The 69,323-nt window shown below is 41.1% G+C and overlaps 1 protein-coding gene across 1 annotated transcript; it reads right to left on the bottom strand.

Annotated features, from left to right (window-relative positions):
• Nucleotides 1–13,844: 13,844 nt before the first annotated feature.
• LOC112577200 lies at nucleotides 13,845–62,146 on the bottom strand. The gene is made up of 7 exons (XM_025260206.1): nucleotides 57,342–62,146; nucleotides 21,786–22,018; nucleotides 19,345–19,474; nucleotides 17,791–17,916; nucleotides 16,466–16,630; nucleotides 15,873–16,004; nucleotides 13,845–14,396 (listed from the first exon to the last, which is right to left on the bottom strand). The coding sequence occupies exons 1-6, from the start codon at nucleotides 57,460–57,462 to the stop codon at nucleotides 15,910–15,912; spliced, it is 870 nt and encodes a 289-aa protein (XP_025115991.1). The 5' UTR covers nucleotides 57,463–62,146; the 3' UTR covers nucleotides 13,845–14,396; nucleotides 15,873–15,909.
• Between the last annotated feature and the right edge of the window lie 7,177 nt (nucleotides 62,147–69,323).

The following is a 69,323-nucleotide window of genomic DNA, read 5'->3' as shown; positions in this document are numbered from 1 at the left end:
CATTAAGTTACAGGAACTCATGTGGAGGAACAGCTAAGGAGGACCCGCTGAAACGGATCCCTAACTACAGGAGGTCCTGAGAGCCTTCTTCCTACACCGGACCCACCAGGCGTGACTGTCAACGAGGGAGGACTGGGTGGCTCGAACCCATCCGGGTAGCCCTGGAGTTTCTTCCCTTGTCGGTCGTCGAGGAACCAAGCCTCCTGTCGACGTTTCCACTAATGCCCTGGCCAAAGATTCTGGAAGTGTCCACCAGCATTGGTGTTTCCATGAAAAGTGCAAGTGGTGTGTTAGTGTAGTTGCCAGTGTGACAGCTCACCTGCCTGGCAGTGACTGGGTGGAGGAAGAGCATTCCTGGCGCTGAGGTTCGTGAGAGCATCCTACATCGGGATGGCAGATGGCAGATGACGGGAATTGTAAGTATTATCTTTGACTTATTCTAATTTTCAGTGTGACCACTAGTCATCGGACATAGTTTCATGGCGATATCCTTTCTTCTAATCAGCAAGTAGACCAGACCTGGGCAAACGCCGGCCCGCGGGCCGGATCCGGCCCGCCTCCTGTCTCTGACCGGCCGCCCGCTGGCCGCCACCAGTAAATATACTATATATACAGTATTGGGTAAAACTGAGTTAACTATATTAGTCCGGCCCTCTAGAGCCATCCCAGTTTCTCATCCGGCCCTCTAGAACCATCCCAGTTTCTCATCCGGCCCTTGGGAAAATTAATTGCCCACCCTGAAGTAGACAGACGTGAGGACAAATATAAGAAATTTTACATTTGTGGCGTGGAGCTAAGAATTGCGAGATGCTATAGTTAGCTTTGAGTTTTCTCTGTGCGAGAATTATTTGGTGTTTGACAGTGTATTAGGGCAGAAGGTTGGTGTTGTGATCTGACCTGAACATGCTTAAAAAAAAACAACATGCCATCTGCCATTGTCCGTGACAATTGGTGACCCCGACATGATTGCGGAGCTGTCTGTCTTGTAAACAGTTGTTGTGTGGAAGGATTGTCCTTTGAGGAGTCACGTGGTTTTTCTGTTGATGTTTATGGTTAATTTTCACGTTTTATTCCCGTCTCCAAGTCCAGGGGTCTACGGGTCTGTAGAGTTCTACCCGTAGTAGACTTAGCTTCTGTCCATACTGTATTCTGTCTTTCTTTCCCTGCTACCTTCCCTTACCCCTGAGTGTGGTGTTTAAGAAGCTTGGTAGTGTCTGAGTGTGTGATTATCTTCCCCATTAGGTACTCTATTCTATTGCTTTAAGAAAAATATTTGGTTGTTCCTCAAACCTATATTGAACTTTAAAATCATGATGATAAGTAGTGTTCAGATTATTACATTTAAATAATCTGATTGCCATTGTGGGCTTTACTGTGTTTACTAAGATTTGGATTTGAGACGTGTGTACACTCACTGCTTTGATTGATGATTGCGTTTAGTTGTTTCCTGAACAGCCTTGATTGAAATAGGGTTAAACCTTGAAGTGTTTACAACTGTATTTGACTGAGGGATTTTTATTCCTTCTTTCATTTTGCGAATCATTGTGAAGACACATTTTGATGCTGTGATTACATTTCTATCTGATTGTATTTGTGAGATAAGTTTAGGTGACTTTATTTCATTTTATTTGCTATCTGTGTGTGCAACATGGATCCCCCACTAGTATTTGATGTGATCTCATGTAAGAAGAAGGCGAAATGATAGGATTAGAAGGTAAAGCTGTGACTAGACACATAATGCAGAGTGTCGGTCGTTATGACAGAAATGTGGACAGATTAGCAAACAAACAAGCAGACAGCCTAGATATAGCCAAGAGAGAGAAAGCTAATAAATTGTTAAGAAAGAGAAAGGCCTGAATGTTTAGGAGTTGCTAGTGTGTATCTCGTACACAGGTGTGTCCGTCTAGTCGCCACTCGTTGCTCTAGGAGACGGACACTGTCGGGGGGGGGGGCGGGGTGGTGTGGAGGGGGTGTTGGCCTAGTTAACCCCAACGGCCCCCAGCTTAGGAGAGTTTTCAAGGAAATTTCAAGAAAGATTATTTAAGGAAGTGTAGATGTGTGTGTTAGTGTGAACCTCCCTGAACAGAATCCGACCGAGGGAGAATGTTGGGAAGTATTACATAACGGTTGTCTAGGTAAACTGACTGACGGAGGTTGAAAGTCATTACGACATTGATATGTTGTGTATGTTTACAGCCATGTATGTGTCTTGATGTAAGTTATGTAAACTTTGTTGCCAACCTTGAATAAACACGAGCTCCCGCACATTGCCATGATGATAATGATTTATGATTGATGATTGATGATTGATTAAAGATGGATGATGGATAAAAGGATAGATAATAAATGGATAATAAATTAAGGATTGATGGATAATAGATGTTGGATGGATGATTATTGGATGATGCTGATTGCCGGTTATTGATGGTACTGATTATGGTGATGATAAATGATTGATTGAAGAACGGATGATTGATTGGAGGATGGATTTATGATGAATGATGGATGCTGATAGATGTTGATGGCTGATGATGGATGGATGGTGATTAATGATGATGATGGTTGATAATTATTGATGGTGATGATTGATGATTATTATGATGAATAAAGATTATCGATGATGATGATGATGATCTATCATGTTAAATGATTATTGATGATGGTTGGTAATTATTGATGGTGAAGATTGATGATTATTTATAATGAATGAAGATTATTGATAATGGTGATTAATTATTATTGATGATGAGGTAACAATGGATTATGGATGAATGATGGATGCTGATAGATGTTGATGGATGGTGATTAATGATGATGATTATTGATGATGAAGATATATCATGATAAATGATTATTGATGATGGTTGATAATTATTGATGGTGATGATTGATGATTATTAATGATGAATAAAGATTATTGATGATGATTCATGATTCATGATGATGATGATGATGTACCAGGATAGATGATTATTGATGATGGTTGATGATTTTTTATAATGAATGAGGATCATTGATGATGGTGATTAATTATAATTGATGATTAGGTAATGATGGATGATTATGATTATGATTGCGAAGAGCGAAGAGCCAAGAGCCAAGAAGAGCCCACAGCCCACAGCCCACAGCCCTGTCTTGCAGCCAGGTTGGTGCTCTGGACCTGGCGAGGGTGCGGAGATCAATGAGTAGAGTTGCAGTCATTTAAGCAGGACAACAGAGCAGGGATGAGCTTTTTAGCAGTGGAAACAGGCAGGAAGGGTACAAATGACTGATCCCACGAAGCTCAAGGAAGATGGGCTTGCATATTGCATTGATGTGAAATTCGTGAGACAGTGATCGATGTATCGATGTGTTGATGATGACAACAAGATTCCTTACAATCTGGGAAAGAGGTGCTCACACCTAAATAGAAAATAGGAACATAATAAAATCAATATATAGAATCACACACATAGCAGACCATTAACTATTAGCATAGCAAGTTTTGCTTCTTTAATATTGTATTATTATGTAGTACGATTATTACGATTATTACAATTATCACGATTACTTTTACGATTATTACGATTACGACGATTACTATTACGATTACGATTACGACGATTACGATTACGATTAAGATTACGATTACGACGATTACGATTACGATTAAGATTAATATTACGACGATTAAGATTACGATTAAGATTACGACGATTAAGAAAGATTACGACGATGACGATTAAGATTACGACGATTAAGATTACGACGATGACGATGATGACGATGACGATGACGACGATGACGATGAAGATTAAGAATACGATTACGATTACGATTAAGATTAGATTAAGATTAAGATTACGACGATTAAGATTAAAATTAAGATTAAGACGATTACTATTAAGATTACGACGATTAAGATTACGATGACGACGACGACGACGATGACGACGACGATGACGACGATGACGACGATGACGATGACGATTAAGATTAAGATTACGATTAAGATTACGATTAAGAGTCAGATTAAGATTACGACGATTACGATTACGATTAAGATTACGACGATGACGATGATGACGACGATGACGACGACGACGATGATGATGATGATGATGATGATTACGATTATGATGACGATGATGATGACGATGATTGATGATTGATGATTGATGATCGACGAAGACGACGACGAAGACGAAGACGACGACGAAGACGACGACGACGAAGACGAAGACGACGACGACGACGACGACGACGACGAAGACGAAGACGAAGACGACGACGACGACGACGACGAAGACGACGACGAAGACGACGACGACGACGAAGACGACGACGACGACGACGACGACGACGACGACGACGACGAAGACGACGACGACGACAACGACGACGACGACGAAGACGAAGACGACGACGAAGACGACGAAGACGAAGACGACGAAGACGAAGACGACGACGACGAAGACGACGACGACGACGACGAAGACGACGAAGACGACGACGACGACGACGACGAAGACGACGACGACGAAGACGAAGACGACGACGACGACGAAGACGACGACGACGACGACGACGAAGACGACGACGAAGACGACGACGAAGACGACGACGACGACGAAGACGACGACGAAGACGAAGACGACGACGACGACGAAGACGACGACGAAGACGAATATGTGTTTATATTGTCCTGAATTCTAAATTCTGATGCACATGTGTCAATATGGCTTTTATGTAAAATATAAGATTAAGATTATTCAATTTACACTGTTACTTTTATTCCTCATATTATGATGCATTTTGCAGGTGTACAATGGTATAACTGAAGTTCTATATGAAGCTTCAGAAGATAAGACAATTGTAGTGGTTTTTAATGCAGGTAACTTCATATGAAATTGTCTGGAGGAAAAGTTTTAAAATTAAGTGGATTAGTATGTTGTGCATTTCTTTTTATTTCCTGAACTTCTATATAAGTGTGAACAGTAAGCATATGATGTTTGGTACTTCTTATTTCTTTGGCAGGCAACATTCCAGACTACATTCACTCGGGTAGGGCAGTCTCCCGAGGCCTGCTCTACCTTCATTTTTCCCCAAAACAATGGGACGAACTAAGGTGAAATTGACATCGAAACCACATGGGCCCAACTGAAGGGGGCTGCCCAAAACCCGCTCCGCTGGCTAGGTGTTGTTGTGGCCCTATGGTCCTCAAGGGAGAAACAAGGACAAAACTAAACTAAACTAAGGTGAAATTTGTTTTTCTTGTTGTTTGAAAATAAGAAAACTTTAAGATTAAAAGCATGCTAAGAAAGGTGTAGTTTTGGCACGACTCATGCCACTATGATGTCAGTTGTTATGGATGCCATAACATACAATCCAAAAGGGGCTAGGATGAGTAAGGTAGGTTATGCTAAAAGGTTAAGATTGTACATATTTAATAACACTTAAACCCAAACCTGAGACCCAGCCTTAAGCCTGGGCCCCTGTTTCTGGTTTCTGGAAATTGTCATCGAGTAAAAACCTTTGGTGACTTCACTAAACGCTGATGATACAGGAAACATCTTCACATCTAGTCCCTTTTATTGTCATGCTTATTGTGAGGGATGACATCAGTGAAGTGTAAGAAAGATAACGTGTTTTCGTGATGGTTCATGATGCAGGCAGGAGAGATGTTTCTTTTCAACAAGAAGATCACTGCACAGGAGGCTCTGGAGCGGAACCTGGTAACGAGGGAGTTTCAGGAAGATGTTTTCAAGAAGGAGACAAATGCGTTGGTGGCCTACTACAGTACTTTGCCTCCAAAGGTATGTCTATATGTGCCATAAGTTAAGAATTAAGCATGAGAAAGGGATGTGTTTGCATGCATATATAGCAATCTGAAGACTTTGTCAATGCCATCTTGTCATTTTTCTCTCGCCAGAAATTCAGCCTCTGATCAAATTCTGTTTCCATGTGGCCTTTATCATGCTAATATGCTTTGCAAGGAAAACAGGACCAGAGTATTTTAAAAATGAGTGAGCTGGTGAGGTGATTGATTTTGTGTACAAATTCAAAAGCTGCACAACCGAACTGTTTCCGCTGTGATTAACATGATTCTGATGATTCAGATTTTGTCAAGGATTTTTTTCTCGTGTCAAATGCAAATGATGGTAGTGTATTTTCCATTTATGATAACTTCATGTTGGCGTTCACCTTATAAAACTCTGTAATCCTAGACCTTGATTTTGAAGGTTTTCTGGTGAATAAATATGACTAGGAAGACATTACAAGGCTTCAAATTGTAAACACTTTACAATCTTCAATATTTTGTGCTGTTGTTTGTAATGATATAATTATCTTCAGTGATTCTGCCAATGGACTTTGTGTGTGTGAGTGGATGGCATGGTGAATGCTTTAAAAAAGTCATGAAATTTACATTTTCATAAAAGCCTGCCAAAATAAATTCATCAAGGCACTAAGACTTCTTGACAGTTTTTACCTTAAAAAAATAACGAGCATACTAATTTTCTTGAAGTCTTGTTTTTTTCCCAAACATAAAAATATCCAAACAAGGAAGATTTGCACGATATCAGTTTTGAGGAGGGCATTCACAGGTTTAGTAAACTTCAGCAAAGGTCAACAATGCATACCTCAGAATAGCGCATGTATACATTTATGTGTGAAGGTATCACTCGGTGGAAGAGCTGGGAAAATAGGAGAGTGGGCTGATAAGTTTTGCCTCCACTTCAACATGAATGAGAAATATATTTTAATGGCATAAAAGGAAAAATACCTATATAATTTTTTTCCAGAGTTGCATTATCTTTTTTCTACAAAATCACCACACTTCAATATACTTCCAGCAATGTAGTAGTAGTTTTTGTTTTGGAAACCATTTCCTTATTGCAGACCACCTCTTTCTCAAAGCTGAAGTGCTGGGCCTTCAAGTGTTCCTTTAGTTTTGGAACTGATGGAAATCAGGAGTCAGGTCTGAGCTTTATATGGTGGATTCAGAAGCACTGAAAATTTCAGGCGTTCAATTTGTCTTTTGTTGTTGACCTGAAGACTGAAGGTACAGCTAAACACATCCATTTCTATCGGCACTGAGTGAGACATGGAAGGGTTTTTGTGCTCAAGTATGATGGAGAGGAAATATCATGCGACTACAAAGAGCCAGTTATATCCAGATATATCTAAAAAAAAAAGGTTACAGTTGAGGCAAACCCGCCCATGTATGCTAATTAGGCAAATCATGACATCACGAATTTGACCTTTTTGTGCAGGGTGATGTGTTTCTATGTTTCGAGAACAGAAGGAGTATATTGACCCAGATTTGGAGACATATATGGTATCTTGCACTAAGTTTCATTCCAACTTAGAAAAATATCCACCCCACTATGCCTTTAAGAGGCAGCTTAAATCTGTTTAATTTGTACGAGAAAGTATCTTCATCATCGACAGGAACCATCTTACAAAATAACACTTTGCTGGCTTCAGAATCGAGTTGGAAAAATATTTTGCCCAATTTCTTTAAATTGCAGTCAATAATTGCCCACTAAGAAGAATCCTTTCAAGTGTAATTAGTCCAGGATAGAGATAACACTTCTTCCGCGTCACTTTTCCTAAGAATGTGGTCTCGCAAAAGTGTCGGGAAGCTTCTAATTTGAGAAAACTGCAGGGGTGTTAGTAAAAAACATTCCACGAGCTAGGGAATTTAGGACATTATTCCTGATGCTTGTTTGTTGTACCAAAAGTTGAAACTCTGATTTTTCGAATTTATTTTATTATTTGTTCTGGCTGCACTCACACCATAGCTGACATTCTGACATAAAAAACAAACCCCAAATATTTCTTCCTAGTCCCAACTTTGTTTGTCAATATGACCCTGTATTTTTTATGGATGACCCATGGATTATTGAGTGCGATGAACTTTGTATGGCTTCAGCTTCTCGGAAAATCATTCGTTGGATCGATACATTCGTCTTCTAGTACAAATAAGTATGTATTAGCAAGAGTTTGCTTACATCCCAAACCTAGCATGTCAACTTGGGATCAGACTATGCAATGCAGATTTGTTAAACACAGGCGTGGTATGACTTCAGTTGGCAAACGATTTTTCCAGTTTTATGGAAATTTTCTTTGTATAGCGGATTGTGACCTATTTTGGAAACGGATTAAAAAAAAATCAGATAACTCATGAAACTCGCGCAGAGAGAGTGAGAGAAACGGAAGACAGTGGAAGGGGAAGAGAGGGAGGAAGTTCATACCGACCTGGACAAAAAGAAAAAAATGCGTGGGCGTATATTTGAGATTCGGGGGGATGGCGCATTATGGGTCCACTTCCCCAAAGGAATGAGCTTGGCGGCTGTAGGACATGATGGTGAAGATGGAAAGACTGACATCAATGTCATCTGATCCGCGCGCGGGGAGCACGTGTGACCCAAGGGCGCCATCAGGCAGCATGGAGCCAGTCACTGGGCACCGTAATCATTGTTAATAGGTGGAAAAGTGAACTGGATTCGCTAGAATGATTGTCTGATGATGCTGATATGTGTGTGTGTTGCATAAATTTTGTTTGTCCTCCAGAGGAGGACGCGAAATACTATTGAAATCTTTATCCTGCAGAAAATGATGTAGAACAGTGAAATTTTGCATCCTACCAATTGGTTTCTTGTTGTGGATGCGAAGAAAATAAAATTTAAAAAATAATAATAATGAAAAAGAAAAAACCGGCCGAGCAAACAAATCCAGTTTCTTCCGCAGACGTTACGACCGACCACAACATCCACCATCATTCATATCATCATCTTTTTGTACTGCAGCGGCCACAAGCTCACAAAGACTTGGAATTTTGCAAGCGAAAGAAACTTGTATTGGAACTCTGGAATGTTCTTCACCTTCACTCTGTTTCATAAAGCGGATTTCAATTCTCACAACGTAATGGATCCAAACCTGAGAACTGCAGTAAAAACATGAAATCGTGTCATATCCTCAGGTAGACATGGCTCGCTGTGCTGTTAAAAAACTCAATTACATTTGCTCCAATCCTCTGCCCACACCCAGCATAAAAAGGCCATTGCATCATTTTTATTTATGTTAAAGAGAAGAGGGTGCTGTAGTTACAGGAGCGCTGAAATATTTGCTGTTAATATTTGCAGACAGTAATTTGGATGCTGCTACGAATTGGCAACGGCGAATTATAGAAACCGTGTTCTTTTTCAGAGATTCATTTCGCCACTGCGTGGTTGTAATTTCATCAGGTAGGCACCGTGCCGTCCCTAGCACGGCCTCGGTTTCATGAAGCAGGGAAGGTGAACCTTCTCTTCCTGCTGTTGGTGAATGGACCGGTGGTAAGGGACAGCGAGCCTCTGGCTGCACGGTATCCTTCAGGTAACTCTGCCACCCTAGACTACCTGTGTGCGAGGGGAGTAATTTGTCTTGTGTCACGTGTGGACGGCGCTGAGCAATGTTTGGCGGATTTATCCCTAGTCCGTTACCTGGGGCTGCACGTGCGGCGCTAAGCTAGGGTCAGGGTTATACCAGGCAAGGTCGACAGATGTTTAGAGGGAGTGGGCGTGTTCGCTCTTTTTTAAGAGAGGTAATGAGAAAGTTCCATGCCAATCTATATCAATCAATCTATATATATACTCGCGAACGTGCTTGTTCAAATATACAAAGAGAATAATACATGCATCATTAGATAACAAGTTGTGTGTATGGCTTTAACAAGAAGTACTTTTTATGACCCGCGACTGATAAGAATACGGATATGGATATCTATATGGATACTCACATCTGTCTTTCTGTCTGTGTGTGCTAAGATATGCATCGTCTCTTGAGGGATAGATGGATAATAAGGGGTAAATAAAAAAGCGCATTTAAATAAACTTTAAGGAAACTGGTCTTGAGTAATCAGGAATCGAAACCAGAGATGTTTCTATTTCACTTTGAATGGCTGTATGACACATTGGTACTTCGTGAGACAGTGTGATGAATGACTAGCACATTGCTATAGAGTGATGAATGGCTGCAAAGCATCACTCGACGAAAATGAACGATGTTAGCGAAAAAAAAGCAACAGAAAGTCACGGGACGATATAAAACATTTAATGCACAGCATTTCATTTGCTATATACAGGGAATGCACTGTAATGTTTGGGATGTTACAATCCATATTTTTCACAACCACACGTTACATACATACATACCGAAAAGGAAGCAGATGATCATATGTAAGTACTGGGCAATCCGCTTATAAGCATACCTAGCATACCTAGCAACCAGACATCAAATATTCCTGGGTTTGTCAGAGACAGGTCACGTGAATATCAATTTGCATTCCAGCAGGGGAGTAATAGGCTATAGAACAGGGTATGAATGAAGTTAACTGCATTTATACAGAATAATCAAGATAAAGAATTTCTAGGCTCTTGAGAATGAAGGTCAGATAAGTATTAAAGTAAATAATACAAAATTCTGTAAGAAAAATGGAAAAAAAACCCTAAGAAAACAACATCTATATTTAGTAACAAGTCGGCAACCTCACATCAAGAAAGCTAATTGTTACTGTTTAATCCTACCGTCCTCCAGGCACAACAATATTATCTACAGAGAAGTTTTCGATAATCTATGTTCATATAACACAATATACAACAGTCTAGTGATTTTCAGTATTAGAAAATATGGACAGGTTATGTAAAAATGCTGAAATAATGTAATATTTACTTAACATATACCTTTAAAAAAATAATAAAATCAACACTCAGGGCATAAAATGTCACGAGATTACCATTTAAAAATAACTGAAGAAATAATAACACTTTACTGTTGTCCTTGGAAAATTGTTCTTTTATTATAATTCATTGTTACAGGCAATATCTCCTTGTGTCACCCTTTCAAGCATCAAAATCTCTTTGCTAGTACTTCCTTATTGCAGTGCTAGTCTGGTCTGACTGATTACTACCATGGATTGCACTCTTTATGATTAAAAGTCGGTGTTGTTTCCAGTTTTTTCCATTATTTCAATCATTCAGTTACTTTTGCAGGATGTATTTGTTCTCTCTCTCTCGTTCTCTCTCTCACTAACACACACACACACAAACTGCCTCTCTGTCTCCTTGCATGATTGTGCATGCATACACACATATCAAATAATGGACAACAGAAAAGCAAGCTGAAATTGCAGAAGTACCACACTTAGTATTTTATATATTAAAGCCTTGATCCTGTACTGTACATGTTACATACCAGTATTTGAAGGTACAGTTACTGCGCTCACAAAAGGCCCAGTTAAGCAGCATTATGTACAAGCTGTGGCATTAATGCTAATTTTCCTTCCTTCTTATTCATAAGAAAATATTACATTTCTTGGCCTTCACACAAAAATACTCTCCATTTTTCTTTTGGTATAAAAAGGTCTTTCTTTAAGTAGACTAGTTCAAATACTTTACAAAACAATCAAAAAATGATGGTATAGTGATCAACACATATATATACACTCCTCTTCCGCCACGTACAGACATTACACACACACACACAGAGCATAAGGCAGACAGACAAATAGATAAACAAGAGGTTTGGGGCATAACCATTTTTCAAAATTCATAATTTCTGGTCATCATGTACATTCTAGCACTTGACTGCTGATTGTTTGAAAATATCTTCGACTTTAAAGATTAATGTGCTTATTGCAATATATTATGTCTTAAAGCTCAGCTTACAAGTTTACTCAATAAGAGAACAATGTCACACTCGCTCATGTGGCATCATTCTGGAAAACTATTTGAGGTTCATGGATATACTGATTTCAGTTGATTGTAAGCACATTGAGAAATGTCACGAGTGCTACGAGAAGCTGATAAACTGGAAGCTCAGACAATTTCATTGAAGGCCAGCGGTGTTGAAAGAAAAGTTGAGCCCACACAGTTCTACATGAGCGGATAAAGCTCTGCTGTTTCATTTTGTTTGTGAAGATGGAGAAATGATACAAACAAAATACAAACCACACAGAAAAAGATAGATTGACAGATATTAAATTTGTAGTTTTCATGGTTGGTTGGTTATTTGGAAAGTGCTTCCCCCTTGAGGTGATTTCGCACATTGGAGGAGGGGTAGATGTTTCTGTAGGGAAGTGCTTCCACCTAGTGGATAAGGGGTGGGTATGGAGGTGGGTGAGGGATGATAGGGTAAAAGAAGGGAGGGTCAGAGTGTTTTGATGTCTGTGTGAGTGAACGCTATTTACCAAAGACTCTAGACATAGGAAGAGAGTATGACAACCATGTTTCCCCACTTTAAAAAAAGCAAAATTGAAGGAATGAAAAGTTAAAGGTACATCAATAAATTGATTCATCTCTACGAAAAAAGAAACACATTGTTCTTTCTACAATTTTTCTTTGATTAGCTATAACATCGAGTGCATTGGCCGTCATCGACCCCTGCGTCCTTCATTGCTGATCTCGTTCAGCTGTCAGTTAAAGTATCCTTCACTTTTTCAGTGTCCTGCTAAGGACAATCAGATAACTCAGCGGGAAAACAGTCGCCTGTCGTCACTGCATCGCGAATTGAGAAGTTTGTGGTTCGAATCTCCCCTCTCTCTCAAACACACACACATTTCTACTCGATGGCAGTCAACAGGTTTCCTCAAGTAATCCACCCCCCTCCCACCCCATCCTTCGCACACACTCCTCCCTCCCTAACCACTTTAGTCCGAGGTCATGTTACTAGGTAGCACAATCTTCAGTCAAGTAAAACAAACAAACAAACATACATAACATTGTCACAGTGAAAGCACAGGTGTTGCAAGTAGGCGGCGGATGCAGAAACAGCTTCCTCGTTTAATCAAAAATATCTGCCGTGGGCTCTTCTCCTGCTCTCAGTACATCAGTTCACTTGCCTTCGCGTCTTTTATGTTTCCCATCTGTCCATCAGCCACTCTCTTTGCGTAAACTTCCCTCTAGCCCTGCTTCCTGCTCGTGCACACTAAGCGGGGAAGCAGTTACAGCTCACCTCTTGAACATCCAGTGAGCAAGTTGGAAGACGAATATTAATTTTGCTTCTGGCTTGAGGTTGGATTTTTTTCCAGTAGGGATGTGGTGGGGATAGGGGTTAAGGTTCCTGGATGAGACTCTCAGGTCTGGATGTTGCAAGACAACACAGGCTCCTCTGTATCCTTTCCTGTCTTCAAGGAACAATTCTGTTTCTTACTTTTGTGGTTAACAAAGCAAGAAAACATATGCGTCTAAACATGTCACGAAAAAGATTAAGAGGAGGAGGAGCAGGAGGAGGAGGTAGAACAAAGGGGGTTGTGGGGAGAGCAAAGGGAGAATGACTCCAGAGGATGTTTCCCCAGGGAAGAACCAATTCATGCACACAAAGATCAAAGTCACACAAAGGGAACTTAAGCTGGGAAACTTCATCACAGACGTTTGCTTCCCTGAGGACACTTCCGACAAAATAATTCAGGTTTGATCCTGATGTGGCCATCATCCTGTTGCTCAAGAACATTTCCCCTTTCGTCTTTCACTCGGATGTGCTCAAATGTTTGGTGCAGTTGAACTGGGGGCGATAGAAATGAAACTTTTAATCTTGTTTGACGATCGTCGCCATTCTCTGCGGCATGTCCATGCTTACTTTTGTAAAGGTTAACTGAACTGAGGTCACACGAGACTTACATGTATAAAAAGAAAGCTCACAACATGTTTCTTCACCACTAGGCTGTTTGCAAGGGTCAGTGAACTCTGAATTCATTCCTTTTGGCTTAATAAAGACTACATTCTAACGCCAGAAAATATAAAGAGAAAAACAAGTAATTGAACAGGTGACTTTTTGTAAAATAGGAGCAGGCGGGTATTCTAGCAGCTTTACCCTTCTGGATGTTTTTGCTTAGTAATAGAGTATGGAAATAAGCTATATAACAATAACAATAGCGCATGGTCATAATTCTTGAATGTCATCCAACAGAATTTTATTGTTTTGTGTATCCTGTATGAAAATCATTCTCGAATCAATTGTAATACTACACGGGATGTTACTAATACTAACTCCCATCGTCTGGGTCTGACTTTATCGAGCCACTAAAAAGAGGAAGAAACGGCATTCTTTCGTCAAAAGTAGATGTAAAAGGAATAATAAGTATTCTTATGTCAAGTTTTTCAAGTCACATCTTAACCGTCGCTCTTCGATGGTGTCTGCATTTTTTTTTTTTTTTGTGGGAGAAGGTGGTTGTCGGCGTCTGAATCACAAATCTTTGGGGAACCATCACTCTTGGCTGATAATACATCAACTTCTCACATTACAGCCTTTGTCGAGCTCTCAGCCCTGTAAGATTCCTTTCAGGCCATAGTCCTCTCTACCGTTAGCACAGCGCCTTGTCTTTGAACTTTGAAGATTTAAAAGTCTTCGAGCTTCCTGGATTCAGAAGGCAGCATCTGCACAGAAGACGAGACCAGAAGCTGTAAGGTTGGGGCTGGCCATGTTTACAATCAAACTGTTTACGACGCGGACACATTAATGCCAAGCCGTTATAAATAACCATCAAGAGCAGATGTTGACGCACTCCCCTTTGTACTCCAAAAAACACTTCTGCGCGCATGCGTGGGCGAAGGAGGAAGATGCGTGCGAGAATGTGGACTGGCGAGTGTTTATCGGTATGAAGTGCGTGTATTAACCAGTATTCAAGCATCGTGGAGCTTGTAACTTAGTGACATAGTAACATGTAAATATGTTTACTGTTATGTTGAGACTATGTTTGTCTTGTAAACACACCTGGTTGTTACAATCCTGCTTAAACTATGCTAAGTATTTATTGTTGTTGTGTCCAATCGTATTTTGTTTTCACCATTTTAATTATTGTTTTACGGTTTCTTCGTTAGTTTAATATTATGTTCACTTTTCTATGTAACTTTGTTTTGTTGTGCCGTTTAATTATGTTGTGTTTATTCGTGCACTGTTTTATGCTGTTTTTACTTTTATTTATATTTTATTTATTTTATTTTTATTTATTTATATATATATATATATGGTCGTATATTATTATGTTGTGATGTATATGTTATATTGCTTTGTGTTGTAACGTTATGTTGTTTTATATTGTGTTTACTATTTTGTTGTGTTGTTAATGCGTTGATGACTCATGTTATGTTGTGTACTCACTATATAGATTTACAGACAGAAGTAATTTCAGGAAAATGATAGACGAATGGCAAAAGTTTGGAATGTACATATAAAAGTTATATATATAATGGAATCACGAACTGCCGCAAATGAGAAAAATAAAGTAAACACTGGATGAGGATAACAAACCCACTCCCCACCCTCAAAAAAATTATCCTGGCTTTTACATCTGCCGCCAGACTGCGCCACAAATCAAGCCAGATGCGATAAACAGTTATGAAAGGCCCTCACACAGAACAACATCCACCCGCCTTCTGTCGGCATTAAGTGAACCCTGGCACCGCACACTGGAGAGAAGTTTGAGTTAGTCCATGTTAGATTATATGCTCCTGAAGTTTATGTTTTGCTTCCTTGAGGCTGGTCTAGTATCTACACACTAAATTTAATTTAGCAAAAAAGTTTAATTCTTAGCCGCTCCTACAATGTGGATGATACAATGAAACCTACCAAACGGAACACACGAAACCGCGCTTACGATTGGCAGAAAGTAAACTATTCCCATGGGAAGAGATATTAAATTAATTCTAGTAAACTATTGCCTTGGGAAGAGATATTAAATTAATTCTAGATTATTTTGACGCAATACAACGGATAAATAACCTTAGAATAATTGTCCATTGTTAAAATGTCAAGTTTTTTTCTAATGGTTGAAGTTAGGGCGAGAGACTTGCATCAACCTTTTTTTTTTTAGTATTTTAAGGCCAGAATTCTTTAACTAACAATGCACACACCCGGTTGTGGTTCTTCCTGGGAAGGCAGGACAAGGAGCTAGCCTACAGCCCCCCTGTCGCTGTCCCTGTCGTGTCGGGTGTGGATGTTCTTGTTGCAGCGCTGCGGCTGACGGATGACGGCGTAGCGATAAGCTGTTGACAGAAACCGGATATTGATAATGTAACAACTCAGCTAAACAAGTAAACAATCAAGCAAAACAGGCGGGTAAGGTTCAACTTGGGATTTAGCCCATAAATCTCTTGTGGCCAACAGGCCATTTGATGCTTGCAAACGAAATAGGAGCTGATCTCATCGTATCCATCCGCGATGTTATAGCAAGCACACGCTGCACCGACAAAGGGATGGGGAATGCGGGGGATAGGAGCTACCGAGCGGTTATCGTTGCTAGATGATGATGATGACAATAATAGCAGTAAGATAATACAGTCGTTTTCTACTTGTTGTAAAGTGTTGCGACTTGATGTTTTGTTAAGTAACATCAGTCTACAATAATTTGTGTTCACCTTTAACCCAGAAGGTGCAGTGTCATCTCATGTTTCAAACTTACAGGGATCTCAGAATGATGTTCCGATGAGTGTAGTGAGGATCTTACCATATTTGTGGACATAAGGACCCTCGTTAAGGTCATACAACTCATCAAACGAATCTCGACGTTTCCGCAGGTGGCGGCAACAGAAGGCCGTGACACCCAGCACCCCACCCGCCCCCAGTACAGAGGCCAGCACCCCCCAGTTTTCTCCTTTGAATGGCCAGTAGTCTGCAAAATATGATGTAATATACAAGTATAAAATTGTGTAGACATTAAAATAAATGATTAAAAATAGTAACAAATGTAAGACAAGCTTCTTTGACGAGCGCACATACTATTCCTGCAAACACGTGCATTTAAAGGCGCGCACCACACACACACATGATGAATGAGGACTGCGGTGAAGATTAATTGATTGTTGTTCCTGGAAAGAATGGAATGCCGGCGTGTGAGTTTGCCACATGATTAAATTCGTGCATGGCAGTTGGCTGTTTCATTGCCGGCCATCATCGTGTGATGAGACGCCGCATGTGGCTGACGTAGTGGATGTATGGCCGTTAGACACGCCAGCTGTCACAGCCAAGCAACATGGCGCCAGTGTCGTCTGGTCCGGTCTACCATGGATGTGTATAGGTGGACTGCTGTCTGCCTGCCGAGACCAACGCTTAGCTTCTTGCGAAGTTCTCAACTGTTAGTCTCGGCGAGCCTAAACAAAGAATGTGACTAAACCGGAAGCGTTTGTACACTCTTGCCTCGTTTTAGTAGTTAACTGGAAAAAATCGTCTGCCAGCAGTCCAGTAATACAAGTTCGAGGGTCTGCTGAGAACTCAAAGCGTGTAATAGCTTCCAGCATTCAACTTGTTCGTTTGTTTGAGGTTTTGTAACGAGATATGGATTCCTGATATCTTAAAGTCTAGGAAAAATTAGGAGGAAAATTTGAGTCTGCATCGACTTCTTTGTGGATGTTTGTTTAAATACTTTTTCATCTGTATGAAAGGTTAATTAAACAGAAATATGAAAGAAAAGGGAGGAAAAATAAAGACAGGAAAGAGAATAAAAAGAAATAGAAAAAACACAGCACAAAGAAAGAAAATCAAAAGCAATAAAAGGACGGAGAAAGAGAAAGAAATACAGAAAAAGGAAGAATAATAGTAAGGAAGAAGGAAAGACAGAATAAAGAAATAAGAATTAAAAAAGAAAAAGATAGAAAGAAAGCTTTCTCGATCGTCCAGATGTACCTCTATCTCCAGTTGTGCTAGTAACAATAAAGTAGGCTAGTCATTATGTATTTATTTTTTTTTACTTATATTGACAGATTACTGTAGTTTTGTCTTTATTGACCCCCTCCCCAACATCCACTCACTCTCACTCCATTCATCAATCAGTACCGCTGCAATGAGCCGTGCCGTTGGTGGCCTCGTCGCTGTAGTCGAAACAGTTGTCGGTGCCGTCACACATCAGTGACTGAGGAACACAGTCTCCGCTGGCACACAGGAACCACGGACACACCGTTCCTGCGAGATGAAAGAACCACAGCTTTGTTCTACTACTATATACATCTGCTGCTCTGTCTATCTATCTGATGACCCTCTATCATTCCAATGGTCTTTCGTCTCCTACCTCTCCCTTTCTGTCTGTCTTTCTTTTACTTTCTTAATTCTCATTAAACCTCTTAGTCTTATTGAATAACTTATCTTCTCAGCATTAAATGCATTGTCAGGAATACGTATGATGACACTTTTATTTTAATTCTGATTCTAACTACCGATTTGCCTCCGGTACTAATGTCAAATAAAATCAAGTCAAATGATGGTTGGGAATTTGATCGGAAAAGGACACCGTCGAGAACCTTGTCACCCACCACTGTCCAGAGAATGAACCCGACTGACTCAACTGCAGCTTGTTAGGAAGTCTACTTGACTGACTTAGTTTCCAGTACAGGCATAATCTAAGAAAGTTTAGGCTGATAGAGAAATAAGCTGTGTATCAATAAGTAAGCTGATTAAAACTTTATATTTTCTTAGAAATTAATATGTACTTTCAAACAGCTCTGGTACACATCCGCTCGTTATCGTCTGCTGCTAATTCTTCTGAGCGCCATTTTTATTTTCCTCCTATCTTTTTGGGGAAATCTGTCTGGGGCTTTGAGACCTGCCCACACTCTGATTACTTTTCGAGATTAGTGAGCCTCTTTTTCTCGTCATCTCCTCTATACTTCGAGCTCTTCAGCTTCTCAAGAAGCTGGCGTTCCGGAGTAACCCGGATGTTTACTCAATAAGGTCATTGGGTACAAGTTGTATCTAGTTCTTAGTCTTCACTGCTACTGAGACTTTCTTGTTAGCAGATATTCTCCTGGTTAATAAGTATTCCTTATAATCTACAAACCGACATCATAAACAGCCGGGGGTCAAACTAGGACCAACTGAACCCACACTGCTAAAAGTTTTGTTCTCTACAAATGGTAAAAAAGGAGTACAGTAGCGTGGAATGGGGGATAGTAGGGGGAAGAGGCAGTTCAAAGTGTTACGTGAATGTCAGTCAGACCAGCTGTGCATTTCCTTCTCCTGATTGCATTAACTCCTCTCAGACACTCCTTCCATTTTGTTGGAAATAAGACAGCACAAAAGTAATTATTTTCAGTGACGGTAAGAGTCACTTCAGCTGATTACCTTTTTCATTACACGTACCTGTCACGTGAAATAACAGCAGGCAGAAGCACCCCGCTATCCCTCACAGCCCTCCCATCTCCCTGTAACCCTTATTGTTCCTGATTCTCTTTTTTTTTTCTTTACCGAAAGTGTTCTGTCTATATAATGGATTTCGTCTTTCGTCAGCTCCACAAATTTGTTTTAAAATAGCGATGGCCGGTAAAACGACACCCACAAAGTAAAATTTAAATTAAAGTTTGTTATTCATTTGCCAGATCGTCAGACGGCGCTCACTTGTGCTGCGAGCAGACAGGACGATGTTGAAGTTGTAGTCGGAGGCATTGCGATGGTGGAGACGGACGGTGACCACCGACGTGTTCAGGCGAATGATGCCGGGGTCACGACTGGCACACCCGATCTCCAACTGAAAGACAACAAATAAAAGGAAATAAATAAATTGGAAACGAAGTGTGTTTGTACGCGCACCTCAGTAGTAAGAGTTGTTCTCGACTTGAGAACTCAAGGCTGGAGACAAATAAAAAAATATATATTTTTTTAATATCAATGGAAAAATGTCTTTCAGATATCGGAGCATGGATATTTCATAAAAATGCATAACATTCAATTATATATATATAAACTTGGAGAAGGTTTGTTTTAAAGCCAGGTTTATATTTATATATAATTTGACATTGAACAGTGAAGTGAAGCGTGAGAATCAATCAGTGCCACCTGTTCTCTCTCACTCCCTCACACGGCTTGTTAAACAGAATTATGGACACAATTACAAAACTCCTCTTTGCTAGTTTACAATTTTGGCGACATTATTCTCGATCAGATAGAAGTGGTTGAAGGCACGAGAGAAATCACTACAGATAATGCTAGCATTCGTCACCGGCCGACATCCCGATGACACATCACGAACGAAAGGAGGAGGAATATACAAAGGGCAATAATTGAGATTATGTCCCCTAACATATAGACTTTAAGCTTGTGTCCAAGGATACACATAAAGGAGCCTGGATTATTATACTTTATATGCAAACTTGAGAGAAGAGGTCGTAAGGAGGGGTACACGCACGCACGTGTGCAAACACACACGCGCGTGAGAGAGAAAGAAAGAATGACTGGAAGTTACTGTCAACTCGCCTGTTAAGAGAGTGCTACACATCAATCAAGTCAAACCAAAATACAAAACCGATCGAAACTTTTCACCGAAGTGAACCGGAATCAACATTCTGTGCCATTCTCTTGTGCTGATTGGCATTGACAATAATCCGCCTTGCCGCCACGGCAGTTATGATTGAAACCACGAGGCGCAATCAAAATAAATCCGGATTTACTCGTGGGAGTTGATTTCCATTCCTAGAGAGCTCTCAACTAACTGACCGCCAGCACGCCATGTAGTCAACAAAAACAACCTTTTCTGTAGTTTTGTTTCTTTCTCATTGACCAGCTTTTCGTTTTCTACTTTGTCTACCTTCTCTCCTTTTAAATGCAAATGGAAAGATTGGAAAAGAAAGGGTATAGAGTTTTATGCCCGCACGGAAACCACGACAAACTTACTCGATCGCAGAAGAAGAAAAAAGAATAAGAGAAAGAAAATTGGGAGTGTGGAGTGAGAGATAAAGAGGTCTTATAATTCGGTTAACAACATGTTGGAAATATTTATTTATCCAAATACCATTTTTTGAAAGTACTCTGCAATAGGTGTTTATCGAAAGCCACAAACATCCCATCAACGCAGTTGTTAATGACTTTTACTGTCAGTTATTATAACGAATGAAAGCTATATGTGAAATGTTTGCATATGTATATATAAACCAAATAAACTTTCATTTAGGTGCATTTGTATTACAAGCGAGTGTTTCGTTGATTTGATCATCGGGTTTAAAGACTAGTCATGCGGAAGAATTCACAAAGCGAAAACAATTCCAATTTTCTCCTTTTGATGTTTGCTGCAAAACAATGACTGCAGGCTGAGAGCATAGACAATCAATATTATAAAAAGTATAGACAAGTGTCCTTGAACTTTTCAGGATGTTTACCGTCTGGAATGGGAGTGAAGTGGTGATATTGCGCTCAGCATTTCCACCCGATTAACAAACCACTTTGATCAATGAACGGAGATCGCGAATATGGTTTGGCTTTCATCGTATCTCATGATAAAATCACGAAAAATGTAATTTTCTCCTCCTCATCTGTTGCTGGGGATTTTTGAGCTGGATGTAGGTAGAAAATGTTAACTCAGTGTGCAGAAGACAGAGGAAGATAGAGAAAACACAAGCTGGATTCCCTAGAAACTATTTAACTGTAGATAATATTTTTACTTATATGCTTCAGTGGAGAAGCAGTTTGTCCATGATAAGAAACTTTATGAGACATTCATTGACTGCCAGAAGGCGTACGGAAACTCCAAAGACCAGTTTTATGGCAGGTGATGTCTCGTGGTATACAAGGTAAGCTAGGGGCCATCATTCAAAGTATGTATGATAGTGTGAAGGCGTGTATTAGGGGCAGCAATCAAAGCCTGTCCCAGTTCCTTAACTGCCTGACTAGGTTTCAAAAATACATGCGTGCTATTTTCTGTGGGTTTTGGCAAGGTGTGGATGTTTCACCAAATGGGAAACACACACAAGCACATACGCACTCGCGTAAAGGAATAAGTAGATAATCTATAAAGATAAGTAAACTTCCCGTGAAGAGGAAAGACAGACTGTACACCAGGTACTCACGACTGGCTGTAGTCGGATGTCGCCGATGGTGGTGTCATAAACAGCGACTTTGACTCGGCAGTCCATGATGAAAGCCCTCTGGACATGGACCATCCACCGTGCATGATAGGCTGTGGTCACGGTGACATCACACACTTCTGCGGAGGCAAAGGTTTTGGCTCCACCAAAGCCCCTCAGTTCTATGGCCTCTTTGTTGCGGAGATACGAATGGCAGACATCCCCGGACATGCTGTCTGCGTAGACAGAAAGAGTTGAAATTTGGTTATATTTTATTTGTACTCAAGTGCGTTTAATTTGATTACATGGTAAAAGAGAACATGTGTTTGGCTTTGGTGTAATATGGGTCGGGGGAGGAAAGGAACTGACTTGCAAAATGAAAATGAAAATAAATATCATGGAAGGATTGAGATCACGTGATGGTAATAATAATGTCTGCTTCAACGAATCGACCTTCGTCCTGGAGTAATCGCAAATTAGTCTTTCCCAATACATACCACACATGCGGTCAGCAAATTGTAAATGGTTCACCGAGCTTAAGGTATGGGTTGGGGGAAACAGAGCCCCTCCCTCTCCTTCCGCAGTGTTTATATTACATCAGGTTCCCATTCCAGTTAGGTAAGCACAGTTTTTCGGTCAGTGGCTGAAAGGATACTAAAACAAAATTATCAATCTGCTCCGGATTTGGTGTACATTGCTATCCTCAGCTTCAGATCGCACACCTCTTAACAAAAAAAGCAGACCATCCCCCAAAAAAACTCTTCCTCCCTCTCCCTCCCTTTGCTGAACACGACAAATTTGTCATCGGTACCGTTAATACCCTGGGAGCCAAGCACTAAAAATAGCTGTTCGCTCCTCTTTCCTCAGCTTCCGCAAGCAACAGTTCGAGGCTTCCCAGCATCCCCCACATGGCATGGCTGCCGAAACCTGGTGATGTCGCTGCTGGTGCTCCACGCGTTTCCACGCTACCAACGAGACCTGGCACAGCCGAGGGCCACACTGTGATAAGGCAGCGATTATATCCTTCAAGACACGTCTGACATTTAAGGTCTGCGTGACGTTTGCGCATGTCTAGGAAGTGGGGAAGGGGATGGGGAGGTAAGTACCAGTCCACTAATGTTCGTACGTGCAAATTGAGGCAGGTAGGGGTTGGAATTTATGAGCTCGCGAGTCTGCGAACCCTTAACAGGAACTTGAGCGGCCAGCAGGAGTGGATCTGCTCTGTCATTGTCCATGTGGTGGAGTGCTTGTTTAGGCCGGTTAATGGCGGGGGTGGACGGCGGGTTTGGTCGATTGAACATGACGTTAGGTGGTTTCGTCTCGCGCTATTTTCATCTCTTGCTGTAACTGCCGTCTTCATTGCACGATCCTTTTTTTTTTCTTGCAGCTCGTTTTCTCACAAAAATGTTGATTGAAAAGCTGTCATCGTGTGTTTTCTAAGAGTGAGTGTGAGAGAATGTATGTTGTTGTGCATGAATGATGGGTAGGTTAGTGAGACAATGTACGAGTGTATGAGAATGTGTGAGCATATGTGTGTGGAGAGGGGAGAAAATAAACAATAAGGATGCATAGATAATCTGCAGGCAGTCACAAACATACAAGATTACAATAAATTATTATATCAATAACAGTATACCAGTATTTTTAAAGATACGGTGATTATTATTTTGTAGTTTTTTTGTGCATTTTTTAAACAGCACATACTAAATTATTTTCTAGACATTGGATACAAAAATTAAAAAATTCTAAATTTTTATTAAGAAAATATTTGCCTTTCTTAGGCAGTAATGAAAAAGGTTTGAAATACTCCTTTGTCTTTGCAGGGGGCCTATGCCTATACAATTTCAAAAAGTTATATTTAATTTCTGTTGTTTTTTTTTTCTTCTTTAGTCCATGCATTCTAATTTGTTCTCATTTGTTAATTAGGACTAGGCCTCCTCCAGCTTGGGAAAAGCATTAGCATAGACTTGTTCAGCAGGTTTTGATTGGCTCGTCTTTCCGGATGTAAAACAAAAGAGTGCGCATGCGAAGTACGACCGATTTGCAGTGGATGAGAATTCCGATTAGTCTGAACAACATGACCGCCTCGAAACTGGTTAAAGGGATATTGGCAAATGGATCTTTTGCAAGACTGAAGCTAAATGTAAAAGCATCTCTTCGACCATCAGAAGCACGAACATAACATCAGTATACTGATCTTATATGAGTACGTGAAGCTCAAACAGCGAAATATCAGTATTTCAGAACTTAGTTACAATCACGGTAAGCATACATGTACGTTGTCTGCGGCAGCCATCTTTGGACATAATTGTGTCTGTCTTGTCTGTCTGCTGGCAGCGCGAGCTCACGAGATCGAAACTGCGTGTGGTTTCCCCAGTGCGTGTAATTGAGATCGGGTGTGTGTGTGTGTGGTTGTGTGTGTGGTTGTGAGTGGTTCGACAGTCTCGACAACCACGGCACGTTCCTGGCCTCAAGCCTGTTCTTCCATCAGTGTCTGGGCATCGGCCATGAAGAAGGTTTTGCCACCAGATGGACCGTGTTCATCGTGCTGGACACGTCTGCTGCAGCATCCGGGCATTTCACGTGACAGCCCACCAGCGGCTGGCTTCGTGCCTTGCGGTCAAAACCCCGATCGTATGGTCCTGAAGAAAGGGGGACGTTAAATACCAGAATGTTCTACGACGATAGGAGACTTTATTGCCTCTTGTAGCCTCCTGTCTGTCGTTGTTAATGTGGTTTATCCTTCTCTTCCTCCAAGTAAGAACAACCAGCGAACTGACAGTAACTTTGTCCCCTGTAATAAGTAACCGATCACTGGGCAGAATTTCACGCCAAAATTTAGCAAGAAAATAGTTCTCTTTCCAAGAAATTCTTTGCTGGACGAGTAAAGGCGCAAAGAATATTAATAGAAAAAAATAAATTACTGAAATAGAAAAGTCTCTGTCTGAGCTTCGAGAAAACGTAAATGTTTGCATAAAGGACAGATTTTTTTTAATTATCATGTTTGTTTGATATTTAAACATGGAGTGGTGGTCAAATAGATTGATCTTTTAATGCCGATCTCACAATTTCTCAATGTAAATGTTTAAGGTTACACCCTATTGTAATAAAATTTCTTTGTTAGTTGCAATTAAAAGCTCGTTATGGGGATCTTTGTCTTGAATTTACATGCACCATAAAGCCAACTAAAACTCTGTGTGGTGTTTATTAATGAATTTTTACACGCACAAGACAGGATTTGTTCCCTCCTTTTAAGATTGGCATCCCAGCAATAAGCCTCAGTACAAGGTCCTTAGGGAAATCGAAGACCACAGGGAAGTTATGGAGTTCTCTATGATGCTATGTGTACCAGAGGACAAGAAGTTCTTTTTGTTTATAGTCCGCCGATGTGTGACAAAACAATGGAGGCAAAGAGGCATGATATCCGGTGATATTTACACAGCAGGTGCTTTAAAGGAAATTTGGTAAGGCTGTCAGCAAGGGGGAGTAAACTAGCTACACCACGGGCAAGTAACCGGTCCTGTGAAAAGATGCTACAAGTAAAGAGAGAAAAGCGAGCAGAGACAAGACTGGAGCCCAGGACAATCGTTCATCACTATATCGGCGACAAGCTCTTAAAGGGAAAGGCAAGAGAAATGGCAAGTTGGGCTTCAATAACTGAATCACTCTTTCTCAAACATTTTGGCTGCAAAGCAATCATTTACTTATAATCACGTCTAAAAAGCTCTCGGGGGTACAAGGAGGCTTCCATATTGTAATTTAACCCTCTGAGCACGAGCATTCACTCTATTTGCTGAGTCCGATCGTGGAAACGATGTCATCGTGGATTTTATTTATTTTTATAATTTTTTTTTTCTTTGGATCGTGCAGGCAATTTCAAACCTAAAAATAGCGAGAAAGAGCTGAGCAGAATAGAGAAGACTGTCGAGACAGAAAATGCGTTTCTGGTGGAGTTGTGTCCCATACATCACGAATTAAGATATGTTCTTGAAAGAGTATGAAACATGACGGGGTCCGAGAACCGGATCGCAGCTGTGCTTAAGACTGTAAATAAACGGTTCGTTTGAAACCCAAAATTTTGAACAGAAACAATTTAGAGCTTCAGGCTATATTATTTAAGTTCAACATGCCATTTCTCCTTAAGTGTTACAAGACATGGCAGTGTATTTTGTCCACGGCAAAAAAAGTATATCTGTCTATTGCCTTTGGTTGAATCATGTAAGATCTTGTGGAAAGATTTTTAAGACATTGATAGGTAGAAGGAGAGAGAGAGAGGAGAAAGAACGGAAGATGGAGAAGAAAGGAGGAGGAAAGGGAAAACAGGAGGTGAGGATAATTACATTCAAGCATGAGTTAAAATAGAAGCAGCGTCTGTATACTTCTTTGAAGGTTAGAATGGAAAAGCTGGGTGACTTCTTTACGCAAGCTTGATGAAAGCTGTGGCTTTCTTAAAGAAAGTTTTTTTTAATCCATTAAGTTAATAGCCGCTGTGGTGATGTTGCTCTCCATTTTCCGTGGCTGGAGATGACAGAATACAGAAGCAGGCTCGGTTCACAAACATTAAGCGATGAAATTCAAATGATCGGAGCAAATTTACCCTGCGGAACCCATTAAGCTGTAATCTTGAGCACCCAAGCACTTCCCGTTAGCTCTGCTTAATAGGCAGATAGCTTTGCAATCATGGCTGTTCTTTCAAATTTCAGCTGTAGAGAGGAACAAGTAAATCAAAGTGTGGCTTTCGTTTTATTTATTTATTTATTTTTGTAGGAAATCATTCTGAACGCGCACACATCATGCATCAAAATATTGCAATACTTCTCAGTCTCCTCCCTCCCTAGAAAACCAAAAGTAAAAGCCTAGCCATCATCCACCCCACACAAATTCCAACTTGACCTCATTTGTGACAACAAAGGGACATTACTCGTTTACGTTGAAACATTTGGTACGGAAAGGGGAGAGAACTTCAGAAGTAGCCACTACTTTGTGCTGAAGGTCAGGAAGAGGCAGGATGGATTTGTCAGATGGTGGCACTCCTGCACCTTTTTGTCCCCCCGTCAGCACGCGACAAAAGCAAGGCATCGCGGTCTTCAGGCCCCAGGGGTACAGCTGAAAATGGCGGCGCTGCAACGCCCTTGCAGTTCCCTCATTTCATTCCTTGATGGCCTGCAGCAAAAGGCGGGGGATGGGTCTGGGGACAAGAATTGAACGAGAAAGAGGTGGAGTTTGTTTGCCCTCTGAAAGTTTGAGAGAGGAAAAGCGTGCAGAAAGGGAAGTACGGTGATGGGCGTGAATTGGAAGAGCGTGCAGAAGAAGGTTATGAAAGCTCCCTTCTGGGGGACGGTCTGATGCCTTGCATGCCTTGCAATGGATGATTGGTGGAGCTAATGGTGGTGTTGATGGCGGCGGCTATATTCATGAAAGTGGTGGACATTGTTTGTCAGTGTCAATTTCCACAAAAATGTTGCAAAAATTCCATCGCTCTCACTTTCTCTCGTGCTGGCTGTTAGGCTCTTGCAGGCACAAGCGCGCATACAACAACAACAACAACAACAACAACCACAACAACAACAACATTCCTTTCCGACACACCCACCATCCCTTTTTCCGTTGTGTCTTTTTTCTGCTTCTTCTGCTGCTGACAGTACTAATCACATCTGGAGGGGTTTCAGTGGGATGAAGTTTGAAAAATCGCTTTCTTCATCGCTATCAGCCCGCTATTACACGTGACCTACATGACCCTTTCTGCTGCTTTTACAGATGACCTTTTTGAATATTCCAAATCGCGATCTGCAAAACGTCATTGGAAATCACTTCAATACCTATCAGGACGGCGAATACATTAGCATATTGTTATCTGTTGAATTTGGCGTGAGCTACCAAGGTGGCATATATTGTCTCAGCTACAAGATATTCTTTGGTCGTGGTAATCAAGCACCATAATAACCGAGAGCCATGTATTCCACAGATTGGGGAAGCAGACAGCCGAGTAGCTAGAGTGCTGGCGTTCGAACTGAGAGGCGTGCTGGTTCGATACCGTAGTAGCGCAGCAAACTTCCCCAGTCGACTCAGCTGGCTGAAAAATGGGTAAGGGGAAGGAAAGACATCAAGGTAGAGGAGATGGACCTCACGTAAAACTGACCCTAGAAGAGTGAGGCCTCTAACACCTCAGCCCCCATTTCCCAACGACCTGAAAAGGTTAGGGGACGACCTTTACCTTTACTTACATACTAAAAGCATTATCATGCGCAGTGCACCTTTTACGGAAGCTGCTCACCTACCCTTGAAAAACTTTCTTCTTATTACTTTATCTTTTCTCGTTACGAGAAGCCCTCTTGAGCCGTGCGCTAAACTCTCCGTCATCGACATGATGACCCTTGAAATTTTACCTGAGATGTTTAAATTTTTAATTACGACATCGAAACTGCAATAATCACGTCATCTGACACACCTATTAACAATATGGTTCTCCTTGCATTTCACTGAAGCCCTTGGCCAAGCCTCCATGAGGAATGAGATTTCAGTGTCAGACACCGGTCACATGATAAAGAACACAGCTCCGTGCAGCCAGCATCTTTGCACACGTCAGAGGAGGAAGGTAAACATTGTGTGCTGATGTGAGATCACAGCAGGTGCCTTTGCGCCTTTTTTGCGACAATGAATAGTTTACGACATCAGATGGATATCGACAAACGACAGTGAGGCTGCTGTCCAAACCTTACAGCGTCACGAAGTCGATAGTTTGAAGCTAGCCAGGATAGCCGTGACTTCATGAAACACACTGCAAGTAAATCACTTTCTGTACATGATGCTTTAGTGCTTGATTACAAATTATTATTTCGCTTCAAGTATATGAAGTATGTCCAGTGTGTCTTTAAAGTAACATTTTTTTGCCCTTTTTTACGTTTATTTAATTTTTTCTATATTTTTTCTTATTTTTATTACTTTTACTTTCTTTCTGTCTTTTTCTCTTTTCATTTTTTCCTTTAGTTTTTGTCTTTGGTACTTCATAATTGTTTTCTTTACATTTTCTTAATTCTTTCCATTTATTTGTCTTTGGTATTACTTTATTTCCTTTTTTGTTTTGTTTTTCCCTTTCTTTTTTTTTTATCCTTGGCAAATTGTTTTCAAGTTGAATATCAGAACCATTTATGCATGGACAAAGACAGCGATAGTAATCACTGTCAGTCTCGTTTTAAAAGTCTGCCTACCAGAATCCTACCTCTCTCCATAACACACACGTGCCTGGAGGAGTAAACTCGGGGACCCGCCACTACATCTGATGACCACAGACAAGTCCCAACTACAGAGAACATAGTCGATACGTTGCCGAGGGCCTATGCCTCCCTCCCTCCACAAGATTCCTCCCCCTCCCACACACTCACGTTGATCAGACGCGAGGGCAAGACCAGGGGTTCACCCATCACCTAATCAACGCCCTTAGTCATGTTCACAGCTCGCTGACGTGACAAACTGTGAACAATAAAGTGGTCATCATTTCTGCATCTGACGTCCACGTTATGACCTGCTCCAGGAAAATGGCACTATAGTTGCACGGATGCAAGGAAACGAGCAGCAAAAAAAAAAAAAAGGGGGGGGTTAAAGTTGTATGGGGAGCTAGAAACTTGTGAGCGATTCAATGGTCCTCCGCTGTAATAACTGTTTTCAAAGCCTTTTATCAAGAGCTCGAGGTTATAGTTGGGCAGCATGTTAACTTTTCTAGAGCCGCAACATGTTCTTTGTGGGGTTATCAAAGCGGTGATTTGTCTGTCTATCTGCTGCTCACTCCCTCACGCTGCTAGCTCTCTTTTTTTTTTTTTACTCTCCACTTCACTTGCGCGTGTTTGCCTCCCCTTCCCTGGAGATTGGGCCCAGACCTTGTGAATAAAGTTTAAATTCTTTTAGTTTGATTTCTGCGTTGGTATGTATGGCTGTGATTATATCCGGAGTACATGTATGACTGTGCTTGTTCATATATTTGTGTTTGAGCTATATGTACATATCTTGTTCACAAGTTTGTAAGTAATGGCATAGTTAATTGGTGGAGGAAGCTAGATACTAGTATGGGCGCATTTTCACTTTTCACTCGTATGTTTCGAGGGTTCTGCGAGAATTTAGCTGCGATCATTAACAGGAAACCTGCTAAGTACTCAGCCATTAGTTTTAGATTAGGTCCTCGCGACGGTAATCTTTGTGTGACGTAAATAATTGATGACGCAACGCGTGTCCTGTAACACTTTGGGAGTGACGTCATTCTGGTGACTTTGCCCACCTGTTATGTAATATCCAAAGTATCTACATTGTGACTCACAGCCTCCCATCCCGGTTGTATATCACCGGACTTCTAGCGGTCTGCCATGGCCAACGATTAGCAAAGTCGAATGTCAGTTTGAAGCTTCATACAAAATAATTATTTTTTTTTAAGTACAGTTGGCGAATCATTTTCCAAAATAAATTACCTGTCTGTACATTTTCGGACCGTTGACAATTGATATAAAAATAGCTCCATGATATAGTGCAGCGCAAATTACACGCAGGTAGGCATGGACAAAAGGGTGGAGAAGGTTCCATGAACACTCAATCACACATGTCTCTGATATCGACACGATCCTTTCATCTCATTTATCTCACTGGTCCCAGGGAGAATGATGCTAGATCAACAAACAGTTTGAATAGCATCCGTTGATTCCATCCCTGTCTGCCTCTCCCCCTCCCACAACCAGACACACCGCACGCCCTTCATCACCAGTTGCTGTGATGTCGACAGCTTCCCATGTCCAGCTGTCCTCTACAATTTGGAAAACTTTTTTCCTTTATCGAAAGATTGAGAGCGTATGTATGTCCAGATATTGTTGTGTTGCTCAGCCCTATACACGGCGTGCTGTGCAAGGACGGTATCCACCCCCCTCAGTCCTGGTATCCACTACAAACTTCGGGTACTTTCCTTTCTCGAAAGATGGAGAGTGCACGTCAAGACCATCTTGTAATGGTAAGCACCTGCTGAGCCCTCTGACGCTCCCTCATACGTTAGTGTCATTTAAAAATAACCCCTGGCAGACAAGGCTTCATCAATTTAATGATTCAGTTCCGAACTTTGACCTTTGCTGGTCGCCGAGGGTTGGTGAGAGACTAAATGGATGAGCTGACAATGTTCTCGACAGTTGATGATTACAGCGATGTTAGTGTCTTGTCCATCATTCTTTACATGTGTTGTCTGTCGGTTTGTCTGCTTGGCCGTTTGTCTAGCTTTCTGTTTTTGCGTGTGTGCGCGCGTGCTTTTTAGCCTTGTGTCAGTGTCTGTTGTGTTGGCACGTTGGTGTCCAGACAACAGGCGCCGATGTTTTGCTTTCCTGTGATGCATTCTGTTGCCGCTGACAGACCGTCAAGTTGCTGTTCACCTCCCAGGTCCTGGCCGTCTGATCACAGCATTCTCTCTCTTCTTCCCAAATATTTTCTTTTCGAACACTGGGTGCTTGGAAGCGAAAGAGAAACACGACAAGAAACAGAATGCAAATCAAGGCAGCGATTTACAATTTGTTTCCAAGTTCTGGAAGTTTTTAAGTGGTGCGTGTTGAAAAAACAAATAGAACGCCTTTACATCCGACACATTCATTATGTCACAGTTCCCCCTCCCAAAAATAAATTACTAAGACAGTAGGTAAACGTGGTGGTGAGTCAGAATCACCCATTCATTTACTCGGTCGCTCATTCATCTTAAAACAATCATGAACCTTCCTACATGCATGAAACATGATCCAAACTTTCAACAACACGTGACAGCAATGCAGTGAGTGGCACATTGGAATAACGAGAATAATAGTGAAACGGGTAAACAGTGAGTTAATCAAATAAGAAACCAAACTGCTGTTTATTATTCTGCTTTATATGAACACATCAACCAAAAAGGTTCAAACGTACTTTTGTCAAATATTATACCACCACCAACGCCAAAAAATATTAGTTAAAATATTCTCCAGCAAAATTTAAACTCAAGAGGAGCATTTACAATTTTCTTACCAAGAAAGCAAACAGATAATAATATTATTCCTCGATTGTCTCCCTCGGAAGGTTGATGATGAGAAACATCGCATGTCATCGTCACGTGACCCACTAGACAAGGGTCGGGATGCAGGAGACAAGTTATCACCGGAAGCCCATGAACACCGTGAGTCAATTTGCTGAGAGGACTACATGGACAGCACACAGCCGGTAATGGGTTCATAATTGCGGCCTTCACTCACTCATCCAACTATGGATGCTGGGACTTGACCCCAGCCGCCGAGGCCATTAGACGAGAAAGGAACCGATGATGACCGACCACGCTTACAAACGGCGTTGTGTTTGTTAAATGGGTTATTGCTCATACTTCACCTATTTCTGTATATAATAAATAAAATAACATCTGCTGATTTTTTTCTGAATTTTTAGGATATAAATATTTACTAGCTGAGTTTTATCTTTTAGAAAATTGTTGTGGAAGTAAATGTAGGACACAGCAGTAGCACAACATCTATTATGTATTCCTCCATTACTTATTCTTCATCGTCGTTAACCCTGTTACTAACGCTTCTACCATATTTTTTTCCAGTGGTAACTTTAGTCAAAAATGAAGGTAAAAAAATTTAGAAAAGACGGGTTTAGCTCTTTTTAATCATTTGTCTCTTGCAAACTTTGATACAGGGCCTGAACTCATGTCGAGCCTGTACCCCACTTTCAGGATGGTCAAGTCGATAGCCTGAGCTCTGCATTCAATAAAGTGTGCACCCGTTATAGTCTCCACCCCGCCCTAGTTGTTAGGAGCTTAATGTACACTTTTTTTTAATAATGGCATCGCTATATTGTCATTGCTTTTATGGAGTGCATATGTGAGACCAATTATGTCTATGGCCTCCATGACGGGCTGTAGACAAGACAGGTTATTGGTTTGATCGACCTGTCAATATTGTACAGGTCTGACACGAGTTCGGACAACCAACTATCCGCAAATACACCACAGGGTGGAGGTTGTTGAGCAGAACTGACAAGCCATAAATAAAATACAAGTCAGAATCATTCTCTACACCCCTCCTGCGATTTTCTCCTCTCCTCATGCATCTTAACACAGTTACCCGACAGGAAAATGTGGGGAAAACGAAGATCAAATGATCAGATGACCCATGTCTTTACAGCAATTTGCAGGCTGAGTATGAGAACACGAACACCATCGTCAGGAAGCGCCGACTTCTCCAGATTCTTTCTTTCCAATCGATGAGGTGCAAATGATGTCTGGACATATTTCCACAGCAGCTGTAAGCTGTTTTACGAGAAGTATACGGTTTCATCTGATGGTTGGCCTGAACACTACGAATCCTGGAGGCTTTGTGGGATTTACGAACAATGCAGTCAACAAGCACAAAAGAACCCAACACTTGCTTTTTGTGGGAATTATTTTAGGAAATCCAAATCTTGTGACCAACTAATGTGCAGCATGGTGAAGAAACATGCCTGTGATCAGATCAAGCTGACAAAATGAAAATACCAAGGATAAAATCAAAGCTTATTTCAGATGCAAACGACAAGAGAAAAGATTTAAAACTGGAAATTTGTTTTTTCATGAGTTTATGTCGCAAACAAAAGTCTACTTTTATCTTTCATTTGTATAAACTAGATAACTTGAGTTCTGACTGGTTCAAAAGACGAGTTTTGCGATGATACGAATTTCAAGGAGAGATAAAACCACCTCTGAAATCGTGACACGTGTCATTTTTTCCCATCCTTACCTTCCATTTATCTCTCCCACACACATACACAGAAGTGGTCACACATTCTAATCTGCCTCTCTCTTTCATTCCTCACACAGCCACCCTTATTTCAGCATCCCACCCCGCACAAAGTTAAGTCCGCATCACAAGGCAGTTCCCTCACCGGCCTTTCTCTTAGCACGTGTGTTCCTCTCCGGACGAAAAGATGGAAAGTGATTGTTGGGAAGAGGAATGAGATGTGCCTCTTTGACCTCACGTGTGGATTACCTCGCTTATGTCCGTCTCAACTGGAGGCTTAGCCAGACGAAGGACCTCAATATCTCCAAGCACCTCAAGGTTAGGATTTTTTGGTATTACGAGCAAAAACGTGTGGGTGGGGCATGCTGGGAGATGTGGATGCATCATATGGGGGATGCTGGGAGATGTGGATGCATCCATGGGGGATGCTGGGAGATGTGGATGCATCACATGGGGGATGCTGGGAGATGTCGATGCATCATAACACCAACTCCGACCACTTCAGCCCGTCTTTCTGTTTGCGGACTCTGCACTTCGTGTCCCGGCGGTGCCTGGAAGTTGCCGCCAAAGGGAGATAATAGAAATTAACTCCTCTTTGACTGAAGGAAGCACATCGCCGACTACGACTCGGACTCGATGGCTTTGCCTGGTCCTTCAAACACCATCCAAAGAATCGGAGCTTGCCCAAGAGATGGGGATCTGAAAATGGCCGTAAAGATTAGCTTGAGACCCTGTAACACCTTCCGCCAACGTGTTGAGAGGTTGTGAAGTGCTCTTCAAGAAGAAGTGCAAGAAGGAAGGGCATGGAGAGGTGGTAACAAAAGCATTAAATTTGTTTTCGAATTAGACATCAACAGTAGGTGCGAGAATTAATAGCAGGTAAATAACTTATTAGCAGGAATAACCAGATCCTCATTCCCCCTCCTCTCTCTGTCCTTTGCTCGACTAAATGTTTTCATCTTTTTTCATGCGAATCCTGAAAAAGAAAGATACAAGAAGACTGCCAGTCACGACTGAGTGAATCAGCCAATCCCATGCCTTCAAAATAAACATTCGCATTTCGGTAATTTTAATGAAATATTGAGCGATCAACAACAACAACAAAATAAGTAAGCTACACTTGCGTATTTAGAAACCCTACCATTCTCCAAAAGAAGACATGTTTGGAATAAAGAAAACCCACCTGCAGAACTCTACCGATCTTCTCTGACCTACCACTCCTCCTCAAAAGAGCAACTGAAATCACGAACCGATTTATTAAAAGGGGGAAAAAAAAGAGAAATGGTTAATCTAAGGGTTGATCTCAGAACCTGACATTCAGGTGGAACCTTTCGTCCTGTCGTTTAAAGCAGACCTGCCGACTTGTTTACCCAGAGCGCCTGACATGCAGGGTGCAAACACTTCAAAAGGTCTTGGCAGACGGTTGACATTTTCCAGTCTGTCGTCTGCTGACAGGTCGGCAATTCCTCAAACTAAGCAAATATTTCCAAATCATAAAAAAGGCAAAGATATGACTCACGTTTAAGCTTTGACAGACGAAAGTTCTGGAATGCTGAAGCGCACTTTAAAGGATGGGCTCTGTGAAAGTAAGATATTTATGGAGGAAGAGAATTCCTTGTGTTGTGGCATTTCCTGAAGGGGGAAACTCTTGTGAGAGAATTTTTTCAAGACCCCTGGCACTTCTCCCACTGACTTTCTTATCCAGTAAAACACACACAAACACATTCTTTCAAAGATATGTACAACAGTAACACACACACACACACACACAAACATGCAGATGTCAAAGATTGTTGAAACCACTTAAAAATTATCAACAGGAGTTTACAAAATTGTGTCATAGCAAACTACCCCCCCCCCAAAAAAAAAAAACAAAAAAAAAAAAAAACAACAAAAAACAAACAAACAAACAAAACAAAAAAGAAAACAAAAAGAAAACAAACAACAATAAAAAAATCCAACAATCCAGAACTGCTCCAAACATCACGGGGATTTTTCTTCTGATATGTCAGCTATTTTGTTGTCTTCTTCTTACCTTTGAGATATTTCTTGGGCGTGGGCTATTACAATGACTGGCAGTGGCCTGTCTTGTCTTTGCAGACTGATGTAAATTAAAGCAGAGAAGTGGATGTACGAGCTTTTTAAAGGCCATCAAGGCGATGTCATTGATTTTCCTCGGAAAGCTCAAACCCACCCGATGATGAGACCAGTGTTCTCGCTAAAGAACTTTTACAGAAAACAAAACGAAAGAAAACGGAGAAAGAATTAAAAAAAGAAGGCAAGCCATCTAACATCTGTCTACTCAAAACCTTGTACCCTGTGCTCATTGAAACAATAAAAAATAAATGCAAGTAAGTTATTCTCGTGCACAGACCGAGGTCAAGGAACTGGGTCAAGTAGTTCTCCAATGCTATTTTTAGAAGCGTCTCCTTGCAGACTTTCATCTCCGTGATTCTCAGCTTGTGAAAGATATTTGAGTGTTGGGAGAAAAAGTACAAGCATGTGGTTTGCCATTTCTGCTTCAAGAAGAATGTTTACAGCTAGCCGTAGACATCATATAATGAAAAGCATTTTTCTCCTTTTAAACCTAACCTCAATTTTTATTATTAGTAGTATTTTTTTTTTTTTTTTTGTGGGGCTGGGGAAGGTTTTTTTCCCTTTCCGATGTAAAAAGGATAAAGACAGAAGACAGATAAAGGCACTCGCTCATGTAACTGCTAAGAAATACACAGAAGGCATATTATACGACTTAATTATTTCTCATCTCAAACTTGCGTTCTTGAAAATTTAAGAAGCACAGAACATCAAGGTACTTGACTCCGTTTGAAATAGAATAAAAAAAGAGTAAAATTTAAGAAAAATATAAAGATTAAAAGTATAGTAGTGAACGATAAGGCTCACGAAACTGATAGACTACTTTTATTTAAACAGATTTTTTCTAAAAGTTCTTTTTAAAGTTGTAAACCACCATGTGGCAAAAATGTAAGGCTCAGTATTTTATTGTTGTTTTTATCATTTTCCGTTTTAGTTTTTATCATTTCCGAGGGAAAATTAAATTGCTTGACTGTAAAGACAATGAAGAAGTTCTTTATATGCGTGTCCATAAGAATGAAATCAATGCAGTTTGTATAGGAAAAGTTCATTGTCCCGAGGGCGATAAAGGGCTAACCCCTGGGTAAGGATACGTGACTTTGTGATGTTGTTCTCTTCTGTATTCAGAATAACAAAGCCGATGAGAATAAAAGATGTAAGAGGTAAATGATGATGATGAAGCATCTTTTCAAACTAGTCGCGTCTGCAATAATTCCACCAATCCATTCACCTCAGTTCCACCTCCTTGTTATCTTTATGTGGATCACAAATTAAGAGAAAAATAAACCTACCGTCAAGTTAAAGGAAAAGGCAAGTTAAAAGCAAGCTAGGTTTAAATGACTGATACTGAAGTTCTGGTTCGTTTCCGCTCAAAATTTCTGTTTGCAAAGCGCGACTGGAAGCAAATTATTTGCTTGAAGCCCCAAAATGTAGTAACTGTCATTCCAACCCAACTTCATTTCCATTGCCTTTTTCGTTCAATGTCGGGCAGCGGTTAGTTTAGTGGTTAGAGCAGCAAGTTCCAAACCCACAGGTGCCCAAACAAGCCGGTTCGATACCCGTATGACGCAGAATACTTTTTCCTTGATTCTTTAGAGGGATAGGAAAATTCACGTAGTTGAGGAAATGGGGCAGATCCCTCATAAAAACTCCGACATGAAAATATTCTCTAACATCTACTTCACAACAACCGCAAGTTCACGGACGACTTTCATCTTTTAATGTATTTCCGTGCCATTAGAACACCTGATGTTTTACTGTGTATCATGCCAATGTGTCTGTATCTCTTCCCCTGACTCGCTGTGCTCTGTGTGTGTGTCTGCAGAAACAGGGGAGGAGGGAGGCAATGAAGCAACTAAATGATAAAGCAGACGACAAGTTTGCAGTCTATCAAACATCTGATCGATTTCCTTTCAGTGGCTGGCTCTGCCTCGCAGGTTTAGTCATCCGTGAAGAAAGGCGAAGTGCTGCGCGGTGGCCGTCGCGCATAAGTGGATTAAACAGTTCTGTTTTGGCCTCCATGGCATCGACCTCCAGGACACCAGCCTCCATGCCACGCTGATAACATTTTTTCGTAACAGGTTTCATTGGTCCTCTCATCGTGTCGAAAGAACTACGATACACTATGATTGAGGGGATCTCTGAAGTGGTTGGGTGGGTAGGAGGACAGGAGAGGGGGGAGTAATAAAGTCAGGAAGGGAGATAAATGAGGGTAGGGGTGAGTGTAAATGAAAGGAGTTGCTGTTTGCAGTTTTAGGGCCACTTCTAAACTCACACAATGACCAAGTTCCGGTCTCTGCAAAATAATGTCACTGACAATACGCCGCCAGACATAAAGCCAGTGACAGCTCCTATTCTCGGTTCTTAATGGTTTCCAGCACTTGGCCCCTTAATGCCCTCAGGCAAATATTGGCAAACATGTGAACAGCTTTTGACAAAGTCTTTATATAACCGTCATGTAAAATCTCGTCGTCCAACATTCTATATTTGGCTTTTAAATGTTGACTGTTTCACGAGAACAGCAGCAGCAGCAACAACAGAAGCAACAACAACAAGAACAACAATAAAAATAATGACAATAACAGCAACAAAGCTCATAGTATGGGATTCGCGCCTTGCTCTGTGCGGATGATGGAGCATAAACAGTATTTTTTTTTGATAGTAGGGTATGAAAATATTCAAAATATTAGAGCTATATCTTTTTTAGGTATGGATTAAAACTGTGCTGTATATACTTCACGCATATTTAGTCATGCCGCTTGTGTTCTATAAAAATGTATGTACTTTTGTATTTGTTCTTGCGACCAGACCTGTTGAAACCTGTGAAAACATTGAAGGAGGCATATTATTTTCAACTATCAAGCTAAAGGTTTTTTTGTTTTTTTGGTTTTTTTTTGGCAGCGAACGAGCTAGCAAATGTGACTTCTTTGTAGTTGATAACTGCGTAGCCGAAGAAAAAAAATCCTTGATAAAAGCTGATGAAAATATGACTTTTCAGAACAAAAGGTAAACAGGACTCTTAGTGCCTACGAAGTGCAGGAAGCCATGAAGAAAAAAGAATTACAACCTGCGCTCTGGTGTGAAAAGGAGATTTCAAAAGGACTCTTAGCAACAAAGAAAGTCCTTCATGTCAATCATTAATACTTCCCATCAAACAAAGAGCAGAAAGAAAGATTTACATTACACAAACCACCAATCTTAACTCCCTCCTTGTAGTCTGCAGGGGTCGTGTATAGTGAAGGTCATGTATAGGATTTGTTGTCGCTGTCACAAGGCAAAGGTAGGTAATTCACAATCCTAACCTTCCCTACAGTTCCCGTGGAGCATCTTCAAAAAGAAAAAGGACAGATTTGGAAAGAAAATATTTAATCAGAATGGTCGATCATGGCTCTTTGCCACACTGGTAAAAAATGTCTAGAATGGGTCCGTTTGGCGACAGGTCCTGCCACAACGCCGCCATCGATTAACACTTTACAGGGACGTAACTCTCGTCTTTTTCCGTGGGTGAATGATAATGTCCTTTCCACAGACAGTACAGAAGGCGCAGTGCACTCGTGGGAATTAAAAAAAGCTTAAGGGAGCTGGCAGAACATATTAACAGGAGACCTACGAGAATATATAGACAGCCGGTGTTAGCCAGGCTTATATTCTCGCGGGAACTTTCGAGAAACCGGAAATTGGGGTTTGGTAAGATAAATGAGGACTGAAGTGACAGAGAAGAGCAGGAGGCGCAAAGGTGGTTATGAAAGTGGTTGGACTGGTGATAGTGATTGACGATGATGACGACAACAACAATAATTTCGATAATGACCATGATAGTGATGACAATGACGATGATCGTTATCGAAAATTTGTGAGTTAGAAGTTATAGCCAATACCAGGATGAGTTGTTGATGCTACTGTGAAATATTTTATTGAGAACCGGAAAGCAAAGCATCATCCACATGCTATCAATGAAATGTAATGTTGGAAGCTCTTAGACACTCCAGAGCTTTTAGTAGACCCGTGGGCCGAACATTCGTCTGGCTGGACTCCTGGGGGGACGTGATTGTACCGAGAACCGTGCACGTGTGTGTGTGTGTGTGTGTGCACGCGCATATGCGTATTATGTGTACTTTGTAGTGTCGATGTGTGAATATGTGTATGTATACAAGTGTGTATGCTCTTCATGGGTGGAAGAGACAAAGATACACAGAAAGACAGAAAATAAAGAGAGCAGCGGAGAAAAAAAAGGTAGAAGAAAAAAAAAAGCGGAGGAAAGGCTTCTGGTCCATCTCCAGGGGGTCTTTGACATTTCTAACGACAGCGAGGCTTTAAGCCATTTTCATGTCCGCACGCTTCAGTCACCTCACGTGCGTCACCGCACAACCGAAATTTCCTTTACCTGACCTGATTCCTTGCAAGAGTTGTCCACAGTCCAGACAATGTCGAGATAAAAGTAGTTTTCTGGAAAGATTACACTGAAGAAAGACATTGCAATCTGCTCGTATGTACAGACTGTCATTATGTGGACTGTCATTAATACAATGTTCACAATGTTCAGTGCGAGAGAGCGGATTCCTAACGGGTAGATGTTAGATGTTTCTAGATGCTTTGTACATTGTATATAAGTCTTGAGAGTGAGTGGAGAAGCAGCAGTAGTCACAGAATGTAGCATATATATATATACAGAAGTTGTTGCGGTCGTATGTCGTTGTTAGATTCTTGTGTTCGGCGGGTGTCGCCGTTGCCGTTGCCAACGTGTGTCGTTGTGTCCAGAGTTGTTAGTCGGGTGTCGCCGTTTATTGAACAGCAATCACTGTTAGGGTAGGTTCAGTGTGTCACTGACAGCTACCCACTCACTCGTTCACTCGACAAAACAATTTCTACGTAACAAAACATAAAAATAGGAAAACAAAAGAAACTTCTAGATAACCAATCTGATCTTCTAGCGATGAACCTGGACTTTTCCATGCCACACCCAGCGCAGGGCAGGGCGACATCACTCCTTATAGGACTTGTTGATACTCAGTTACAGATCGTGGCGAGCATGTAACCTTGATGTACCCTGGTAATAAAAACATCCACAGTGTGTTCTCGCTGAGTACGAACCTGGCGAGGGGCGATGTTACTCTGGAATCGAAGATGACGCAAATGCTCGGAAAACTATTGATCACGCGCCAGGTAGCTTGACTTTACCCGGTGATAGGGAGGTACCCTGGGTACAAGCTGCAGACAGTTTACTCCTGCACCAGATATTGTCCTCGGGTAATAAAGGAAACGTTTTGTGCTTATTACTGCAGTGTTTACACAATCAACATACATGGGGCAAAAAACAAACCAAAGATAAGACAGAATAAAGTTCGATGATGAAGTTTGCAAGACATAGTTCTGTTAGAGACTCTACATGCACCCTGGGTGTGTATCGATCACACACGGCAACAAAAATATTTCTTTCTTTCTTTTTTTTTTTTTTTTTTTTGTAAATTCGTTTCCAGTTCTTTATTTATTTTTCTTTCCTTTCTTGTTCTTTATTTCTTTTTTTTTAACTTTCTTTCTTTCGCAGCGTTTGATTCCCCGTGCAATGTGTATACCCGAGCACACACATCCTCAAGCAGGTCACGTACGAGCAGAAATAGTTCATCTCAGGTACTTCAGGTGGAGCTTACACCGACAGCAGCCCCGTATTTTCCCTCCGCGCCCGTTGCATTGATTTTCAGATAATGTGGTAATTATCGTATGCCGGTGCTGCTCCCTTCTTGCTGTCAGAACTGTTTTTGGCTTGATGCAAAAGAAATCAGTAGACAAAGTAGGTCATTGGAAGGTTTTTGTATTTATGCGCAAGTGGACAAAGGGATGTGTGAAAAATGTTTGTTTGGCAGACAAGACGGTTTTTCAGCAGACAGATTTAGTTGGTAGGGATGAATAAAAAGAAAATCAACGCCAAACCATACAACACACCTTCGACCAACACGACCCAAAGTTTGGACAAAGCTATTGCCAGAAACAACAGAGACAGGAGCAGCAACTCCGTGGAAAAGACACTCGACATGAACATTAGTAAACAATGATAAACCGCCTTCATCACAATGAGGTCATACAATATTTCCCAAACAACAACAACAAGGCAGTCTGAGAAATCGATGTCACTCTCTCAGACACTGTCAATGATTTCATAAGATGCATTTTTTTTAAAAACCTTTCATCTACTGACTCTTTATTAATCGCTCTCGTGTGTGCGTCTATTAGGGAATTTGTAAATTTACATTTGTCTCTACAGGTAGTTCTTTCGTTGAAAAGAAGTGAGTTCCGGTCAATAGTTTTGTAGATTTTGCTGGTGCCAGTGTCTCTCAAAGCAAAGATTGGTTTTCGTTTTGAAGTTCAGACTGTTTGTGATCTTGCCGTAATTATCACGTAATCGTCACGTAATCATCACGTAATCATCAGGCACGGAGTAATTCACCAGACTATTCTCTATAAAGAAAATCTACAAATCATACACTGAACACCATCCATGACCACCTCATTCAATTCCTGGGAACTTCCCCTTATTTAAAGTACAACACTTGACTGTTAGTGCTCTCGAACTTTCTGCTAGCATACAAAACACCGATAATTGCAGCCATGAATTATCATTTTAAACGGTTTTTAAAAAACTGACTTCGGTTATTACTATTTTTAATATACATTTTAGGAAGTGCTGTGTGATACTTTGAAGTTGCTAATTTATAAAATTTTAATAAGAGAGTATGAGCTTTTTACATTGTCCTGGCCTGACTCACCTGGGAATCCTTACAAAGTGTAACTCAGAAATCGAAATAATAATTAGCTTGTAAGCCTGATTTCGTAAAATTAAGTGTTTAGACCGTTTTATTTATTGCAGTAATGTGGAAAACAACGATTGATCCAAGTTAAACTTCTGCACACAATGGACCCAGCCTCTAACTGTCAGGGAAATAAGAAAATTGCTTCATCACAATCAAAATGGCGGAGACCTGCGAAGATAATGATCACAGAGAAAAGGACTTCCAAGATCAGAAAATATTTTCTAAGGTTGGAAGGGTGGGGAGGACGTCTAACTTGTTTCTTGACCCTCAGTAAAGAACTCGTGTGATTAGAAAACATAAGATGGAGTTACCGCCCTTAGACGAGGGGTTCGGGTGGAGAATGTGTGTGAGAGAGAAGAAAGAGGTCTGTAAACAAATCGATCACAGTTACTCAAGGAAAGTTTTGATGGTTCTGATCTCCTACCGAGATCAAAAAGTGACGTCGCCGACGGCAGACATTCACGAGGACACGCACGAGAAAGAGCGCGAGAAGTAGGTCGCTGCTGCGCGTGACGTCAAGAGGGCTGCTGGAGCTCGCCAAGAACCCCGGGGGCTTGAATGGCACTCGGGCGAGCTTGATGTCGACGGCCCTGGAGGGAAGTATGAACGGGCGCCATTGATTAACGTGTTGTTCAAACGCTGGAGTTCTGTCGCTCTATCTGGAGAGTCAGACGGTGTCAAGATGCAAATAAGATCATACCTGTTTTCTCTGGACTGGAGGATGTACTGGATGTAAACAGGGTGATTAAGATATCTGAGCGATTTTCGATCAACGATCAGCTACAGACAGGAGTATGATGTGAAGAGATAGTCTGTTGGGCCATGGAATGGACTTCACGTTAAGGTTACAGTCTGGACGTTTGTTGTAGTAGAATTAATAAAATAATGTAGTAAATTATGAATTATTGTCTTGTATTTATGTAACTACAACAGCCCGCACTGGGCCGTGCTGTGACGTCATGCTCTTAACGGACGAAAGAGCTTACCGGGGGAATCAGGTAAGTCGCCGAGAAAAGCTTCTGCGGTCGTCACGCACACAGGTGCTACTGATACCTTTCATCTTAAGTCCTACAACAAGCGGAGACAAATCTTGTAATCAGATTGCCTCCCCGTCACCCCTTAGTGCCAATTAAAGTACGTGTGACCGACCACTTCAACCCCTCGGTGACCCCCAACCACCATCGCCGGATCGTGTGGAGGAGGCTGGAGGAACCACGCATGCCAAGAACAGTCATCTAATACTAATTCAAGCCTGTGGGACCGTTGCCATGGTAACCCTAGAAACACATCGAAAGACCAAGCGAAGTGGCTGCTTTCGTTGACAAGAATCCCACTTAGAGTCGCAAGAGCATGAAGGTATTTATGGCAGGTCAACCTCGAGTTCGGAATTTCCGATCTGTAACTTTTCTTGCCATCAGTGATGTGATGACTTAAGTGTAAGTGTATCCAAGATGTTTTGGTAATGACGACGACGGAGATGATGAATGCGACGGAGAAAAAGATGACAAAGAAGGAAAGAAAGAAAAGGAGGAGTAGCAGAAAGAGTGATGAAAAGGTTGGACAGATGGATGAATGAATTTATCTGTTTTGCTGTGTAGCATCATGTTTCTCAGACTCTGATCACTGCTAGTATTTTTTTCCAGACCAGACACTACAAGAACTCCTGAATAAAGTCTACAGTACAAGACACAGAGAACGAAGAAGAGACGGAGAGAGACAGAGACAGGAAAACAATGAGATAGATGTCAGTATATCAACTGGACAGTAACCGGAAATTCTCGAACGTCTCCATGGAAACCAGATAGAACAGAAGCAATCGAGTCATAGTCCCTTAGCAAGTGTTGTCTATCGCCACGCGCGCTGTTATCTAGTTTCTGGCCACAAACACTTTTCATCACCGGTTGACCACGTCCCCTGCGTCTGGACACATTGCAGTAAACAGGATTTTATTTTTGGTATCCTTCTGTCCATCCTTAAAACAGTATTCGTCTTGACAATTTTTTTTTCATCAGTGTTTGTAATCGATGGATGGGTAAACCCAGCTACAACGCCTTAAGTTTGATAATTATATAACTCCTTCCCCCGACACACCCACAAACACACAAACACACACAACAGAGTACAAACATATTTGGGTTACACTAATGGGGATGTACAAGACCTGATGCTGATGGCGGATTTAACGCATGGCAACACCCTTCTCCGTCAGCTTTTCTATGGAAGCTGATTAATGAGGTGAAATGTCTCTGGACCTTGTCTCGTTCTGGTGCGAGCGGGAGTGAGTTCTTTCAGTGTGAAAACCGACCATCAAACCGACCATCAAGCACAGCAAATGAACCATTCGTCCTACAACTAAATTCTTTTTCTTGTATTTGAAGTCCTGCATTTTGGGAAATTTTGTTCTTATTTGAGTCTAGCAGGGGAAACCATTCAGCCTGTGGTGCTGTGACCTGTGTCTGTATGTACAAACTGTAATGGTTTCACTGCTCCGGTACTGTCTTCTCTGAATCATTTCGTTAATTAACCGTGACGGGGATAGATTTTTTTTCTGAAGCCATTTCACGCATGACCTCTCTTGCCGGCGACGGAGATATTTATAGAATAGAGGTAAGAGGTGAATAAGCATTGGAAAGAATATGAAAATAGAAGTAATCAAACATGGCAAAATTCCGTTCAGACATAGCATCTGTTAGGAATAGGTGTGTAAGAGAGAGATGGCGAGTTAGTTGAAAGGGAAAAAAGCGAGAGAGGTCAGAATTATCCAAAATGCTGCAGGCACATCAGCTTCAATGTACACTAATTACAAATGGCATATATCTGATTTTTTTTTTACTTTGTTATCTCACTAAGATTTGTAACAATGAATTAATTCTTTTGATATTACACACACACACACACACACACACGATCTAACTCGTACAGACAGACAGACAGTTGGTACATGATGAATGAAGGATATTTCTGTAGGGGAAGTTATTTATAAAACAATTCATCATTCTTCAGGTTACTGTGTGTAATAGAGTTTTTGTATTATTATTTTCGTGTGAACTCTCCAGTGTCGGAGGTCTGTTTTCTCTAGGTTCCTGTCGAGTTTTTCAGTAACTTATCCCCACCTTCAGCTTTTCACTACAGGTTACCCTAAGCTTAGCTGTAATCCTGTTGTGGTACTCTACAATTTTAACACAATCTCTGTCTGCACCTACCTACCCCGCATCTCAGAGCTAACACTTTAATAAAATTCCACTTTGGTTGTCTTATCGCCCTGACTCATCCCCCGAGGTGGGGAGAGAAACTTCCCCCCCCCCCACATTTTGTACAACAGAAATAGAAAAGTTTAGGTTTCCTAACTTGCATGATTGATTATTTTCTTTATTAAATTAGTTCGTCGCGAGTCGCTCTAACTTTGGAGTGTTTTATCTAACACCATTAGGAGATGCGGTCAGCAAGCATCGACTGATGAAAGTCTCCAATCTCACAGTGTCGCCCCCAACATTGCCGGGAGATTCAGTTTATCAGCATCGGTCTGACCTCACCAATGACAGGCTAGTGATTAGTGTACTGATGGTATTACTGGCAAGCAGTCGCCTTGACATTCTGGACACCCATTTCATTAAGGACTGACTGAGTTGTCGTCGTCAGCCAGCACTTAGTGTTGCTGTCTACATCTAAAATGTTCTCACATGATGCCCTCGTCTATTCCTCGGGTAGGTCACAAAACTCGGTCATGAAATAAGAAATGGGTTTGTCAAATTTACTTTTAGAAATTTGTAAACATTTTATATATTATGGTATGAAGCACCAACAACTAACCCAATCCCCATTTTGGCACGAGACAACCATAGCGCCATGATGGTAGTATTGAAACAAAGTGAGTTGGGTTCAGACATGTATCCCGGGTAAACCTACCGGTTTGTGTTCAGTGTTCGTGCCTGTATAAAATGTTAATAGATGTGTGATTACAGATGTTGTGGATGTTTCCAGAAGCATCACATAGCAGGAACATGCGAGGAATCGGGACGAGACAATTAATGTGGCACATCGGTGTCAAAGTTACCGCTGGTCCATCGAGATCCGCTGATTACAGCCTGCGGTCTGGAAGCCATCTCGTGGAATCAATATGCGAAGAAAACTCAAAGTCGCCTTCGCCGCCACTTAGTAAGGGAGGTCACTCTAATGGCACATCTCCGTTTGTGAATATATTTTCGGCCCGAGCGACGCTCAGACTGGGAGGGACGGGCATGCGCACGTGATTTCCGGAAGTGGACTGGCTAGGACTTCCGTGATGCTTCTTCCGTCCTGCAATTCGCACTTTCGTGTTCTAAGGGAGGTAACTTACATTAGGTTTGCTTTCAGCTTTTTCTTTTTTTTGATCTTACTCATACTAAAAAGTATGTACCTGATAATGAGTCATATGTAAAAAAAAAAGTAATAATAATTATAAATAGGGGGTGATCGCTCTTTGATTGAATGTATCCTAATGATAGGATTCCAATTTTTACTTCATGGACAATTTTGTTTGTCTCTATAACAAAGCAAGATTCCAAGGACGCTTCTTTTACAATTTTATGTATAAATATAACAAGAAAGAATTCAACTCTCTTCTTTACAACATTTTAAGCTTTCAGATTTGGGAAGAAGGACATGAGTTTTTTGTCTAACAATTCCGATTTCATTTCAGTTATATTTAATCTCAGCTGTTTTTCCTAATGACAACAGTTTTTCGTTTCTCATCTCTTCAATCCCCAGAAGACGAAAAGCATTTGCGGCAGAAAGTTTTACAAAAGAGTTGCGACAGAACTGCCTGGAAATGGATTACTCTCTGGGGTAGTCCTACTAAGGGGTATCCTTGGATAGGAATAGAAAATCAAGAGAGTAAATATTTTCCTTCCACGATTTTGCATCAGGACAGCTCATCAGGAAAAGGTTTAGTAATGGGAGGCAACTCGCTGATGTTTAATGGTAGTCACCTCCCGAGAAAAACAACTGGACGTGGACTTCAACATCCTGTTAGTGACAGCCGAAACGAATTAAAGGGAGGATTTTAAAAACACTCATTAGTTGCCTACTCTTAACTGTGGAAGTTAAATAAAGGATGGAGGGGCAGCATTTAAACAGATTTACTGCCATTAATAGAACCCACCCCTCCTGTCCCTTACCACAACACCTCCCTACCCAGAATTTTGAAGACAGTGTCGTGACATCCGACAGCGTTTACCCAGGCTTTACAGTCGGAATTAGTTTCTGGTCCGTTGGATCAAAAAGCTGAGATTCCACGTTTCGACAAGATACCCGTTTTAGAAAACATCTGTTTTAACTCTTTTTAATTTCCTGCTGTCATTGGCATGCTGCGCTGTAGATAGAAATCAAGATCCCCCGCGAAGCCTCGTTGTGTTGTCATGCAATGTAGGAAGAAAACTCACGAGTCCACGTGGCTTCTGGCCGGATCTCGTGGCGGGTATTTGCTTTTCAGGTCAACGTGACCCGAGTAGACATCGTGCCACGTGCAAAACAGAAATATTTTTTATTTTTTTGGCAGGGAGAATTGTTTGGTGCTTTACACTGAGCCAGCAAGTAAGTAAACAGATGCCACATACAGAGAAAGAATAATGTCCCCGAGACGGGACCTGAACCCAGGAAAGCAATCTTCAAACTCCACTGTCATGGGACATGCTTTAAAAAAAAATCAGATTTTTTTTAAACTCCCCTTCCTCGATCTTCCTGTCTTCCCTGGTACATCAACTCCATTTCCCATAAGAAAACACGGAAGAACGCACCTCCGAAGAATACAAATGAGGTCAAAGCCACTGCCCCTGACAAATGTTTTGCAGGGAACAGACACTTCCATCAAGGTGCTTAGCGGACAGCTGGGGAAGAAAAATATGTAAGGCATCACCGACAAATTTGATGGATGGCAAAATCTAATTTCCGACGATGGAGCGATTAGCAGGCGAGGATGACCCTTTTCACCTCCTTTTGTTTTCTTCTTTTTTACGATCGTCTGCTGCTGAGCTGCGCACAAGGACCTTTCTGTGGAAGTTGTGGTAATGGTTTTTGTTGCTAGTGTTCTCTTTACTTGCTTGTCCATCATTGGGACTAATCTTAGTTAGGGTCATTGTCCGCGTTTAAAGGAGTACTAGGGTGCAAAATCAGTTTGAATCCGGGTATAAGATGCGATCTTCTCTCTGTCAATAGTGTACATTTCATTCAACCAATCCACAGTCACATGAACGCATAAAAGAAAATAGAAAGCCAAATACATCGCACGTTGAATCTATATTTTGTTTAGAAAAAAAGTAGAGATAGAAACAGTGGAGGAAAAGGTTGCGAGTTGAAACAAACACATCTACATAGGTGAGGGGGTAAATGTCGTCACGTGACCTTACAGTTGGAGGGGAGTGAGATGTTAGAGATTTCCCTTATCTCAAAGTTAGCTTTTCCGATGGTGATACCTATATTCTCTCTGACTTTCCCAACCGCAGGTACTGACTCTCAACATTGGGAAATCTGCGCGCATCGGGTATCGAACCGCTAGTTGCGAGCCTTCAGGTTTGGACGCCGCTGGTTTAGCCACTAGATAATACTAATTAATCTCTCTATGTGTGTGTTTGTGGTGGGTGTGTGAAGGGTAGGATTGCTGTATATTTCAGAAAGTAAAAGAAATACATAATAAATCATACCTGTAAAATATTCACATGGTTATTTTATGTTGCCTTTTTATTCATCCTTTCTCTTTGAGATGTTTGTTGTAAACAACATTTTTGTTAAGTGATAATTACAAAAAGGAGACAGACAAGATAAAAGGAATTAAGTGGCTGTTAAAACGCAATTTTCTAAAAATTAATAGCATCCAAAATTTACTTCTCAATGGGGTTGGAGGAGATGAACTTTTCACGTGAAGGATAACTCTTTGAGCGAACCTGGGTCAGAGCTTGTTTTCTTTTTTTTTAATAAAGGTAAGGGTTGGGGTTGGCTAGGGGAAGGTAACTTTGTTTATAAAGTTAGGAGCTAGATAAGGATATTTCGTGTCTTTTAACGAAAAATACCTTATCTACTTCCATGGATAACACAGTTTGTGGTTTTCTTTCTTTCTGTTGATTGGCCGAAAAAAATCGCTCCCGCTTTCTTTAAACGTATTTTTTCACTGCATTCAAAAACTTAATACTTTGATAGTTTATAAATAGTTTCTAATGAAGTTTCGATCAGATTTTAAAGCAACTTATTGCAAAGAAGAATAAGAAATGCTTCAATACTCTTGATTCTCACCCTAATTTCTTTCTCTCTCTCTCTCTCTCTCTCTTTCTCTTTCTTTCTCTCTTTCTCTCTCTCTCTTTCTTTCTCTCTTCTCTCTCTCTCACACACACACACATCGTCAAGATTTGTGTCAAGATGGCGCCTAGTCTATTGTCCTACACACAGTCAAGTACTCCAACGTCTCTGCACGGACCTCAGAAAACTAAAAAGCAGACACGAGGCTTCGCCAGTCGGAGGGGGGAAAGGGACAAAAAGTAAAGAGACACAGACAGGAAAATTCACGAGGATAACATAATAAATAAATCATTTTAAAACAATCAAGCTTTTCCAGAGAGAAGAGAAGTATTTTAGAGTACTAGTCTACAATAACACAATACAAATTGAGGCGGAGATGGATTTGAGAGAGAGAGGGGGAGAAAAGAGAGAAAGAGAAAGATTGTCTACTAATACAAAATTATGTTTTCTTCAAATGCCTTTCTTATCCACGCACCTGCTAAAATTTCATCAGCAGACGCACAACAACAATATATCAAAAGAAAGAGAAAAAAACTGTACACACTGCATGACGCTTTACAGACAGTTCCCGGAGGGAACAAACTGAACCTGAAATCTAGCCAAGAAATAGTTTTATCATTTAAGTTTTTATAAAAAAAAATAGACAGTAAATTACAAAAATATTTTTAAAAAATATGATATCACATTTATTTAGTGAGATAAGATCGGGGGAACATATTACAACACGCTGGGAAGAGCTAAGGAAGACTTTTCATTTGATAATCATACTCCGTTTCTGCTATCTTTATCATTTTTTGGAGACCCGTATGTTGGTTGATTGCTTTGGGAAAATCAAAGGAAGTCTGCACGTCACTTGACAGTTATCCTCTGCGAACTGAGGGATAAGGAACGCATAAAATGAGAGGTAAGGATACAGGTATCTACGTGAACTTGCAGGAGTGAGGAGTTAGAACCCTCTTTTCTATCGGGACCGGCTTTTTGGGGGAGAGATCCATCCTCTCTGCCTTTCTGCATTTTCTTTCCTAGCTCTCTAAGAGGTCAGGTACCCATTCAACGGGTAGGTCAACTGGTGCAATGTCACTTCTCCACCTGGGTTATGAATGCCTCTTGCCTCGGCCTTTGCTTTAACTACTTATCAACCTTCTGCCAACCCACCATCACCTAGATAAAGACTAAGGACAGATTTATTTATATCCAGGGATAGACTGAGTGAAAAAGACTGACTGATTGACTGATAGAGAGACAGGTATTGCCCCTAGGGAAAGTAAATAACTTAATAGTCTGCTCTCTTGGCACTTTTCTTCCCGGATTAGAACTTTCAAGTCCATCAGTCCGGGGTTTAACTTTATTTTTCTAGTGGGCGAGAGAGTCTAGTCTCGAGACACTAATCTGAAAGCCCTCCTAATTGCAAAAGTACAACAACTACACCAATGTAGTCGTGGATGAGAAAAATAAATAGAAGTGCTCTTTGTCTTTGTGTCTCTCCAACCTTCTCTGTCTACTCTCCATCCTCGATAATTTAGGATAAATGATAGCAAGAAGCCAGATGCTGATGGTGATTTTATATCGAGAAGATGATCAGAAAGAACAACACAAAGACAAATAAAACAACTTCAGTATCCAGAAAATAAAACTATTTACTATCCAGGAAATCAAGAAACTTCACTGGGGAAAAAAATTCACGAGTTCAGGAATCTCTACCCTTTTATTTACTGCTTCGACTGACCGTGCCAAACACGTGACCCTCAGCAACCTGCCTTGCATAATTTGATAATCTGTTAATGTTTGCAGAGTTTCCTGTCATGAATAAATCTCTCTTACCCTTAATGAAGTCTGCAGTTTTCATGTGCTGCACCTAAAGAAGACAGCAATAAAATTCTTGTCCTTCTCCCAGTCACTTCCTCGTTCTCTCCATCTCACCCCGCTCATGTATAAACCATTGGAAAAGCAAGCACGACAATCCGAAGTGGAATTACATAAATAAACCCCAAAACCTTTTCGAATTATTGGCGATTCCACGTCCATAAACTTTTTGTAAACATGCGGTAATCGCTTCCTCCTTCTCCATTTGTTGTCACCGTTCTTCTTTGCTTTGTCTTTTGTTCTTTATCTAGCAGAAGACTTTTGTTATTAAAGCCATCCTATAGGTTACAATACTTGTCCCTTCTTATGGAGAGGTTTAGATGTACAAAAGCACTCTGATAGACGTATTCCTCCCTCTCGTAAAATAACCAACTGTCGCTGTCATCAGTATATCAATTTTGTCTTTATCATTCTCCTCTTCTATCCTTCTCTCAGCCCTGTTATACTCCTCTTTTTACTCTTTTCTTTATTTTTTCTTCCTTTACACTATTTTTCTTACATTTAGGCATATTTTCATCCTTTATTCACTTCGTTTAGAGTAAAGCAAACTTTACTTTCAAAGCAAAATTCAGTTACAGAAACACTGATGCTAATAACCAATCCACCGTGTAATGATTTGTTTTAATGGAAATATCACAGCCAGTCACATCGTCTCCAGTCATCACATGTTAGTCAGACTACTGTCGTCGACTCTAATCGATGTTCCGCCAGGGGGCACTGCTGTCACTCCATCTTACCACTACTTCCCCTAGAACCTCCAGGAGTTCCTTGGCAGGCAATTGCATTGGCAGGATGACAACAATTTACCTTCTTAAATTTCTAGAATTAATTCTTTGCTGCAAAGAGAGTGCAAAATAATGAGAAAATCACCGAGAAGATGCTTTGCATGTCAAGAGAAAAAAAGCATCCAGAAACTTTCATTTATTCGAGACATTGAAGTGGAAAGAGCAAATATGGCAGACCGGCGATCAATACGCAATTTTTAGCAGGACCCAAAGTTTGGGATGTGAGGACACAGCTGTGTTTGAGTGTGGTCTTCACGTTTCTCCTCCACAGGCTATATTTATTAACATTCTGGAAATGCTTTTTCAAAACATCGTCATATTTTCTATATAAAAAAAAGAGAAAAAAAGAGAAGCACACGCTGCAGTGATGAAGATGACTGCAACGACGACTGGTCATGATGACAATGACGATGATGAATCAAGAGACGCGTGTCAAGAAGGTTTAGACTGTTAATGTTTATGAGTTATTTGGGTTTCAGTTATTGTTTTAAAGTCAAAAAAGTTTAGTTTTGTTGGTGATGGCGTACTCATAGCCGGGCACGTACAGCCATACAAGGAACACACACATATATATGAAATGAAATAAGAAAAATAAGGGTTAGAAAAGAAACTAAGAAGTCTGCTGTGCTAGGACTCCTTGCTATTTTAAACACAGTTTCTAATAACAATAAAACTATTAATTTAATAATAAGATAAGCCATTTCAATTTCCATTAGCGACAGATCGATGTAAAAACACAAAGAAGAAATGTTTCAAACAAAAATTTTACTTATATAAGATACTTTAAGTTTCGGTTTAGATGTTCACATAACGTGTATTTTTCTTGAAATAATATAAAATCTGGACTGGTGATAATGTACCAAGTCTCAGCAGACGGAGGTTATAAAGTATCCAGGACGTCAAGATAAGTCTCAACTTGGAAACAGAAGACGAGACGAATGAATGTCAAAGTCCAAATATTTTAGTAAATAAGTGCCAGATGGCAATATAAGATAAATGTCAAAGGACTCTGTTACATAGAACCCACAAAACTCTAATTCGAGTCGACTGTCTGGGCCTGGTACGTTCATGAACGTAAGGTCACCAGCTTTAGTCGAGGTTTTGTCATCAGTCCTCAGCCTGTATCATCAGGTTCAAAAGGTCACAGATGTGGAACACTTCACGATGACCCGATGAGTCACTCTTGTGACAAGGGCGAGGGCAAGGCTATGACCTAACGGTCAGAAGGTCTGTCTGGAGGACAACACTGAAGCAGCTTAATCCACAGCCAATACGGCTCTGGCTGTAGCGAGGACGTTTCCATGGATACGGAGACAAGCAGAAAAGCCGCCGTTAAGGAAAAACCTTCTGACCTGCCCTTATCGCTTCTGTTCTCGTCGGTCCTCGTGCCTTGAGCGTATAGGGCTAAGTGCTCAGAAGGTAAAAATGTGGATGAAGTGTTTTTTTCATTTTGTCTTGCGCAACCTCTCGTGTCTTCCGGTTCAGACTTGGTTTGGTTCGGGGATTGGGGAAGGACAGTGTGTCGCTGGTGAGACAGTTGGTTATAATTGTCAGGGTTAGTCCTGACATCAGGTCGTCAATGCATCCAGGATTATAAAGATATTCTTTCATTTATCTCTTTTTTCTGCTTCTCTGTCTCTTTAGTAGTCTGTCTGTCTTCCTTCTTCCTCCCCGAGACCATTGTATGCAAAAGGACTGTCGAAAATAATGTTCTCATTTCTCCTCCGTTTACAAAAGCTCTGTCTGCCAGGTCCCTGTCACTGTTTGTTGTCTGCTCTTGCCGTGTGCTAGCAGCGGTGACATTATGTCTGGCCACGGAATCAAGATGTTTTAACCGTAATTTCGCAGTCTGACAGACGACTGAATTTTGATTATCATTTAGAATTTTGTTCACTCAGCCAAGCTGTTGTGACTCATTTGAGCCTGCACGACTCTACCTTGCCCGACTCAGCATGGTATTCAATAAAATAAAACTCAGTGCAATGCAGTTTGAATATAATGCAACAATAATGAAATACACTACGATGCAATAATCATAAAAACAATAAAGAAGTATATTTATATATATATCCTTTCTCTAGCATCACCAGGACTCAAAGCACTTTGCATACATATAGGACACGAGCACACCAGGCTGAGGACAGGCATCAAACACACCTGTATAACATTCATACACAGAAACACGCAGACACAATGCACAATAAACAATAAAGTTGATCAAGAGAGCACTTTACCCTCCATCAAAGGTAGGCTTCCAGCGCCCCACAAAAAAGACAACAAAGATGGTGGAGACTGGTAAAAACAAAGAGACCAGTTCATGTCCCTGTAGTGTGGAAAGCCATCATCACAGTCGATGTGGTCGGCAGGGAATCCACACCATGAAATAAATGTTCCATTAAAAAAGTTCTGCTTCAAAATGGAGCTGAAAAGTTATCAAGACACTTGTATGGAAACTCAAATCACAATTCCCGGTGCTGCGGTCCAGACAGAAACATCCACAGTAATAATAAAACTTCATCCATACAGTTAAAGTTGCTCACTGTTTTGACAAGCATGCAACAGATTTTACACAAAATATCAATTTATTGTAAATATTTCTTTCGGTTTCACGCAATGTGACTACGATTTCATTCTTCAATTAAAGATTCTCTTTCCACACGAAGGTCAGGACAACTTAACATCGGCGAGCAGATGAAAAACAAATGCAAGCATGGACTGGTTGAACTCCATCTCAGTGAAGAAAGGAGAGACGGCGCAGATTCTTGGGTAGGAGGTATGGGGTAGGGGGTGCAGGGAAGGGGTGGGGTGCTTAAACTGGCCGCCACTGAATGATGCAGCGTCTGTATTCCCATGATCCTCTCGGCGGCTCTCTGAGTGTTTGTGGTCTACATTCGCCAGCTCTTGGTGGGCGGACCCACATCTTGTAAAGGGCTCTACATCGGACTAAATGCTCTTCACAGAATTTAAGCCGACTTAGAGATTTCGCCGACGCCATATTCCCTTTTTTTTTTGGTAATGCAGCTTCATATATTCTAGTGAATACAATATGATATTATGAATGTAAGTTGGTAAGCATGCGTGTTTGTATGTGTGTCCTATTCTTATTATTATTATTATTATATGGTAATTTTATTGCTCGTTTACTTTGCTATATCACTGAAGATAAATTTTTCTCTAAGATCAGGAAAAGTCCAGAAAAGCACGTACAGGGCGTCGGACAATCCCACGTTGTCAGGCCACTGCGGTTCAAAACCACTTTAATTTTCTGTTGAAGTATTTTAAGGATTAGAATATTTACAGTATTGTAAGAAATCGAAACATTTAAAAAATCAGAGTATTATATGGACGTGCCAGAGGTCATGGTGACCGAAATACTTGCATTCATAGTGATATAGTTTATTAATTTAAAAGTTTTTCTATAACATTGTTTACTTGAAGAAGGGAGTGTTCTGGAATATAAACTCAGAATTATATAGATACCCACAGGCATGATTACAGCAATATTGGAAGAGCCACAGTCGTACAGACATGCTTGGAGCTGTTACAGGAACTACACATTGCAATGTGCGCATTCCTCATCCACGCAACAGGAAGTCTTCTCGTCACGTGACAGTTTGAAAAGTCTCGGTCGGGTCTTTGTTAGTGGACACAACTCACTTCGTGCTTATCGCTGCTTTTAGCGATGACGACCAGTCATGGTGGCCACAAAACTGTTTTTGCCTCGTTCTGAATGTGATTGATTTCAAGTCTGCTCGTTATTCAAAACATTTTTGTCCGAGGGCTCTCCCTCATTCCTGACCGTGACCCACAGGAAGCAAAGAGTACAGGGAAAGCCAGCTTACCCTGTACCCAGACAAGCGTGCTACCACAGAGATAATAGTTAATCTCATTAGTGAGGAAGATTTTACCGTGAAATGCCTAAAATAATTTCACATCATTAGTACTACATGAACCTGACTTCCAACTCTGTCAGAGGCCTCTCTCTTTCTTTCTCTCTACCGAAGGATGTTTATAAAAAAAAAGGAAGACAGAGTTAGCTAAGGGTGAAAAGCTTGCAGAAATTTATGGACGTCTGGTGGTGATGTCTGCTCTGTGTGACAGGACAGTGGACATAGAAAGGTAGACAGTTTATTGGCTGGAATTTCACACTTACACCACAGGAAAAAAAAAAAACGAGATACAGGCAGACAGGCACTTTCATCGAAGGACTGGATGGACAAAGAGATAGACAGAGAAGAGGACAGAAGGGAGAAGAGTCTGAGAACAAATGAAGTCGTCTTTCTATCTCTCTAAGCATGATGTAGAATGTTGTCGTTCTCTCAACAAGAAATAAAAGTCTATAGCTTGAGGCCCAGCAGCGACAATAATAAATAAATAAAACTGGTCACATGTGTAGGCGAAGAAAGAGAAGAGTGGAAGGAAATGAACCCAAAAGAAGAAGAGGAAGAAAAAAAAAATTAAGCAAGCTGTGATATGAGATTACAGAATTAAATACGAGGGTCGGTCCACAGCTCTGTTGTTATTGTACCCCTGGGACAAGTTGGAGGAATTTCTTATGGACGATGGTAGTCTTCCATGGGACTGTTGGCCATTAATATTGGACACCAAGGATTTTGCACCACTTTTTGACATTTTTAATCTGAAAGTTCGTGGAAATCCTCCAAACATTTCTTTTAGGAAGATGGACAAAAGGACTTAGTGTACGTGGGAAACTCCAGTTTAGGTGGGGATAAGGTCAAAGTTAGGGATACAGATTTATCTAGTGTATCGAACCCAAACTACAAGAGGGAAATGAAAGACACAAAAAAAATCACAACAAATGTCGGACACAAGAAAGCAAAACTGATAAAAAAAAGTTAGCACGGAAAGAAGAAAATCAAGAAAGATGATCAAAAAAAAAGTGTGGCTGTGATGTAAAGAAAGGAAGCGAGTGTTGACAAGACCAGAGGAATGAAAGAAGGTGTAAACAAAACAAAACAAGTTTCTACTCACAGTGCTCGGTTTCTGCAAGGCATCCTCTCGGTGCCGTGAGAAGAAGATGAGACAAGGTGACGACAGCCATGCAGGGCAGCAGACGACCACGCTGTTGCAGCAGCAGTCTTGGTGGCCTCATTGTCGCAGCGGTATCCTGTCCCCTGCCTCACACTTCCCAACAGCTGGCGTCAGCGATGAAAACCTCTTGACGACGGAAGTTAAGTCCCCCTTAGCATGTCCCGATATCCCAGAATCCTTCAAGAAATATCTTGGTCTTGTTGCCTGGCATCTGTTCGTCATCAGCTCTCATCCGCTGTTTTGGTATTTATTTGTTTTTATTACTTTCATAAGAAAGGTCTAAGTATGGTCATCTCACCCATAACGAAGTAAAGGTGCGAGTGTAGCAGTAAATTCATTCAAGCGTGGCATAAATGTAAATGAGGACATATATAAACAACTGGAAAAAAACACGTTAGAGAAAAAAGTTGCTGACATCAAACGCCTGCCAGTAACACTTATTCCTCCGAAGAAGTTTCCTGAAGTTTCTCGAACGCTCGAATTTTCTTGACGGTCTTCTCTCCTAATAATAATTGCCAATGATTAAGTGATTAATTTATTAATTGCAACCACCATGTCCAAAGGTTCTTTGTCCTTTTCTTCCTTTCACTGGAGTGAAAGAAAGGCGACAAAAAATAGTTCGTCCCCGGACCTCTGACAGCAATGCTTTGTTGAAGAAGTGTGACCGCCCATGAAAAGGAAAAGTTTGTCTTACCGTTGTTGTCCTTCAGTCTCTCCTGTGAATGATTGGTGGCCGCTTGTCATTACTGTAGACAAACGCAAAGTGTTTCCAGAACGCTAATGCTTAGCCAAAAGGCAAATCGATGGCCATCTTCATATCGGAGGTATATCTGTCTGGCTGGGTGCATGAATTTCAAATTTGGCACTTTATCTGTCCGGACTAGGCACTGCCATTTCTCTCCCCTGCTGTCGGGCAGGCTCGTAGCAGAAGCGTGGATTGGATAAAGCAAAAGATTAACTTGTTTTTGCCTTCAGTAAGCGACTGGATGTCTGTAGATGAAGTGCGATATTTGAGCAATGTTAAACAAGGATGACGAAGAAGTCAGAAGGACTAAAAAAAAAAAAATAAATAAAGTCTGAGAGGTGCAAGCAGGGAGAGCATAACAAGATGTTGTTCAGTCTGTCCACGTACTTCATCGATCCTTGAAGGTGTCGGGATTGAAGCATCCACTTGTTTTTGAAAAGAATGGTTTGTGTTTCTTAAATCAGCTTTCCACCTTGTTGTCTTGAGCTTCTTGTCTGGTCCTTGTGAGGCGTTTCTCAGGGTCAGAGATGTCTATGTTCCCTACTTAGCCTGTTACTAGGGTTTCTACCTAAAGTCTCCTATTGTCATACTGAGCCCTTCTCTTTGTCCTCTTATTGTCAAGTTCCTGTCGCCCTCGTTTGGAAGGTCTCCATGTCCTACTGAGCCTGCTTTGCAAGTTTCTAACCTAAGGTCTCCTTATTATCTCGAGCCTGTCGCTTTCATTTCTAAAGTAAGGTCACCATGTTCTCTTGTTATCTTGAATCCTTGACTCAAGTTTCTAATGCAAGGTCTGGACCTATTGTCTTGAGCCTGTGGCTCACGTTTCTGGCAGTAAGGTCTTTCTATTATCTTGAACCTGGCAAACCCACGAAAAAGATGGATCAGTGCTTTCTTCCAACGTTGAGGATGTCTTGGAAACTGATCGAAACTTTTTCAATGTCTGACGAGACAGTCGTGATATCTCTGTCACATTGAGCCACCGCGATCTTGTGCAACAGCCACTGATAAGACCACGAACGGATCGGAGATTTTTGTTCTTCTTGCTTGTTTTTTTTAACTGACGAGATCCACGGGCAAAGCTCGTCATAAAACGGATCGCAGTTTTTTAAATGTCTGACAAGACAGACGGAATACCTGTGTCACACTGACCTACGCCAGAAGAAGAGAAAACAGGTTCGTTGATACCTGAAGCTCGACGAGCGAAGACAGAACAAAACCTGGACTGGAAATGAAAATGTCAATCTCTGTTTCTTAGGAAAAGTCTCATTACATATCAATAAAATTAGGAAGAAGTCACTTCTGCTGTGCACGCTGTGAAGCAGACGATGTAATTCATCCTAATTGCATTTCCACGTGACCAAGAACTGCGCAGGTAGGTTTGAAGATGGAAACGAGGCTTGCAATACGTTCTTGAGTCAGAAAACGACGTAGGGATGCAACGTTGACAGAGATGCTTTTTCTCATGAAAAAAAAAATAAAGCCCTGACTGGAAATGATTCTGTAGTTACATAGAAAGCGGGTGGCACAGGCCCGCATTCACATCCTGTTTTTCCGCTCGTCCATTTCCGGTTGTTGTTGTTTGTTTTGGGGATATTTTTTATCCTCCCCTTCTGTCAGGTGAAAATGGCGAGGACATGCGATGTCACGGACTGAATATAAAACCACACATTGGATTATCCAAAAATCGTAACCAGTGACTGTAATATTTCATTGTCTAACAACACTTCGTTTCATACATATGGATGTGGTTTCTCTTTTCCGACAGACACGAGTTCAGAGAACAATATTTCAATTCTTTGATGAGGATGCCATCAGGAAAATGTAAAACTTGCAATCTAGCCGTAAAATCCGACAGCAAACAAAATACTTTGTTTGTTTCCAAAGATTCGCTTAGGACAGTTGGTCAGAAGAGGTGAAGCCGAAGCTTGGCAGGGAAGAAACATCTGTGATCCTGGCTTTGATAAAGTGTCACAGTGACATCACAAAATCCTCTGGAAATGGTCTCTTAAAGCCCGGGGCTCGTCCATCTTCGGCGAAGCTGAGCTTCTGTGTTCGGGTTATCTGTCTTGAATGTTTTAAGAAATTACAAAGAAGATGACGAGGAAAATATGATCGATGTCGTATTTACAGAGATAAAGTATCGCTGTCAACTGTCTGTAGTTTAGAAGAAACGTTTTGACAGAACTACAGCTCATGCAAGTTTCTGTCAACTGTTGGTTTTGTTGGTTGTGTGACAAGTTGATGAAATGTTAAAAGTTACATCTACACCTTGTCGTGCTGAATCAAATCAGAACACGATGAAACGAATGAGTATAATATTTGTTTTCTCACCTCAAACTAAGATGAGGCACAATCCATCTGTCGTAGAATGCCATTTCTAATTTATTGTAGAAGGGGATGAGTCAATCTTGGTTTTTTTTCTGTGTAGCTCAATAAGACAAAAATCATTCACATCGAAGTACTGAAAATATCATAGCCTCCTCTCCAAAGACTTTTTCCGTACTTATTTACCTGTTGGGGGGTAAAAAGTAGAACTACCCACAGTTCCACCATGAAAGATGCTCCATGTGTTCTAGAATGGTTAATTCCAATTACTCCTCAGCCTCTTTCAGACTCATAATCCTTGACATACACTGTGCCCTCGTAAATGTACTGCTGACTACCTCCAAATCACACGATGACAGTCAATTGTCATCTCGCTGCTAACGAGCTCTCGCGGAGATGAAAAGTTTACCTTGGCTTGTGAATGTCTGCCAAAGCCTAGTCATCTGGTCAGTCTGTAGACAGCCCTCCCTGTTGCTCCATCTTTGCCAGACGATAGTTCCAGTAGCTGATTCCTGGTAAAGAAGCGACGCAGGTTTCTGATGGCGATGTGTTTAAATTTACAACAGACGAGTGCGAGCCCATCCGCCCTTCTCAGTCAAATTGGAAAGTTGAATCATTAACCTCGACCTTCTTCGGAGTTTAAGATGTTATAAAACATTTGTTTCTGGTTTGAGTTTTGCACGCAGGCACAGCTGGATTTAGTGATTCCAGTTCAGACAGGAGAAGATGGAGGTAGAAAGTTGAACAGGTAGAACGTACGGGGCGACAAACATCGTCATCGTCGTCATCCAACAATTTGAAACTCGACAGTTTCAACCAGTTTCACTCAGTTCCTGCTACTCTTCGCGGCATGTCTCGAGGCTGTCAGTTGATGAAGTCCAGAAAAAAATCTCACTCTGGAGAAAGACCATCAGGAGATCTCGGAGATCTCAGAAAATCCCTGTAAATCTCGGCAAATCTCGTCGAGAGAGCTCGGGGAGTACAGTGGAAGCACCAACAACACGTCATGAACACACACTGCTCACCGCTCGCCGCCAGTCGTCATGCAACTTGTTGCTGCCAGACCGAGCACAGCGCAGGCTCCGCTGCACAGCAAAAGTGACGCGTCGTGTTGCGGCTGACGTGTCGCACACGGCCTCGCGTCGCGGAAAGTTTTTTTTTCTCTCTCTCTCTCCTTTTGTCCTGACGCCGCGGAGCGACGCTTTGTCATCTTGCGACTGCAAAACACAGCGTGCGTGCGTGCGTGCGTGCGCATGGTGGGGTACGTGGGGTAGGTGGGGTGGGGAGTCGTCTCGCGCAAGCCACACACTCACGCATGCATGAACGCACGCACGCACGTGCTATGCGATGTAGAGGAGCATCCACGGGTGCCGTGCTCCTGTCGACATTTCATGCTGCGCCACTTCGTTCGTGCAGCGCTCCCTCTCTCTCACGCGCTCACGTGCCGTCACTACCAGCGCTCTCGGCGGGATGGATCACGTGATGTTGCTGCTGAGGTGTAACAAGGCGAGCTGTCTAGTCCCCGACTTTACGACCAGGATCTACTCCCAGCTCTGCGCTACTTTTTACGTATCCATTTTCAGTTTACAAACCTTTATTTCCAAGTTACCCTGTTTTTCTGGTAATTTGACAGGTGATAAATTATTCAGGGTAATGTTTGTGAGGAAAGATGTCCTGCTATTAAAGTCATTTCTCGTGAAGGTATCTCCTTTTACGAACAATTCCAACGGCAATGTCAGAATGTCTGCGCGAGCTCTGTTATACATTTGTACCTACATCTCCTCCGTACACTTTGCCAGGAAGTGACAGTTATAATGACAATAATAAGTAGAACTTTTGTGTGTGTCAGCCACTTTTTCATTATGGAGGATGCTAAACGGCGACAATTTGGAATTGTCTGGAATCACATACCCGGGTTACTGTATTATTTGCGCTGTTTATGACAAAGACTAAGAACTCTTTCCTATTCTGATGCTAATAAATTTGATTGTGATTCGTAGGGAATTTTCCCCCAAGTACTTCAAGCGACGATATTTAATACTATAATCTGATATAAAGCTACTGGACAGTCGCTGTGATAGACTCATCCACTTAGCCATCTTATCACTCGTAATATCGGCATGAAGCTCGCCCTCTCTGCTCCCCCGCCCACCACCTCCTCAGTTTTAAAATAATATAGATAAAGCAATTCAAGAAAACAAAACTAAGCAAACAAACAAACAAAAAAAAAAAAAACACGAAAATACAAGTGTTGACAGTTCATGGAATATTTATTACTGTTCTAAGCATCACAAACAATTTCTTTATAGACTTACAATAAATGTATGCCATGACCCTGTTAGCCGTTTCAAATGGATTTCTGAGATGGAGATATGTAACTAACTGTCGTAGGCTAATTATGATAATCATTGAGCATGATCCTGTACGAGCTGTGATACGAATGTTTAGGCCACGTGGCCTGAGTCAATAAAAACTTCGTTCTTTGAATCTCCATTCTCATCTCTTTCCTCGCCACAGTGGCTTCGATGCCGATGAAACACCTGCTGCTAACTGCACAGGAGAACTCTAACACCTGGCATTTCGATTATTATTGCATCCGTTACACTGATTGCTTATCGATCGTCCAGTGATCAGCAACATACAGCTGCACAGCACGAGGACGTCGGCAAAACTTACCTCGGGTCTTTTTTTTTTTATTTTTATTTGTTAAGAAGGAAGCCAATCCACTTATCCACCCCTCCCTCGCACCCCACCAGTCTGCTGTACCCGCCCGACAAATAAATCACTGCCGTCGGGCGATTAAGTTTGTTCGCACACATTGGATGAATACACTTTTTCCCCAACTTCTCTTTATTTTGAAGCTTAATTATCTCTTTAATCTCTTATTTTTAATAGAAAACGTGGGTGGCACACACGATAAAATTCCCAGCTTTTAAATACAAAGTAAATGAGTTTTTTTTTGTTTGAAAGGGTTAGGGTTATGTTAGGTTTGTGTGTTTATCTTTGATGAGATTTTCTCCGTTATGGGAGGCTACTGGTGGCTCTGAGAGAAGAAAGACTGCCACGCAGAATAAATTGCGAGGTACCCAGAGGGATTTGGGATAATGTCGTAGTTGGAGAGGATACCAGATGAGAGATAGCCAGAGCCGAAGACAGAAGGGGAGAGAGGGAGCGAGGTGGGGTGGGGTGGGGTGACATTCCCCGATTTTTCTTATTACTACGCCTAACAGGTTCTCCTAAAAACTTATATTTCTTCTTAAAGACTCGTGTGCTGAATAGCAGTCTCTTGTCTCCTTGCCACTTGGGGTCACGTGATATTCTCTCTCTCTTGAGCGCTGTGAGATCCGACATGTCGGCGGCTTTGGTAATTAATTTCAAAGAAGCCGCACGGGGAGGTCAAGGACAGCATGTTCATTAGCGGATACGCCTGTCCACGCCCAACAGCCGCCGACAGGTGGGGCGCAGGTAAACAGCATCACTGATGAGGCAGACGAGCAACAAGTCACGTGAGCAGGGTCAGGGCAACCATCTGACCTGTGTACTTCCTGTGTGAAGGCTTGTCACGAGGCATTGACGGCCATCGCAGTTAGCTCTCATCACTGCATTTCTTGAAAACCACCTCCATAATTATTTCTTTCCTTCACTCCCAACTCACACCTGTCATGTGTATGACTTTCAGTTCTGCACATGGGTACATCCGTATTTCTGAAGCCTCAAGCAGACATTTTGAATTCTGCTTCATTCTCACAATCCTGTCTGCTTGCCTTTTGTCTGTCTTTGTTCCTTTCTTTTCCATTCTCCATTCTTCCGTTCGTTCTTTTTGGTTACCCGGCAGGTGTTGGAGCTTCCGTTGAAATGAGAACTCTGGCTTTATCTGTCAGTGTAATGATCTCCGACCGGAAAGGCTGCAGGCGACCTCAGGGAGGACACAGGACGAGGACTGGACAGTGAGACCAGGAACAGCAAGAAGACAAGTTACACGAAGACTTTTTAAATTTAAATTCAAATGTCAGCAATGTTACTATTTTACAACATTTCTTTGTTTATTCAGTCATACTTTTTGTTTTCTCTTCTCTCTTACAACAGTGGGACATTCTTAATGTATCGTTGTATGAACATTAATGTTCACTATTTCTTACAGAAAAGCTTCCTTGTTACGCCATCTTGTTAAAAGTCACTCTTTTACTCGCCGGGAAACTCTAAAAAAAATAATTCAGCTTTAACTTTATGATGACAAGGTCTCATTATTAATCTTTATCATCACGTTTGTTTTTGTTGTTGATAATGTTGTGATGGTTTTTGACATTTCTATTTATTATTTTGGTTTTTTTTGTTTTTTGTTTTTAGTTCGCTTGTGTATTTTAAAAAGGACAGCAACGATTCTAAAGGTCTGTTTTCAACAAGTTATCAGTACGCTTTTGTGTCTTATAAAAGTAGAAATAAAACTATTTATCATGTGAACAAATAACTTGGTTCATCAATAAGGATTCAGAAACTACAACAATAACGACAGTAAAATATCAGGGCTGGTTTGTCTTCTCAATGGGCATGCTGATTGTACCTACCATAAATGTGTGTAAATCTGAGTAATTCTTGAATTCCTACGTGTCTTTAATTTTCTGTGAATATCTCTAACCCACACAAATGCAGCCGCGTGTGTACGAAGGAAAGACCGAGAAAAAAAGACAGAAATACTTTGAGACATATTGACTCAAAGAGACAGACAGAACAGAAGGAACAGAGCAAAATAAAAAAAAAACAATAAATAACCTCTGCTGACACAGGTGTCAAAAGTGTCCTCAGTGATAATGAGGCCGTTGATTTCTTACGAAGCAAATTAAAAACCTGCCGAAGGTTTACATTTTCATTTACTTTTTTCTCTCTAGTCCACTGTGAACCAATCAGCTTTCTGTCACAGCGCTTCACGTCGTCTCTAGTTGATGTCAGGCAATGGCAAGGTTGCTTGGGTGTCAGCGGCTTGCCATGTGTCGCCACCCGGGTGTCCAACTACCCGGACTGTCCAGCAGCCAGGTAATGGTATATGGGTGGGTGCTAACAAAAGACTTTACAAATACATAAAAAAAATTTCTGCAAACCGCTACAATTTAGCTGAAGAATCAGACCAATTAATGTCCCATGTAAATGGAGGACCTTCTGGAATAATTTTAGCATGTGGGGGAAGTATTGCTGATAACATAGTGTTGTATACAGAAAATAATAAAGTTTGAAAATGACTTAAATTAAATTAATACTGAAATGCACGGCAAAAAAGGTCTCACAGAATCTCGCAAGCAGTCCTGATACATTACTAAGACAGAAAATGAGACAGTGGTACAGATACATTACTCAAACAGTACTTTGAAACTTTGTATTTGTACAATAGAGTACTGAAAACCTTGTAAGGATAGTGACACCATGTCCTGCCATGCTATAGTAGTACCCGGGTAGCGACTAGGGTATGACTATGTCGTAGGATGGAAGGGAGTTCAAAGGTAAAGCAGAGTTGCGGGTCCACCTTGATATGTTCCGTGCAACTGCCGGGACTGATGTGTTTTACCTCCCAGCCCTCACTTCCAGTCCCCCTTCAGCCTCAATCATCCTATCAACACATAAATCATTCATGATGGAAACAATGAACCTCAGTATTATTCATGGAATAATCTAGAAACTTATCACCTCGTTCAAGACGAATCAATTCCTTTACCCAGGCTGCGCAAGAGCAGTAAGTGAATCCATTAATACAATTGGAAATAAATATACGAAAACAGAAATATAGGATTTCATTTGCTTTGTCATACTTGTGAATGAAACGAAGTAAACTTGAGTGTTCACGGAGTTCAAAGATCGGCAACACTTCAGTGAATCATGAGGATGGGAAAGAGAACATTTGACCAACTAGTTTATAAAAAAAATGAAGAAAGTAAGAGAAGGATTTAAGGAGGAAGAGGGAAGCGGGGGACGAAAATTAACAAAGGTGGGTGTGGGTGAAAGGATGGAGATAAATGAAGACATCAGAATAAGAGGACCTCTACTCGGAAGGAAGCAAAATTATTCTCCTATAAATTCAATTCAGAACTTAATTCCCCCGAACTCCAAAGAATAAATTTTCTGTTATATTATATCCTTCGTGATTTCATCAGAAGTGTTTTGCATGTGCCGTGCGATGCTGTAATCAAATAACTCCTCACAGCATCTCCCTTTGTTCACAAAGGAGTTCAGACCCAACATGTCATTCTTTAGTATGTACATTGCACTTTCTGGATTTTTCTTTCACCGATATTTGCTTAGTAAGACTATTCTTGAAGTACAACATAATCTACTTCATGAACCACAATCCTCCTCCTCACTGGGAATAAGAAAACTGAGTTTTACCTCCGACCTGACAGACACGGAACAGTAACAAATAAAATTTGCAATTCGGAAAATGATATCGCTGAAAATATTTTCCTAAGAAGAAAAAGTCAGTAACATACAAAAGTTTGTCTCTACTGCTTCAATCCATGACATGTTTTTTTAAAGAAGCTGAACTTAAGCTTCGTTTCCCTGGGGTAGCAAAGAGCAGGAGGGAATAAGACGAAGAAATAAAACTGCATTAAATGGAAACTAAACCAAGATATATTCCTCTGCTGGACCAATATATTCTTTTTTCTCGCGACTCTTTCAGCGGAAATGGGGCTACATAATCTTTTCGCCTGATTTTGTTTCTGATTTTCTTGTCTCGACACAAATGCTTCCCGACAGCTCCCATTATTTGGCGGCTTAGTTGAGAGAAGCAGCTTCTGTGGAAAGTAAAGTTCTCAGCAAAACATGAAGCACAGATATTCCAGATGATCCACAACAAATGTGGTTCCCTTGTTAGGTCTTGTTAAGGGTTTTATTTGAAAGCTAAAAACGATGGAGAAAGGAAGTTTTACAATATTGCACATGCATAATAGACGCAATGTGAATTCGGATATTGTGTGTGCATGTTCACAATCATGTTCACATGAGAGAAACTGTTATGATGAGACTATGTAAAGTGCAAATGTTGCAAAAAAAAATCCCTTTATTATTCACTATTTTTTGTCTCGGAAATAACCAGGACATTATTTTTCGAATTTTCTTCAATCTTGAAAAACCATTCAGCATATTTACATATTGAATTGCATTTACGAAAACAATAATTCCCGTCCATCACAAAAATATGGAGTCCACATAATAGAATAAATATACGAGCAGTTGTTTGAGGTTATAATTGTGCCTGTTGCTCTGGTGTTGAAAATGAACCTGGATGCCACCTACACTCTCATGAACTTTTAAACTAAGATTATTTGTGTGTTCGTGTGTGTGTGTTGAAAACTTTTGGAGAAGATTTTTCATCTACTACTGTTATGTTTAAAGACACAAGTGAGGAATGGCAGAGACCGGAACTAGTTTTTCTCATTTCCTGTGTGACGACTCACTGGTTTGACTCGATCAACGCGGTGCGCTGCGTCTTTCATCAACCGTTTGCACGTGCCAGGTGTACCTTACAGGGGAGATAATTCTGCCGTTCACAGTCCTTTGAATCGTTGCTGAGAGTTGTGTACCTTTCTCCGTGCCCTTCTCCTCTCCCCTACCTACCCCGGGGATTTGTCGAAATGTACCAGTAGAAGGCATCCCAGACAACCACAGTTTTATCAACAGACACGAAGGTAGATTAATGAAGATGGACAATAATCAATAAGTTTTCCTGAGCATCAGTGGGTTCGTTCTTTTGATCTTCAACAAGAAAGATCACCTTAAGCCGACACACACAATATAGATATTATGAGATTTATATGTTGCAAACATGGTATGTGTGCAATTTTTGTCCTGCAAGTACAGACATAATGTCCTGTTCCACTCAAGACGAGCGAAGATTAAAGGCGGCCTGACAGTAGGATTAAAAAACAACTCGCTAATCCACACTTTTATAACGGTCGATTGGCAGCAAGGGGAGAGAACGTATCGGTACGAGCTCAGAATGGTCTCCTCTTGGCTGTGGATGTCGGGCTGAAGGCATATAATAAACTACCAGAGTGTTTATTCCAGAGAAATTGCGCATTGACCCACTGCAAGTGTGTTTGGGAAGCTGTTGATTTATCACACACCACAAACAGCCGCATCATGCACCGAGCATTTCACCAATGTTTGCCAGCCCCCAAGTTCTTTAGCCGACGGTCTGCTCAAACAAACAGGAAGTGCCACGTCACGACAACGACAACAACACCTTCCACACCAAGGTTATTGGTGAGCAGATTGTTTCGCTCTTTGGCTTGAGATGGCGTGTCGGTCAGATGTAAGAAACTACAGCAAGCTCACCACCATCAGTGCCTGGCTCGCAATCAGTTTTAACCCTTTGTGGTCCTCCAGTCATCATAAGCTAAGTATGTTCTACTCTGTGCTTTGCCTAAAATGTCAAAAAAAATTTACTTAAACAAAATATATATATTATTACAAAACGCTAGACGATTTCTGCAATGCTCAGCATTAAAAAATATTTATTCTGCTGCGAAGTCTGAGCTCCCCAACCTCCACCCGACTTTTTCTTTTCCTGCAGACACACTTCATGCTGACCTTGCCTGTCAAGACCGTACATCTCCAGAGGCGCCACTGAGGCTGCTACCCCATGGGGCATCATTCTTTTCTTTATAAAAAAATGTATTAGTGTATCGGGAGGCTGCTAAATATTTATAAAAGTTAATGAAGTATAAGGAAATCTTTTTTGAATTCTTGTTTTTCGTAACAGTTTTCCTTCATATTTTTTTAATGATCATTATAACTGCTGTTGTTGTTGTTGCTGAAATCACCCTCCCCCAACAATCCCCCGCGCCTCACCAATCTAAAAGCAA

Source organism: Pomacea canaliculata, linkage group LG12, assembly GCF_003073045.1.
Source record: "Pomacea canaliculata isolate SZHN2017 linkage group LG12, ASM307304v1, whole genome shotgun sequence".
Lineage (NCBI taxonomy): Eukaryota > Metazoa > Mollusca > Gastropoda > Architaenioglossa > Ampullariidae > Pomacea > Pomacea canaliculata.
The sequence above is the reverse complement of the archived record's forward strand: the minus strand, read 5'-3'. Positions and strand labels throughout refer to the sequence as shown.

Bases quoted from the DNA above. Each gene is read 5' to 3' on its own strand.
- LOC112577200 (XM_025260206.1), bottom strand. From the start codon at position 57,462: ATGAGGCCACCAAGACTGCTGCTGCAACAGCGTGGTCGTCTGCTGCCC. The intron at 17,917-19,344 runs GTGAGCGCCGTC...TTCATCTCGCAG, and splicing joins CCTGTCTGCTCGCAGCACAA to GAACGGTGTGTCCGTGGTTC. The intron at 16,005-16,465 runs GTAAGATCCTCA...TTCTGTCAACAG, and splicing joins TCCTTATGTCCACAAATATG to CTTATCGCTACGCCGTCATC.